Below are 72,089 nucleotides of genomic sequence, written 5' to 3'. Positions count from 1 at the left end.
TTAGATATAAAATAAAAATGTTGACAGTTTGAGGATTTATTAAAATATAATAATTCTGAAACAAGAATTATGTTCAGCATTAATGGTTGAGACATAATAATTAGAAAAGTCTAACCTGTTCTGTAGCATTAAATAAGATTAATAGTGGAGAAACAGGAAACATTGGATTTAAATATCAACAAATGTTACTTGTAAATTACATTCTTAATAGAAGAATTGCACCTTAATTTTGGCAAAAAAAGAAAAACAGTAACAGTTGCAAAATCCTTAACTTTGCAAACATCAAATAGTAAACCAAATTAACAATATTACTACAAATATTAGAAGAAATAAAACAATGTTTCTGCAAACATAAAATCCCACAGGAAGCCTTTTTCTTTGATTGCTTTATTATCAGTCTTTCAAATAATGCCCTTTGTTGCTCTTTTTTAGGTTCAGCAGAATATGGTAAAGTACACTAGTTGGAATGTGTATTCTCAGTTTGCAGTATTTTAAGATTACTGAGCACATTTTCTTTTCTAATATAGAGAAAAAGATTATAGTATCAAAATGCAATTTGAAATACACTGAAAGACTTGCTGACATAGGAATATATAACATTTTAATTAGTTTGCTTGGCAGCTAGAGATTTTTAGGTAAATGAATCCTATCATTTTTAATTTAGCATAGCACTTTTTATAAAGATATGTTAGCTTTACTTGAATTAAATGACCAAGTTATTAAGGAGGATTCATTGCATATTGGGCACATTCTTCCTAAAATTATTTTTTCTTTAATAGTTGCAAGTTAAAATAAAGGCTAAAAGATAGTGATATTTGCAAGTTCCTAACACTTTGTAGATGCTCTGTAGTAATCTCAATAGGAATTTACAAATAAATTGTGTGGTAACCAAATGAATGAAAAAGAATATGATTGAGCTAGTGACTTTACATTTTACAGTAGTTTACAATTATAAAAATAAAAATGTTATATACATGGCATTCAATCATTTAAACGAGAAGACAAAAGAATTTTTTTTTATTTTTATGGCCATACCAAGACCTTCAGTCAAATGTTTCTTCCTCATCTAGTTAGATTCCCGTTTGCATTGGACTCCTTAACAAGCTTGAGATGAGGCAGAGACTAGACATGGTGACCAAGTGGCATCAGGTCCCTGGAGCAGTGTCTGAGAAAGAAATAGGGCTTCCAGCTGCCTCTCTTTGTTATTTCTTAATGTTATCTTCTTGGTATTGTTGCACACCTGAGGATTGGCATGCACATAAAGGAAAGACAGGGTCTTATAAATTTAGGCTGGTTAAAAAGAAAACACTGAGTGGTTCACTATGGAGTTTAGAATTTGTATGGAAAAGTCCTCTAAAAAGTTATACTTGGGTCTTAAACCTGGTAAGAGGCTTATTTAAATTTTGAAAAGATTAACATATACAGCAAATGAACAAAAAAAAAAACTCCTCTTAAATTAAAAATTTTCTAAATTAACTGTTTAAAAAATGGGAGAGGAAGGAAGACTCTTCTCTTATTTTGAACAAAGAGAATTCAGTTTCTTGTTTATAATTTGTATTTACCTTTACAGAATCCATATTTAGTAGTAATAAAATTCAGTCTCTTTGGAATGTCATATTATAATTTCAAAGTTTATATAGAAAAAATATTACTATGACTCTGTAAATATAAAAATTTTCTGATCAAAATATGCTATAATCAAATAAGCAAATAGGAAACTATTAGATATATCATTTAAAAATGCAGTAAATTATATTAATTATAGCAGCCTTATATTTATGTAAGATATATATTTAGCTAAGGATTATGTATTTTGTATATTGTATGGAAATATATGTAGAAAACATTTTTTTAATGATCAAAATATTAAGTTATATTTTCTTCCCCTGGAAGAAAATCATCCATATTTTAAATTTATTTGGATATTTTTAGTTACCTTTACGTACACACCAGGATATCAGAACATTCTAATTGAACATATGAATTAAGACTAACCTAGATAGATTTTCTATAATCTCCATTCCATTTTACTTGGAAAAAGTCAACTTAAAGTTGCATATATTCTAGATGTCTACACCAGTTTCTTAAAACTTTCAACACATTTTTCTTTCTAACGTAGCAGCAATAACACACTGTTAATATAGACTTAGATTTTGATGTTAATAAACATGTGGCAAACACAGCACAGGCTATGAACTATCTTCTATTGCCAATTTACATTAATCAAGATAGGCCATTATTTCCTGTAGAGGCTGAATTTGTTCTAATTTGTTTTAAGATATTCAATTGGAAATACTCTGAATTTTCATTAAAATTGTTTTGCAAATTACTGTTTCTCTGGGATCATAAATAAAAATGTCCAACTGCGACGTAACTATTGAATATTTTTTTCTTTCTGTTTTTAAAGAACAAATCAGAATTTAAGTATATTATACAATTGACCTATTTGAAATATTCAGTTTAATGGATTTGTAAAACTGTCTATAAACATGTAACCTTCAACAGCACAATTAAGATAGAGACTAATCTCCTGCTTCTTTGCAGTGCATACTGCCCCCCTCACATACCTGCTGCCAGGAACAACTAATCTGCTTGTCCTTTTATAAAATTTTATATAAAATGAAATCATATGTTCTTTTATAATTTACTACTTTCAGTAAACATAATGTCTCTAAGATTAATGTAAGCTGTTCCATGTATTTTTTTTTTCATTTATATCACCATGTGGTATCCTACCTTAAGTTTAAGTCACATTTATTTTTCCCATTCACTGGTAGATGGACATGTGAGTTTCTTGTACTTTTGGCTCATTATAAAAAAAGCTGCTATAAATATTCAAATACATCTGTGTGAAAGTATATTTTTATTTCCCTTTGATAAACGTCTATAAATGGAACTGCTGATTTGTAAGATAAACATATATTTTGCTTTATATGATACATCTACATTGCTTTCAAAAGTGACTAACATTTCGGATACCCGCCAACACTGTATGAAACTTTGATTTATACTCATTAATGCTGAGTGAACATTGGTTAATAACCACTTTAACCATTTTAGCATATGTATGTGTAGTTATATCTTGTCATTTTAATTTATATTTTCCTGTAGGCTAGTGATGCTGAGCATCCTTTTATATAACAATTGACCATGGTATAGAATATCTTTCTTTTTACAGCATTGGTTCACAGATTTACGGATTTTTTTTATTGCATTTTAGGTTTTGGGGTAAATGTGAAGAACATGCAAGATTGTTGCATAGGTACACACATGGCAGTGTGATTTGCTGCCTTCCTTCCCCTCACCTATATCTGTCATTTCTCCCCGTGCTATCTCTTCCCACCTCCCCACCCCCATCCCTCCCCCATTTCCCCCTAACGGACCCCAGTGTGTAGTGCTCCCCTCCCCGTGTCCATGTGTTCTCATTGTTCAACACCTGCCTATGAGTGAGAACATGCAGTGTTTGACTTTCTGCTCTTGTGTCAGTTTGCTGAGAATGATGGTTTCCAGGTTCATCCATGTCCCTACAAAGAACACGAACTCATCGTTTTTGATGGCTGTGGAATACTCCATGGTGTATATGTACCACATTTTCCCTGTCCAGTCTATCATCAATGGACATTTGGGTTGGTTCCAGGTCTTTGCTATTGTAAACAGTGCTGCAATGAACATTCGTGTGCATGTGTCCTTATAGTAGAATGATTTATAATCCTTTGGATATATACCCAGTAATGGGATTGCTGGGTCACATGGAATTTCTATTTTTAGGTCCTTGAGGAATTGCCACACTGTCTTCCACAATGGTTGAACTAATTTGCACTCCCACCAACAGTGTAAAAGTGTTCCTATTTCTCCACACCCTCTCCAGCATCTGTTGTCTCCAGATTTTTTAATGATCGCCATTCTAACTGGTGTGAGATGGTAGCTCAATGTAGTTTTGATTTGCATTTCTCTAATGACCAGTTATGATGAGCATTTTTTCATATGTTTGTTGGCCTCCTGTATGTCTTCTTTTGTAAAGTGTCTGTTCATATCCTTTGCCCACTTTTGAATGGGCTTGTTGTTTTTTTCTTGTAGATCTGTTTTAGTTCTTTGTAAATTCTGGATATCAGCCCCTTGTCAGATGGGTAGACTGCAAAAATTTTTTCCCATTCTGTTGGTTGCCAATTCACTCTAATGACTGTTTCTACCAATGACCTTCTTCACAGAACTGGATTTACTGATTTTTTTAAACATTTATTTTAGTTTTGGGGTACATGTGAAAGTTTGTTAAATAGATTAATTTTTTTCATGGAGGTTTGTTGTACAGATTATTTCATTACCCAGGTACTAAGTGTAGTACCTAGTATTTATTTTTTCTGCTCTTATCCTTCCTTCCACTCTACACCCTCAGGTAGACTCCAGTGTCTGTTGTCCCATTCTTTGTGTTTATTAATTGTTATTATTTAGTTCCCACTTTTTTAAAAAAAAATATTTTACGTTCTGGGGTACATGTGCTGATCATTCAGGATTGTTCCATAAGGTATTTGGTTTTCTGTTTTTGTGTTAGTTTGGTGATGATAATAGCCTCTAGTTCCATTTATGTTCCTACAACAGGTATGATCTCATTCTTTTTATGGCTGCATAGTATTCCATGGTGTATATATACAACATTTCCTTCATTCAATCTGTAATTGATGGGCATTCAGGTTGATTTGATGTCTTTGCTCCTGTGATTAATTCTGCAATGAACATCCACATGCAGGTGTCTTTATGGTACAATGATTTCTTTTCCTCTGGGTATAAACCAGTAACAGCATTGCTGGGTCAGAGGGTGGTTCTGCTTTTAGCTCTCTAGAGAATCATCATATTGCTTTCCACAATGGTTGAAGTAATTTACTCTCCAGCCAACAGTGTATGTGTTCCTTCTTCTCTGAAACCTTGCCAGCATCTGTCATTTTTTGACATTTTAACAACAGACATTTTGACTGTTGTGAGATTTGTATCTCATTGTGTTTTTGATTTGCATTTCTCTATTTGCTGATTTTTAAATGGGTTGTCCTGCTATCAATTTTGACTTACAAAAATTATTTCCTGCTCTTGTGTCAGTTTGCTGAGAATGATGGTTTCCAGGTTCATCCATGTCCCTACAAATAGGCGGGTGTTGAACAATGAGAACACATGGACACAGGGAGGGGAGCACTACACACTGGGGTCCGCTAGGGGGAAGTGGGGTAGGGACGGGGAGGTGGGGAGGTGGGAAGAGATAGCATGGGGAGAAATGACAGATACAGGTGAGGGGACGGAAGGCAGCAAACCACACTGCCATGTGTGTACCTATGCAACAATCTTGCATGTTCTTCACATGTACCCCAAAACCTAAAATGCAATTAAAAAAAAATTCTTTCCATATTCTGAATGGAAAACTATTGGGAGATTAGCAAAATTTTCACAATTGCTTTTCTCTATCCTTAGCTATGTATTTAAAAGCATATTTTTTAATGTTTATGAATTATATTTTATCAATTTTTTTTGTTTCGTGTATAAATCTTAGCCAAATCCAATTTTCAAAATTTTTTTCTAAGTTTTTGCATTTTATATTGAGTTCTGTACGTGAAAGAAAGGTTTAGAAGGTTTACAAAAACTCATTTTTATGTTAAACTTTTTCCATTTTAGAAATGTTTAGGTAATTATAAAACATCCTAAGAAAAATTAGTTTAGGAAAAGCAATGTTTGAATTAGACATTTTACCAATAATTCTAAAGAAAAGCAACACTGTTTCTCTGTTATTTTTCTTAATGGTTTAACTATATATCATCTTGTAATTGCAGGATATATTTATTGTAGGATATGTATGTATATATATATATATATATATATATATATATATATGTATATATTACAATTACTAGATGACATATTATAATATGCCTTCCTTGGGAAATTGTGTGTCAAAAACAATTTATAAGAATATAATAATGTAGAAGGAATGATAACGATATAAATTACTAGAATTAGTTTACAATAAAAATAGCTTAAATAAGACTGTAGGGACTGATAAACACTATCTATAGATTACCTGTACTGAGCATTTTTCCAGAAACTTTCTATATTGCCATTATATTTTCTTAAAGATTTCTTTTTTTCTTTCTTTTTTTTTTTTTTAGACGGAGTTTCGCTCTTGTTACCCAGGCTGGAGTGCAATGGCGCGATCTCGGCTCACCGCAACCTCCGCCTCCTGGGTTCAGGCAATTCTCCTGCCTCAGCCTCCTGAGTAGCTGGGATTACAGGCACGCGCCACCATACTCAGCTAATTTTTTGTATTTTTAGTAGAGACGAGGTTTCACCATGTTACCAGGATGGTCTCCATCTCTTGACCTCGTGATCCACCCGCCTCGGCCTCCCAAAGTGCTGGGATTACAGGCTTGAGCCACCACGCCCGGCCGGAACAAAAATATTATTACAAAAATTATGGAGACCCACTACATTCCCTAAGCAGATCCAGCTAAGCCAAAAAAAAAAAAAAAAAAAGAGAGTCATAATGCCAACGGATGTTCAGGAAAAATACAGAATTTCCAAAGAAGGTTGTAGAATCCCTTACCACTTGTGTCCTGATCAATACCCAAGAAAGATACAGAGAGGATAATTCTTTTCTGGGGAGAAATACACTCAATGACTATCTCCCAATGATGATTTAAGTCAATTTTTTAGAAAGTTGTTTTGATGCTTAACAATATTAGATGTCAGTTGAGGATAGATACTATGGACAGGACATTAAAAGTACAGTGAATACATTGATTATTAGCCCTTTTTTGAGTGGCTTTGCAACAAAATATGTTTTCTGATTATAGTTGTCTGACAATCTTCAGCTGATAGTCAGACAGCAAATGGTCTGGAAAGCCAAACACATAAAATAAATTAGCTTTAAAGGCCACAACGATGAAGCTGCAGTCAGTTGTCTTTACTAGAATAGCGAAAGCATTACTGTGAAATTGTCGACAACAGTGAGGTACGTCAATGGAAATCGAAGGTCTGATGTAGTCAAACTGCTGGGAGCAAGCAGGGAGTGGGGAGAGGGCTTGCCCATGCCATATGGCCTCCCTCGTGTGGAGAAAAATGAGTCCAATTTTGACAGGAATAACAAGTCTGACATGCAGTATTAGCCTCTGCATCAGAACCATAAGATCTTTATACTTTGAGCCTAGCTTTTCGATCAGTGGATGTGTTGTTACCACCTGGTATGATCATGGAACTAGAAACCAATAGTGTGGCAATCTCGTTCTCAGATCAAATAATTGCCCTTATCCTGGACATCTACATTAGTAACTCAAATGATTTGATGAAAAGCCATGACTTGTTTCTCCAGTTCTCAGCCCCAATAGATGTATCTTTAACCTGCTAGTTTTCCAAGTAGTAGTTCATACAGTTAAGTCATTGGCAAGAGTACAACAGGCAATAAAAATATAACAAAGTTGATCAAGGACAATACTGGTAAAAGTTATGGAAACAAGCTTGATTTCTACCTACTTATGGTAATGAACATATCAGTTTTTCAGTTCTGCATTGCTACCTCTGAAGCTGAACAGCCACAAGGACTCAGTCAACATTATCAGTTTCAGGTCAGCTGAAATATCAGTAAACCAGGAGCAGCTATATAGGGAATCCTTTATGAACTGAGGTATCAATGAGCCTGCAGTGTTTCTTTGAACAGCAGAGTGGGAATAAGATTTATTTTGGAAAGGTAAGTACCAATTTTTAAATCTAAAGCCAAGGTAGTATGGAGGACATGTCAGCTGTGTATGTAAATAAGCCATTTCTTTTTGACGAGTCAGGAATTTGGGCACTTCCAAACTTCTTGTTAAGTCTGAGTTGACCCACCTCAAAATGGGAACATCATGTGGGAGAATCACAGTATTCAAGGGTGAGGTGTTAAGTTTTGATGAGTTCAGTAGAAATCTGCTTTTAAAGTGAACTTCCTGGTAGCTCTGTGAGAAAGATTATAACTACGGCACCTTCTGGAGTCTTTTTGGGGTACAGCTTCCTTCTTTTCCCAGAGGCTCCAACATCAAGCCATCAGTCACAGAATCTCCTAGCTCAAAAAAAAACCATTAAACTTATGCAGACCTAACAATTTTAGCACTTCTTTATATGTAGCTCTTTCCAATTTTCCAATTGAGTGAATCCTCTCAGACACTTAGAAGGACAGAGATATTCAACATATAACAAATTTACTACAATTGTACATTGAGTTGTGGCATCTAACAACAACAGTATATTGAATTAGTTCATTGAATTGGCCTTACCTGCAAGATCATGGTAGCATCCCTTTAACATTATGAACATTACTAAAAAACTAGTCAGTTTGTGGTCATTAGAAAACTAAAAGACCCTTAAGACATTAATAACAATAATATTTCAAACAATATAAATGTGTTTATACTTAGATTTAGAAAAACAGAAAATTCCTTTGAAAAATATAATTGTCGGCTGGGTGTTATGGCTCATGTCTGTAATCCCAGCAGTTTGAGAGGCTGAGATAGGTAGATCACTTGAAGTCAGGAGTTCAAGACCAACCTGGCCAATATGGTGAGACTCATCTCTACCAGAAATACAAAATTTAGCCAGGCATGGTGGCATATGCCTGTAATTCCAGCGACTTGGAAGGATGAGGCAGGAGAATCACTGGAACACAGGAGGTGAAGGTTGCAGTGAGCCAATATCATGCTATTCCACTCTAGCCTGGGTGACAGAATGAGACTCCCTCCCCAAAACAACAAAACAACAAAAAGTCAATGATCACATTTTATGTAAAATATATATGTTGTCTAAACATAGGTAAATCTTAGATTTTATAAGTATAGGAAAATAATATATTTTTCTAATTGTTATTTTTTAATTATATTTTAAGTTCTGGAGTACATGGGCAGAACGTGCAGGTTTCGTATGTAAATATACACATGCCTTGGTTGTTTGCTGCATCCATAACCCTGTCATCTGCATTAGATATTTCTTCTAATGTTATTTCTCCCCAATCCCCCCACACCCTGCCATAACTTCCTTAGCCCCCTCACCCCTGACAGGCCCCAGTGTGTGATATTCCCCTACCTGTGTCCATATGTTCTCATTTTTCAACACCCACTTATGAGTGAGAACATGCAGAGTTTGGTTTTCTGTTCCTATTAGTTTGCTGAAAATGATGGTTTACAGTTTCATTCATGTCTCTGCAAAGGAATCAACTCATTCTTTTTTATGGCTGCGTACTATTCCATGGTGTACGTGTGCCACATTTTCCTTATCCAATCTATCTTTGATGGTCATTTGGGTTGGTTCCAAGTCTTTGCTATTGTAAACAATGCTGCAGTAAATATATGTGTGCATGTGTCTTTATAACAGAATGTTTTAAAACAATACACTATCAAATATAAGGTAACATTGAAAAAGTTAAAGAATATGAATACATGCTTTGCACATTTAAAAAGTAGTTCTAATATATTAAATCTACAAATAAATTGCTGAAATCCAACATATGAAATACTGTCTCAACTAAAAGTACAAACATCAGCCAGTCATGGTGGCAGGCAACTGTAATTCCAGCCACTTGGGAGGCTGAGGTAGGTGAATGGTTTGAACCTGGGAGTTGGAAGTTGCAGTGAGCTGAAACCAGGACATTGCACTCCAGCCTAGGTACAAGAGCAAAACTCCATCTCAAAAAATAAAAATAAAAATAAAAAAAAGAAATTGCTTTTCTTTTGGTATCATCTCCAGATTAGTTTTCTTTCTTTCTTTAATGAGAAAAACAGTGGCTAATATGCTATAAGACTAAAGGAAAATTTTGACGTCAAAGTTTTAATTGTCAGGGTAGATAGGAAAAGAAGTAAAGACAATTACTTTCTCAATATAAAAGATGACATAAATTTTGTCATAGGACATTCTTATTCTTTGGATATTCACTCAAACACAATAAGAACTTTTTATATGTTACTTGGTTATTTGTTCTTTCTTTTAATCCTTTTCATTTGCTGCAACGGGAGGTGTAAAAATAATCCTCAGGTTCTGATATTTAATATATGAGATCCTATATACAGGTTCTTGAAGCCAAAAATTAAATAATGATTCATAATTTATAATAAAAAGTTAACTTATTTGTACTGAATACAAGCAAATCATTGGTAATCCCTTGCTAAATGTTAATTTAAGAAATGTGATCTGACCTGACAATGTGATAATATTTATATTTTTGCAATAAAAATATCTTTGCAATGTAGTTTAGTGATTTAGCTTAAAATTTGATATAGAATATTTAAATATATGCTCTCAGATTAGCCAGCATTGTAATGCATAAATTAGTACAAAGAACCTACATTAACACAAAAATTATATCAGAACAAGTGTCTATTTTAGTTCCTGTTACTCTTTTCCAAAAAAAATAAAGACCCCAAACTCAATGGATTAACACTTTATTATTACCTTTTATGATCCTGAGAATTGACAGCTTCAGTGAAGGGTTCTTGCCTCAAGTTTTTCAAATCGTTACAGCAGAAGATGTTGAGGCTTCAGTCATTTAAATGCCAGTCAGACTAGATTTCCAAATTGTCTCACTCACCTAGACATAACTGACAGTTGATGCTAAATAACAGCTAGACTGACAGATGTTTTCAAGAGGATTACATACATGTGCCTTCTTCATATAGCTTGAATTTCCGTAGGTTGGCACCTATTTGAAATAAAACATCCCAAGAAGGAAAATCTCGAGAGTGAACATTCCAAGGGCTTTGGGTAGGATCTACAAAGTTGAACAGGACCTATTCTCAGGCATTCAAGAATGTCACTGTTCCCATTTACATAGGCCCAGAAAATCACTAAAGATAGCCAATATCTAAGAGGAATTAATGTCTATATGATAAAATTAAATAAGCAAATAAATTTATAGATTTATTAAAATGTTGAATTTGATAACTTAAGTGACAAAAATTTTGCCTTTAAGAATCATAACAGATAAATCATGCTTGTAGATTCACTTTCATTCCTTTTTACATTAATAGAAATATCAGACTGCAATCTGATTATTTATTACATCATTTCTCTAAGAGAGAATAGCAGAGCAAAAACTATCAAATTTTCTATCCTCCATAAAATGAATGTGAATGAGAATACTTGCCAAAAATATATTCATAGTAAGCTTTTTCAGAATTCTGGAAATTAAGCAAATGCTTCCAACAATCTGTTGAATATTCCAGGAAAACAACCGAATTTTGATAAGAACTGTGAATTTAAGAGTATTTTAAATTGCCTTCTTCCCATCCTCTTCTCTACAGCTATGGTTTTCATATGAAAACCAACAGAATCACAAATGTAATAAAAAACTAGCAGCCTAAAAACCATGGCAAGTGACAAAATGGGGCTGAACCTCCTCCGAATCCCCATTGTCGAATAGTTATTGTTATTTGACCTGTGTGGAAGTTCCTCAGGAAAACATCACTTACAAGGCTTGTCTTTATTTTACTTCACTCAGAGACTATCAGTAAGAGTAGCTTATTTTTTTCCTCAGGAATATGTGCTGATGAAGTCAGTGACAACTGTTTAACATCACAGCTGCCTGAAGCAGGGCTAACAGTTTTGGAAAACAAACTAACAACGACAATGACAACAACAAACCTTAAAACAAATAAATGATGATAATAGCAAGTGAAAAGCTTAGCATAGTCTTAGAACTCCATCAGTCCGATTGCAGTTGAAGGATTTTGTGTATGCCCATAATTGTGTGCATGCCCAGGGAAGAGTAGAGAAGTTCTTTTTCCTCATTTCTGGCTTTGTAAGCAGGAGGTAAAGGTTATGGAATATTGGAAACTTCTTGCCTGAACATTGGTCATGTTCCTCAACATACACACATAAACAATTGAAAAAGGATGGGAAACACGTAGACATAGCTCAAAGTTATAGTGGGTTCTGTTTGAAGGCACAACAATAAAGCAAATACAAGTCAAACAAATTCTTTAGCTTCTTAGTTCATATAGTTTACTAAGTGTGCAATGGTGTTATGTCTAAAAATGTGCATATCTTAATTAATAAGTGATGTATTGCTGAAAAATGCCAATGATTATCTGAGCCTTCAGTGAGTCATAATTCTTTTGTTGGTGATAGGTCTTGCTTCAGTGCTTATGACTGGTGACTTGATTTGGGTAGTGGTTGCTAACAGTTGGGGTGGATATGTTAATTTCTTATAATAAGACAACACGGAAGTTTGCCATAGCTAGTCATTTCCCTTTCACAAAATATTTCTTTGAAGCTTGTGGTGGTGTGAGATAGCACTTTACCTACAGTAGAACTTGTTTCAAAATTGCAGTCTATTGTCTCAAACCCTACTGCTGCTGCTTTATCAACAAAAGTCATAAAGTATTCAAAATCTGTTGTTGTCATTTCAACAATGTTCACAGCATCGTCTCTAGAAATAAATTTTATCTCAAGAAACCACTTTCTTTGTTCATCCAGAAGAAACAACTCTTCAACTATTGAATTTTTTCATAAGATTATAGCAATTCCCTCACATATTTAGGCTCCTTTTCTAGTCTTATGTATCTTGCCATGACCACCATACCTGTAGTTGCTTTTTCTACTGAAGTCTTTTACCTTTTACATCATCCATGAAAGCTAAAATTCTTCCAAACTCCTGTTAATGTTGATATTTAGTCTCTTCACATAAATCATGAATGTTCTTAATGACATCCAGAATAGTGAATTCTTTCCAGAAGGTTTGCAACTTATATTGCTTAGACCCACCAAAGGAATCTCTGGCAGCTGTAGACTTATGAAATATATTTCTTAAATCATAAGACTTCAAAGGCAAAATTACTTTTTGATTCAGATTCTACAGAGTGAATGTTAGCATTCACTAATGTTGTGTTAGCAGGAAAAAACATCATTAGTCTCCTTATACATCTATATCAGAGCTCTTGGGTGATCAGGTACATTGTCTCTGAGAAATAATATTTTGAAAATAATCATTTTTTGAGTGTTGTCTCAACAGTGAACTTTACATAATTAGTAAATCATGCTGTAAACAGATATGCTGTTATCCAGACTTTGTTGCTCCTTTTTTAGAGCACAGGCTAAGTCGATTTAGCATAATTCTTAAGGGACCTAGGATTTTCAAAATGGTAAATGAGCATTGGTTTCAACTTAAGAAATCAGGTGCATTATTTTCTAAAAAAATAGCCACTACTTTGAATCTTTGAATCCAGGCATTTGCTTCTTTTCTTTAGGTATGAAAATCTGACATGGCAACTTCTTCCAATAGAAGGCTGCTTTATCTACAATGAAAATCTGTTGTTTAGTATAATCACCATTATCAGTGATCTCACCTAGATCTGAGTAACTTGCTGCAGCTTCAACATCAGCACAGCTTCTTCACCTTGTCATTTTATGTTATGGAGACAGCTTCTTTTTTTTTTTTTTTTTTTTTTTTTTTTTTTTTTTTTTTTTTTGAGACGGAGTTTCGCTCTTGTTACCCAGGCTGGAGTGCAATGGCGCGATCTCGGCTCACCGCAACCTCCGCCTCCTGGGTTCAGGCAATTCTCCTGCCTCAGCCTCCTGAGTAGCTGGGATTACAGGCACACGCCACCATGCCCAGCTAATTTTTTTGTATTTTTAGTAGAGACGGGGTTTCACCATGTTGACCAGGATGGTCTCGATCTCTTGACCTCGTGATCCACCCGCCTCGGCCTCCCAAAGTGCTGGGATTACAGGCTTGAGCCACCGCGCCCGGCAAAGAATTAGCTAACTTGAAAAGAGATTAATTAAAATAATCCAGTTTAAAAAGTTAACAAAAATTATAGAAAATGAAAAGATCTCAGAGACCCGTGGACACCTTCAAGTATACCAATAAACACATAACAGAGTCCTAGAAAGAGAGGAGATTAAGGGGAAGAAAAATCATTTGAAGAAATAATAGCTGAAAATTGTCAATGTTTAATTAAAAGCATTGATCTACATATCTAAGAAGTTCAATGTACTGCAAGAAAAGTAAAGTCAAAGGGATCCATAAGCAGCGATACTAAAACTGTTGAAAGCTAAAGAAAGCTAGAATCTTTAAGGCAGTAAGTGGTGAGTCAATACTCCATTTATAAAAAGTCCTCAATAAATTTAACAATTTATGTTTCATTGGAAATTTTAATGTTCAGAAAGCAGAGGCAACTTATATTCAAAATGCTGAAAGCTGAGATTGTGAAACTGAAATTCTATCACAAGCAAAACTAATCTTAAAAAATCAAGGAGAAATTTCCAGGTAAACAAAAATCGATAGAATTTGTGGCAGAAGGACCAGGTCTAAAACAAAGAAAATAAAAATACTTAAGTGAGTCTTTTAGGATGAGAGTAAAGGTCAACAAATACTAACTCAACTTGTAATAAATATTACAAGTAAGATCAGTAACATATGTAAACACACAAGATGTTTTAAATATTTTGTTTTATTTTTTCTCCTACCTGTTTTAAAAGACAACCACAAGTAGTAATTTTAAACCTGTATCAATAGGCATATAATATAATAATAATATAATTTGTATATCAATAGTAGCACAAAGTTGGAATCAAGAAGATAGAGCATATATTTGCAAATTATAAAGGTTAAAAATATGTATTACTATAAATTAATATGCAGATTATCATCCCCAAAGCAACCAGTTAAAAACTAACTAAAATAATAAATACTAAAATGAAAAAAAAAAGAAAGAAATTTGTAAAGATATATTTAAAAGGCCTAACAAGGTGGTTCACACCTGTAATCCCAGAACTTTGGGAGGCCAAGGCGGGCAGATCATCTGAAGTCAGGAGTTTAAGACCAGCCAGGCCAACATAGTGAAATCCCATCTCTAATAAAAATACAAAAATTAGCCGGATGTGCTGGTGTGCGCCTATAGTCCTGGCTACTTGGGAGGCTGAGGCAGGAGAGTCACTGGAACTTAGGAGTCAGAGGTTGCAGTGAGTCAACATAGAGCCACTGTACTCCAGCCTGGGTGACACAGCGATATTCTGTCTCCAAAAATAAATAAATTATATATATATATATATATATATATATATATATATATGTGTGTGTGTGTGTATATATATATGTGTATATATATATACATATATATATGAAAAATAGATTATCATAAAAAGACGTATAAAAAGGTGAGACAAATAGAAAAACTTTTGCAAAATGAAAGAAATAATTTCAAACTTTCCATAATTATATTTAATATGAATTAATTAGATATTTTTATTAACAAGGCATAGATTAATAGAATGGATTTTTAAATTCTATTCAAATATATACTGTCTTCAAAATAAACGCATTACATTTAAAGACACAAGTTTGTAAAAAGTCAAGGGAAAATGGATGATTCCTGTTGAAGCAGAAATATATACATGCACACTGTAAGCAAAACAAGCAAAACACCAGCGTCAGATAAGACGAACATTAGTAAAAACACCTAATTAGAAACAAAAGAATTATTTCATAATGCTAAAAGTGTTAATACATTAAAAACCATAAAAATTAGTCCAGGCACAGTGGTTCACACCTGTAATCATAGCACCTTGGGAAGCCGAGGTAGCTGGATGATGTGAAGTGAGGGGTTTGAGACCAACCAGACGAACATAGTGAAACCCCATTTCTCTATTAAAAATACAAAAATTAACCAGGCTTAATGACGGGCACCTGTAATCTCAGCTACTTGGGAGGCTGAGGCAGGAGAATCGCTTGTACCCAGGAGGTGGAGGTTGCAATGAGCCGAGATTGTGCCACTGCACTGCAGTCTGGGTGACAGAGTGAGACTCCATCTCAAAAAAAAAAAAAGAAAAAAGCCATAAAAATTATAAAAATATATACATATAACAACAGAGCTTTATAATCCATGAAATAAAAGTGAACAGAGGGGAAAATAGATCACACAAATGTAATAGTTGATTAATTCAATGTCCTACTTTCCACAATCATTACAAAAGCAAGTCCAAAGATAATATTGAAATGGAGTACTTGAGCAACATTATAAACCTGTCAGACCTAACAGACAACTATAGAACACTTCACCCATAATAGCAAAACATACATTCTTGAGTACGCACAAAACATTCTCCAGAAAAGACTAGATTCTAGGCCATAAACAAACCTTAATAAATTTAAAAGCATTGAAATTATGTAAAGTATATTCTTCGACTATAGTAGAAATAAATCATTAAACAGTAACAGAAACAAATTTAGAAAAATAAAAATACCAAAATTTTTTCAAAAATCACCCCTAAGAAACTAATACTTTAAAAATAAATCACAAGATAATTTAAGTAATATCTAAAGACAAAATGAAACAGAACCTGCCAGAACTTATGCAAAGAAGCTTTAAACACTATAATAGATGTAAAGATTATAGTAGCAATGAAAAATGTCGTACCAACTATTAACATTTTCACCTTAAGAAATTTAAAAGGCCCGCTGCAGTGGCTCACGTCTGTAATTCCAGCACTTTGGGAAGCTGAGGCAGGTGGATCACCTGAGGTAGGGAGTTCAATACCATCCTGGCAAACATGGTGAAACTCCATCTCTACTAAAAATATAAAATTAGCCTGTTGTGGTGGTGCATGTTTGTAATCCCAGCTACTCGGGAGGCTGAGGCAGGAGAGTTGCTTGAACCCAGGAGGTAGAGGTTGCAGTGACCCAAGATTGTGCCACTGCACTCCAGCCTGGCGAAAGAGCAAAACTCTGTCTAATAAATAAATAAATAAATAAATAAATAAATAAATAAATAAAATGTAAAACTGAATAAACTAAATCTGAAGCAAGCAGAATAAAGGGAAAATACAGATTGGAATAGAAATAAATAGAATAGAAAACAGAAAAGCATTAGACAAAACCAATGAACCCAAAACTTAGTTTCTTAAAAAGATAAACAAAATTGACAACCTTTAACTATATTAGGTGAGAGAAAAGTAGAGACGAATCAGATTACTAAAATGAAGGATGACAGACAGAACATTACTATAGATCTTATGGAAATAAAAAAGAATATGTACAGTTTTATGTAAAAATTAATCTCAAAAATGAGCAAATGGTTATTAAGACACAACCTACCAAAACTGAATAAAAAAGACATAGAAAGTATGAATAATTCTATATCAAAAAATACATTGTATTAAAAATGATAACTTAAAAAACTTTCCACAGGGTAACCCAGGACTAGATGGCTTCACTTTGAATTTTACAAATGTTCAAGGAAGTGTTAACACTGATATATCACAATCTCTTCCAAAAAGCAGAAGAGGAGGGAATATATCCGACTTATTCTATGAAGCCAGCATTACTCTGATACCAAAGTCAAGAGAAGACATTACAAGAAAAGACAATGCAAAAAAAAATTCATCAACCAAATAATGAATTTATCATAAACTTTTTTTTTTTTTTTTCCTTCTGATTCGGAAACTTGCTTTGTTGCCCAGGCTGGAGTGCAATGGCTTCATCTTGGCTCACTGCAACCTCTGCCTCCCAGGTTCAAGCAATTCTCCTGCCTCAGCCTCCCAAATAGCTGGGTTTACAGTCACCCACCACCATGCCTGACTAATTTTTGTATTTTTAGTAGAGACAGGTTTCACCATATTGGCCAGGCTGGTCTCAAACTCCTGACCTTGTGATCTGCCCACCTCTGCCTTCCAAAGTGCTGTCATCACAGGCGTGAGCCACTGTGCCTGGCAAACATTTTTGTTTATAACAATATTTTCAATCCCCACCTGTTAGCAATAATTTCACTTACCATACAGTGCTTTTACTACTGTAAATATTTATTCTTCTATGCTATTTTATTTATATATGTATGTATATATAAAATTTGGATTATAGAGAAAGGGTAGCAATTTAAAGCTGACTTTGAACCCTATATAAATTTAGTTATCTCTGTTTTAAGGATTTCTTCTATTATCAATACTTTTCTTCGTACATCTATTTCTAAATATCTACACACAATGTCAATGTTTAAATAATTCTAACTAACTAAATTTGGTTACCATAGTTTGTGTTTTTGATTGAGACACAAATAGTCAAATAAAATATTGTAGTATGTATATAAAAAATAAATATATTCACAGTTTGAAGTCAGACGGACCTGAGTTGCTTCCTGGCTTTATTCTTTATTATTTGCTTGACTTTAGATGGTTATGTAATCATTTTCTTACCCCTATAACATAGAGGCAAGAATATCTACAATATAATAATTTTAAGCAGTTAAATAAATGAAATTGAAAGGCATTTGAATGCAAGGACTGTCAAAAAGTGGGGATTAATAATCAATGATAAGTACATCAGCAGAATGATACTACTTTGAGAACCATTTATACAATTGATTTCTGTGCTTGCTAACAATCCAGATTTCTATGACACCTTCTGAAATTCTGATTCATGTGGAGAAGGAGGAAAAGAATCAAAAATTGTAGTTTGAACTTGTATCTTTGAGCTCATTTTTATGTTTATTATATCCTAATTCCTATTATTCCTAGGAACTAAAACTGATTATGTTACCAGAACTATACATAAAGTATTATTTCAAAATGCTTCATTTTGGTGTTATCTGTTATCTGGAAAGTACCACCTTTTTTATTTTTTTTTTATTTTGTGTGGTATATAACATATTCACTTAGGTGATTTCATTTTCAATGAAGTCCTTAAAATGATGGTTTACAAATCCCAGAACACTTCTACTTAGCCATACTCTGCTACCAATATGATCCTTCGAGCATTTGCATTTTTTAAGAAACTTCTCATTAATTCCTTTTTAATTTACCAATATTCACAAAGCATTACTTAAGATATTTAGGCATGATGCCAACTTGAAAACATTTATGAAATATGATCCTGTTCACTTCCAATTGTCGTATCTATAAAAGACTCTCATAAAATTTATTCTGCATAAAGAAGAGAAGTAGCAAATGTTCAAACCAAGAACGATCAAATTAAAAATTATTTGGTGGTAAGAAACTGATTAACAGAGAACCTTGCTTTGATGTGTTAAGGTTGTGAGACAAGAAGTTATATTATCTATTTAAAATTTGCATAAGAACCTTAGTAATATACCATAGTTTTTTGTAAGCAATTTCAAGGAGATTACTATAAAAATTCAATTTCAGAATGATTCTGTTAACATATTAATGAAAGGATTTCAATTTATTTTATCTAACTGGGTCAAAACACGAGTAAGATATTAGATTCAGGAGTTGTAGCAATACTTTATGATAGGCTTCTTTTCAAAACCCTGTGTGCCAAATTAAATCTTGGAAGAAAACTGATGTACCATTAGATTCTATAATTATTGACTTGGCCACGGGCAAGCTGCTTATGGTAGATAGTTATAACTGAAAGTTGATTGCCCAGCTGTTGCTGGCACAAAAAGGACTATATCACTGAGCAATAGTTTCAAATATCTACCCCGGCTTTTCTGCTTTTGGCAGTTTGATCATATCTTTGATGTTTTAAAGACATCTTATGATAAAATTCTTAAATATATACACGTTTAACTCTGGGCATAACTGATGAAAAATAGAATACACTTCTTCAAAACGAAAAGTATAGGTTATTCAATACTTGTTATGATAAGAATCCATTAAAAATCTATGATATTTATGGGCAAATGATTCACTCATTGCCTGGGAGCTAATAAACAATCATGATCTCATTAATAGAAATCGATATTATTTGAATTTTATTTTCATGAATCAATTATGAGTATGATATAAAATTTCCTATAACAATGTTCTTGTCTTCGCAAGTAGAAAACTAAACTCTTGTGGAATAAATAAATTAAATGTGAAACATCACAGCATACGATGCAGAAAGCAGTTTGAGGACTGTATGCGTTAATGAACTTAAAAATTAACTTTATGCCATTATGGCTTAATCTTTACAAAATTATTCATTTAGTGTACCTTTCACACTTAATTACCTTGGTTAACCTGCTGTTTACTCCCAAACCTAGTAGTTTTAAACAATTTATTTGGCTTTAGATTTTTGTGGATTGGCAATTTGGGGTTGGCTCAGGAGACCATTTCTTCTGTGTATCCCAGATGACTCATCCATGCATCTGCTATTCGGTGCCAATCAGCTGAGGAGGGCACTGTTTTTGTTTGTTTGTTGTTTAGTCTCATCTCTGCTCCATGATGTTTCTCAACTGCCAGACGGTTAGCAGGTTCATTTGGTGCTGTGTTTCCCAAGAGCAACAGCTAACCTGCCCTAAGCCATACGCCTTTTTAAGCCTCTGTTTGTGTCACATTTGCTTATTGGCTCATAGGCAAAGCAAATCACATCGATAATCTTAAAGTCACTAGGAGAAGTCATGACTGAAGGAGATAAAACCAGTAATGGAAAACTTTGCCTCCACTTTTCTAATCTACCACAGTCCAGCCTCTGGCCCCAAATTACCCACAATTTTCCCACATAAAAAATATTCTCAATGCCATCCTGGGACTTCCAAAAATCTCATGAAATCATGGCATCAACCTTGAAGTTCAGAATTTCACGACCTTCAATGTATTCAAGAAGGTAACTCCCTGAATACACCTACTCTTCATCCTCAAATTTACGAACTACAATATTTTCTGGCTGTGACTCACCCAATATAAATGTTAAGAGGATATTTCCTGTAAGAGTCACGCTTATTCACATAAGGGCTGCTGCCCCTCAATGTCCTGAAATCCAACTGGGCATGTTGCAAAGTTTACCTATTCTGAGGTAAAATAATATGTCTTCATTAGGATTTTATTTTGCTCAATGGAAACGGCTTTTCTTGCCATTCATTGAGCCTCCTGGCTCTGCTTTCTTATTGAGTAACTCTTCTTCAAGACTTCCTCTATCTTTCCAAAGAATTGGTTTATATTGTAGCTAAATAGTTTTTTCAGTGTCCTTTCTGCTTGTAAACATTTGGTGGCCCAGAGACTTTCTCAATTTGAGTAAATTTGGACCCCTTTAGTCCAAGCTGTTGGCCCGTTTGCTACTTCAACTTTTAAGTCAAAGCTGCATGTTTCAACTTTCTGTTTTTAATAGTAGTCCTTCAGTTTTAGATGTCAAAGTTTTTAAATACATATTCTGAAACTCTGTGATAAACCATTACAAAACTAACTGGTTTAAACATTAATCCAGTCAAAAACCCTGAATTAGCAGTTTGGGTTAGGTTCAGCTGTGTGGCTCTCCTGCTCACTTCAGCCAGACTCACTCATGTCTTTAATAAGTTACCCATCTGGCTTACGTTTGGTTGGTCCAAAGTAGCCACAACTGCTATAGCTTATCTAGTCTCTGCATATTATATTTTCCTCCAGCAGACTAACCCAGGATTTTTCATGTGGTGATGGATTTCCTTGTCTCAGGTTGGGTTTTCCAGAATTAAATTTACACTTGGGTTTTAGGTTGCAAGTTATTTGTTGCTAACCCCTATTAAAAAGAGCACAAATAAGAAAAACATATTTGGGAAGAGGGAGAAGGCAGACTTTGAAACGGTACCATCAAATCCTTGCACAAGTCTATTAGAAGGTCTACAGTAAGTAGACTATCCAAACGGCTTCACCTCCTGCCACGTGAATCTCTGCAGCTGAGGCAGACTCTGAAGGAGCCGCTTTAGATTGATTGCTAACTGCACTCCCTGACGTTACACAGGAAGTCTTTCCTTGAAGACTGAGATGCTTCTCCAAGCCCATTGCATTTCCTAAAACTAGCAGTAAACAAGTCACAGGATCAAATTTGCTAATATTTAACTGCTCAAATGAAATCATGCAACAACAAAGGAGGTGGGCACAAAGAAAGGATAAATTTGGAGCAATTTTTGCAAATTACCATATTGTGATTCTATAGCGTAATTAACTTTCATGAGAATCTTACATAAGTAAACAAATGCATATCACTATAATCTCATGTTGAAAATTAACTTTGATCTCTGTTAAATATTTAAAAAATAAAAAGTTAGAAACCTAGATGTTTAAAAACTCTTGAAAGTAAACCGTAACAAATCAAGGAAACTGGCTATGTGTAACACTATTTTGATGAAGCAGAAGATTAACATAGACTTTCTCACAAAATTTAGAGCACTAAGAATAGTAAGTCCCAATAACATATATTTTAGATGTCAAAATATTTTCAAGTAGAGATTGCACTTTTTTTTTTATTATGATGTTAAAACACTTTAGAGTTTAGTGTCACCTAAATGCTTTTTTTCCTGGTAAGGATAACCATTTTCTATTTGGCTTCTATTTAATTTTCTCTTCCCAAACAAGAGTGCTTCTAAATTCTTGACAGAAGGCTCAGGAAAACAGAAGCAGCTTATACTCTGTTCTGTTTATGGCAACTTTTGAAAGACTTATTCATGAGTTGGCAGAGACAGAGCACAGGCAGCCTGGCATAGCTGATGATTATATCTTAGCAAATGATGAGAGCCCTAAGGCATTAAGAATTTTCAGGCGTTAATAGTGGTTTTCCCAAAAAGCAGTTATATAAACTGGTATTTTGGCAAAGTTAGCACATCTTGTTTATCCTTTTACAAATTGCTTCTAAAATTTCATTAAAATACAAAATATTTTCAGTGACTCATTTTCAGATATAAATATCAGGCTTCTATCTTATAAACAAAATGTATAAATAGATGGGATAGATAACTTTTGTTACAATGTAAATAATAAAATTGTATACTTTGAATTCTAGCTATAAATTACTGTTAAATGGTTAATTTTGTTTTCTGAAATTATCAACTGTTCAAATAACTATCATTTTTCTGGAGAAAATGTCCTATAAATATTATAAAGGAAAATTTAGGATTCCTAAATTTTATAGGAAATCGATCTCAATTTTTGTACAACTTTTGTACAAAAATTTTGTACATTTCAGAGTGATTATGTATGTGAGTTTCACAGAAAATGAACCTTTTGCATGAGAAGTACCATAATAAGTCTGATTTTAAAACTGCTATTTGAGCATCAATCAGTGTAGGAAAACACTGTCAGGGTGTTTAAGTTACATATCTTATTTCAGTTATTTAACTCAAAAGCATTGTTAGACCTAATATTCTTACAAATTGTTCCAAACATATGAATGTATTCCAACACATTTATCCATCATGGTTTTGTTAATTCAATCTGGTTTTTCTTTTGTGTTTTTTGTTTTTGTTTTTGTGTGTTTTACTATGACTCTGGTATACAAACAAATGAGTCGTCTCCAGAGTTCATTACGGTAGGTTGGATGACAGAATCAAGTTTCAAATTAATTTTTGTTGGTTGGGATAAAAGCAGGTTCAAAACAAGAAGACTGCTATGTACAAGATGTGAGATGCATGGCTTATAGTTACAGGTATAAAATAGAACATTTAATATGCGAAACATACTCTATGAATATTATTTTAAATATAGAAAATATTGTAAGATAGAAACAGAAGGATAATTTTTTCCTTGTCTCTGCTGCCCACTTAAATTGTTTCTGAATATCCTTTCTTTCTTTAATGCTAGATGAAATTATAAGACATTTCTGTAGGATTTCACGTAGGTGCTATGGTGGCCCCATGCATAACCCTAACTCTCCCAATGAATGTAACAATAATATATGGGCAGAATGAATTGGGGAGGGTATTTGAGAACTTTGAAAAGTAAAGGAGCAGCTGAACGAGAGAAAAACAACAAAACTCAAAATGCCACTGAATCTGCTTGAGTTTATATTTTATTTTCCCTTCTAACCCCTCTAGTGCCCAACCTGAACTTAGCTCAGTTGGAGATCTTAAATAGCAAAGCTTGGTAGAGATAGAAAACTCCAGGAGATGCCTTCTACTTCTGGCTAAAGCAACAGGAAACTGAACTCCTAAAGCTCAGAGCAAATGGGAAGATTTCCCTGTAATTATTTTCCTTTTTCTGTCTTTTACTTTTCTTTCTGTTCTCTAATGCCTCAGACATTCCACAGCATTGGCAGTGGGTGGGCAGAAGACAGAGAAACAATACATTACTACAGGCTAACAATAATTGAAATAACTAGAGATTTCTCATCAGAAACCATGTAGTATAAGAAGGAACCAGAAGGAAATATTTAAAATACTGAAAGCAAAGAATAATCAGTGCTAAATTCTAAAGACAGGGTAAAGATCTTTCAGAAATAAAGGTGTACTAAAGGTATTTTCAGAGAACAAAAATTCGTAAGACTAAGAGAATTCTTAGCAGGGGCTATAAAATTATTGCTAGAGAATAAAGTACATTCTTAAGACAGGAGAAAAATAATACCAGAAGGAAACTTAGTACACAAAAATATAAGAAAGGATGAAAAAGCAGCTGTAAAGGTAAATATTTAAGTAATATTTATTATGTATGTATTTATGACAGGATTTTCATAATACAGATGTAATATATAAGAAAACTATAGCATATATTGGAAAGGGTAAGAGGAACTATATTGCAGTAAGGTTTCTACATTTAATATTTAGAACATTTGAAAAATATATATTCAAAATACTACATACATATATACAATATGGCATTTTATAAGGTCCACCAGGTTCATTTATTCAGTAACAGCAATAATTACATGATGCCAAACAGTGAATTACACATTGGAATAGAAGACAAAGTTGCCGAACTAAAATTCTAGGAGTTGATATAGTCATTAAGTAATTGATTATATGTAAATCATTTATTTATAGTTATATTATTCCAAGATGCCACTATACAATTGTTTGACTTAGAAATCCTCATTCAAGAAATAGAATCTGTGACTAGGTTTGCAGGTATAGGAGAATATATACAGGGCTAGCTTTCGCACCATCATTTACTGCATCATTGTTTCTGGTAGCAAAATAATGTTGAAGCAGGATGTTCATCTACAGAAGACAGAGTAAATTATTATTACATAACCATAAAACATCTATGTAGCTGAAATGATCAATACCAGATGTTTCTATATTGATATGAATTAATCACTAAGATATGCAAACATACAAGAAATAATGTAAAGGGATAAATTAAAAATCAAAGTACCTAACATTATTTAAAATATACAACCATTAGTGTTTAAGATGGAAAACAGAGTATATGTGTTGACTTGAATGTGTATAAAATAGTCTCAAAACTTTCTTCAAATGCTATGTGGTATAATCTGCATTTACATACAGAACTGATTACAAGGGGCACAATGATGGGAGATAGACTTTTGCAGTATATTATTTTGTAAATGTTAGGTTTGGAAACATGAAATGTATTAATACAAGAAAACCAACATAAATAAAAATTTTAAAGATACAATTTTGAAAAAGAGTTGCAGAGTGCCTGGTGCTCATTTCCTTTTGTTGTTGTATATTTTTCTGTTTTATCAATGGTGTGAAACATCGGAGAGCATACATGTCAGTGCACCCTAATGAGAGGGGAGAGAAGAACACCCTGTCAGGGATCCTTCCAACTACATCTTCTTCCCTTACCTCATCCTGACAGATTATTTATAGTGAAAAGCTGGTCACTGATATTGACACAAGTGTTTATACCCTTAAGTAAAGAACAATTGCAATAGATAGGCTCAGAGAAATCTTGAGAGTAAAATATGAATCACTTCCTAAAGATAAGCAATATAAATAACTGCTTCATAAATTGCATACTCTGGAGGCCATTACATTCCTTTTTATTGAACTCTATTCATGAACAGCATAAGTACTAGAAATTGTTTCTCCTGTGGTTAATTTAATACCTAATATCACTAAATTCAAAGATATTTAGCATAGCAGCATAAGTTAGTAGCCATATATATTTAGCAAATTTAAATGTCAATTCAGAAAATTGTGTCTTATATTTAAAGCACATGATTTTCTAAATGAGTATCAGGTTTTCTTTTTGAAATATTATCAATCAATAGTTGATCAGATTTCTTTCCAGAGTTGTTAAGAAAAACGTGTGATTAAGTGTCTAGCTGTGAGTTGTTGAGGTGCTCAGTCTGGGCAAGGAGCTGAGCTGAAAATATTCCAGCCTTTATTCACTTACTGCAACAGTGTAAACAAGAGGCTAAAAAGGAATGGCATAAATGTTCGATTTTTGTCCATGGAACTTTATTGGGGTACTATGGTAGTCAGATGACAGGTGGCACAGATTCAGGTCATATTCTCACTGCTGAGGAGCCTTAAACAAAAGGCTTCTGACAATGTGTGAACCTGAAGAGTCAGGACAAGAGAGAGAGGGAGATGAAATATGACTGGAAAAGTCCTGAATCAGAAAAAAAAAAAAAAAAAAAAAAAGAGTTCTATTCAAGCTTTTCCCCATCCACTCCCAAAAGTTCTAAACAGAGGCTTCTCTAAATGGAAGCTTCTGGACTAGGCAGAATACAGGAATACAGATTGGAATATGAATATGGTTGGTCAGGGAGGAAGGAATTTGAAAGTGTAGCTTAGCTAAGTTCTTAACTCTATAGCCATCCAGAAAATACTTGCATTGGCTATGCACCAAGTCTGGTGTGGGAGAACAGCCGTCTCCCCCACGAGGCTTGCCAGGTATAACCTTGTAATTGCTTATAGTCTGTCCTGAAAAATTATACATAAAATTTTAGCCTGGAGTTAGACTCTATTATGTAAACACTTTTCTAATAGTGCCATAAAGCATTATTTTTATTTAAGTTATTCAAATATTAATGCAATTATAAGCAAGTGTCTACAACCAATATTTTCCCATACAGCCAAAATAATGATTCTATGAACTACTTAAATCTATGAAAATTGTTGTGCTACATTACCCTTGCTTTAACTCTCTTGAACAGATAAAAACTAGAAAATTTTTAATAATAAGCAGAAAAAAATGTCAATATGATAATATTACAAAATAGTTGTGGAATCATAGTAATTATGTTGTTTAAAATGCAGAGGAACTTTTTTTTCATTAGAGACAGTGGCGTTAGTAGTTGAAAATATGATTTGACATTCAAACATCCTGAGAAACTTAAAGTTACTCCAACTACCAGTTGTACATAGTGATGTTGCAATGAATATTTTAATTTTTTAAATATTTCTAATAGAATTTTCTTATGATTGATTTAATATTTACTGCATTAGAGGTTTCTGAATCTAGTTCAAAATCATATTTGGCCTTCTCATATAGCAGCAGATGCACTATTTGTATAAATAGAATGCTATATGTGGGCTTGTGTTTTTGGATGCTGCTGGATTTATGGCACTAAGTAGTGTTTTAAGCAGATGGAAAAAAAGAAAGTCTGCTGATGTAATAGATGTCAATGTAAAAAAGCATTAATTTAGTTCTATTTTAAAATAGTAAATGTTTTTACAGTTACTCTCATATACTTTGGGATGTATGAATACATTCTTTCATTCATGGATGTATAAATCTTATGTAGATAATTTGAGAAATAAATAAATAGCTTTAGTGAGAAAAAATCTTTTATAACCCAGCATATTTTACACCTTAAATGTATTCAATAATTTTATAAATCTATGGGTTTTTTTCTAATTCAGTTTGAATAATGCATTTAAACTCCTTGGTAACTACATATTAGTATTGGCTTAGGTTATAGATACTATCTTTCAACATCATTATTATATACTGATTTAATAATACATTTGAAGTAATCATAATTACAGGCTTAATAACATTTTAGAATGTATGATACTCTTATGCATATTTTTTGCATGAAAACAACTTTGGAGGAAAAGGAGTTAGAGGAACAAGGTTTCTATTTAAAATATAATAGTGACCCATTTATCTTGTGAATGTTTACACCATTTAATTACAATACATTAATTAGAGACTTGCAGCATAGTGGAATAAGCATAGTTTTTAGTCAAGTATTCTTGAATTAAAATTTGTGCTCTGTACTGATTTATGGCTAGACAGAGAAAGGTTAATTAGCTCTGTTTTCTCAGAGACATTAAAATGGATGATAAAGCTACCTCACAATCTTGTTCAAATTTTATAATTATATATTCATGTATACATATATAGCATGCATTTATATGTAGTTATATCTACAAACATATATATGTAGGTAATTATATATGTATAATTGCATATATAAACAAATACACACATACATAATATGTATAAGTAACCCAGAAATAATATAATCTTTTCAGAAAGATGTGCATAGGTTATATGAAAACACTACATCATTTTATATTAGAGATTTAAGCATCAACAAAGTTTGGTATTGGCAGGGGTCTTGGAACCAATCTCTCATTAATACTGAGGGATGATTGCATTCTCATGCCTATGCTGTTTGCTGTGCCATGCATTAAAAAATTCCCCTTTTTCTGACCAAGAATTCTCATGTCTTTTTCTATCATTCAAGCCTGTTACAGACTGACTTGTTAGGATGAGAGTAGGGTAAAATCTTAGGCTTTTCACAGATTTTGCTCGTGTATACACACCTCTTTTTCCTTTTTATAGGTAAATATTATTCTATCAAATGGGTATATCAAAAATTTTTATCCATTCACCCCCTGATGCAAATTCAATTATGAGTAAATTCATATAGCATACTTAAATGCTAATCTTTCTGTGAATACACATGCTTTCATTTCTCTTGATTAAATGCCTAGGAGTAGAATTGCTGAGACAGGGAAACAGGCGATTACAAAAGTTCCTTAAGAACTGTGCTTTATAAAAACTGAAATGGAGGGGAAAGTGGAACAAGGTGGCCAAATAGAACTCTCCAGTAATTGCCTCCCCCTGCAAAAATACTGCCTTAAACAACTACCCACTCAAGAAAGTACCTTCAAAAGAATCAAAGATCAGGTGAGCGAATAGTGTCTGGTTTTAACATCATATCAAAAAAAAGAGACACTGAAAAGAGTTGCAAAGACAGTATTGAATTGCCAGCACTACTGCTTCCACTTGAGGAGACAAGAGTGTAAAGAGGTGCGAAGACCTCCTCAGGCAGAATAGAGCACCAGGTACAGTTCTGAGGCCAACCACCACTGCCGTTTCAGGACCTAGTTCCTGGGCAATATTTCTTGACCCACCCTGGGCCAGAAGGGAACCCACTGCCTTGAAAAGAAGGATCCAGTCATGGCTGGGTTCATCACCTTCTGACTAAAGAGCTCTTGAGCCTTGAATCCAATGGTGGCTATGGAGAGAGACTCCTGATTGAGGAAAGGAGAGAGAAGAATATAGAAGACTTTTTCTTGCAGTCTTGGTAGCAGCTCAACCACAGTGTGGTAGACACCAAGTGTGTTTCTGGGGTCCCTGATTCCAGACCTTGGCTCCTGGATAGCATTTCTGTACCTGTGCTGGGTCAGGCAAGAATCCCACTGTCCTGAAGTGAGAGAGCCAGGCCTGGCAACATTCACCAAAAGCTGATGGAAGAGCTGTGGGGCCTTGAGTGAACATCAGGAATAGCCAGGCAGTACTTGCTGGAGGTCTGGGCAGGTGGTAACCCCCAAAGAGACTCCTTATGCTTGAGAAAAGGAGAAGAGTGGGAAGAACTTTGTGTTGCAGCTTGATGCCAGCTGAGCCATAGTAGAATAAAGCAACATGGAGATAACCAAGGTTTTTAACTCCAGGCTCTGGCTCTCAGATAGCATCTCTGGACCTTCCCTGAGCCAAGGGAGAGCTAAACACATTGAAGGGAAAAACAAAAGCCTGGCCAAATTCATCACTTGCTGATTGTACAGCCCTCGGGCCTTGAGTGAACAACCACAGTAGCAAGGAAGTGGTCATCCAGGTCTTGGACAAGACTGAGTTATGTGCTGGCTTTGGGTCTAACCCAGTACCATCTTAGTCATGGTAGCCATCCGGTACTTATGTGACTCCTCCCCCAGAACCAGTTAGCTCAGCACAAGGAAATTCCATTCATTAGGGGGCAAGTAAGAAAAGCAAAAAAGAGTCTCTGTTTGCTAATCCAAAGTATGCTCCTGGATCTTACTCAAGAACACCAGGGTGGTACCTCCAAGAGTCTTCAAGTCACAACATTACTGGGTTTGGGGTGTACCCTAATGCAGACATGGCTTCAGTGACCAAAAACTCAGATTACAATACCAAAGTTCCTTCAAATACCTGGCAAGCTTTCCCAAGAAGGATGGTTATAGCAAGCCCGGAATGCAAAGACTGATAAATACTTATCCCTTCCATGCTGAGACACTAAAAATATCCACAACCATTGAGACTATCCAGAAAAACATAACCTCAATGAACTCAATAAGGCAACAGGGAGCAATACTGGAGAGACAGAGATATGTGGTTTTTGAGACAGATAATTCAAAGTAGCTGTTTTCAGGAAGCTCAAAGAAATTAAAAATCACTCAAATAATTTAGAATCTTACTAGGTAATTTAACAAAAAGATTGAAATAATTGTAGATAATCTATCAGAAATTCTGGAGTATAAGAATGTAATTTACATACTGAGGAATGCATCAGTTCTCTTACCAGCAGAATAAATAGTAAAAATGAAGACAGGCCATTTGAAAATACATTCAGAAGTGACAAGAGATCAAATAATTTAAAAAGAAGGAGGCAGGCCTACACAATCTAGAAAATAGTCTCGAAAGGGCAAATTTAAATTTTATTGGTCTTAAAAAGAAAATAGCTAGAGATTGAGACATAAAGCTTATTCAAAGGGATAATAACAGAGAACTCTCCAAATCTAGAGAAAGACATCAATATCTAAGCACAGGAAAGCAACAGAAAAACAAGAAGATTTAACCCAAGTAAGACTATACCAGATATTTAATAAACTCCTAGTGGTCAAGAATACAAGAAGAATCCTAAAGGTAGCAAGCAAAAAAGAAACAAATAACATGTAAAAGAGCCCCAATACACCTGGCAGCCGACTTCTTGGTAGAAACTTTATAGGCCGTTGGAGAGTGAAATGACATATTTAAAGTCCTGAAGTCCTGAAACAAAGGCTTTTATCCTAGAATAGTAAGTCTGATGAAAATATGCTTCAAACGTGATGGAAAAATAAACACATTCCCAGACAAACAAAAGCTGAAGGCTTTCATCAACAGCAGACATATCCTACAAGAAATGCTAAAGGAGTTTCTTCACCTGAAAGAAAAACATATTAATGGACAATAAGAAATCATCTGAAGGTACACATGTAAGTACACAGAAAAACAGAACAGTATAATACTGTAATTTTAGTGTGTAAACTACTCATGTTTTGAGTAGAAAGACTAAAAGACACACTATCAAAAATATTAACAAAAACAACCTTTCAGGATATACGTAGTGTAATAAATATAAATGGAAACAACAAAAAGTTAAAAAGAGGGAGCATGAAGTAAGTGTCAAGTTTGCATTAGCTTTCTCTTTGCTCGTTTATTAATTTTTGCAATCAGAGTTGAGTTGTCATCAGTTTAAATTAATGGGTTACAGGATGTTATTTGCAAGCTTTATGGTAAGTTCAAATTTTAACAACCTACCACAGATAAACACAAAAACAAAAGCAAGAAATAAAAACATACCACCAGAGAATATCACCTTCCCAAAAGGCAAGGAAGGAAAGAAGGGAAGAGGAGAGGGCGGGAGGGAGGGAGGAGAAGGTCACAAAACAACTAGAAAACAAAACAACAAAATGATATTTAGTAAGTGCTTACTTATCAATAGTAATAACGAATGTAAATGAAGTAAACTCTTCAGCATAAGACATAGCATGGTTGAATAAATGAAAAATAAGATCTGACAATATCTTGTTTACAAGGCACACACTTCACATGCAAGGACACACATAGACTGACAATAACAGGTCAGAAAATGATATTCTTGCAAACAGAAATCAGAAGAGCGGGAGTAGGTACACTTATATAGGACAAAATGTATTTTAAAACAACAACTATTAAAAGAGACAAAGAAGGTCCTTATAGAATGACAAAGGGGTCAAGTTAGCAAGATACTATAACAATTGTAAATATGTGGACACCCTACACTGGAGCACTTAGATACAGAAAAGAAAATACTATTAGAGCAAGCGAGAGAGATCCTAATACAATAACAGCCATATCAAAATATCTCATGTACCAGATGAATATATGCACGTCTAAAAATTTATTAATATAAAAATGGAAATAGAGTTAGTTAATGCCTCCTGGGGAAATATGACAGACATGAAGCCAAAAAATAAAAGGAAAAAAAAGGGAATGACAAGGTGTGAGCAGGGGGGGATGAACTGTTTGTAATAGCCAAGACCTGGAACCAATCCAAATGCTACCATTGATAATAAACTGGCCAAGGAAAATGAGGCATATATACACAATGGAATACTATGCAGCCGTAAAAAACAATGAGTACGTGTCCTTTGTAAGGACATGGATGAATCTGGAAACCATCATTCTCAGCAAACTGACACAAGAATAGAAAATCAAACACTGCATGTTCTCACTCATACGTGGGTGTTCAACAATGAGAACACATGGACACAGGGAGGGGAGCGTCGCACACTGCGATGGGGTCTGTTGGGAGGAAATAGGGGAGCGATAGTGGGGGGTAGGGAGGTTAGGGAGGGATAACATGGGGAGAAATGCCAGATATAGGTAATGGGGGGCATGGAGGCAGCAAACCACATTGCCATGTATGTACCTATGCAACAATCCTGCATGATCTGTGCATGTACCCCAGAACCTAAAGTACATTTTATGTGAATATATGTGTATATATATATATATATATTCATATATATATATACATATACATATGTTTAAATAAAAAGAAAGTCACTCTATGAGCTAAATCGCAGGTAATAAAGAAAGTAAAACAGTTTTTAAAAATTAAAGTTAATTTGCCTTTGCTAAAGCCAAGAGAATGGAAAGATGATACAACAGGGATGTACGAATGTAGAAGGAGTGGAAAGTAAAATAAAGACTCATTAATTGAATTTGGTTTGAACATTCTTTCCAGCCTACCTCCAACTCCTCACAGTTTCCTTTCAAAATAAGAGAGTAAAAATGGCTTGAAACATCCATTTTGTTCTTATTAAATGTATCTAAAGTTGTTACTAATATTTATTTGTAAACAACATGACTCCTTTATTTTGGAAATTTCCTATTATACTACTTGAGGTCTTAGGAAAGATAGAATTATATCTAGAGAAAAACACAATTTTTTTACATTAAAATTTTTCATGTGGTTGTAATTATTCATGATGAAGTCATGTAATACATATTCCAAATTACAATCTGCATTATATTATAAAGCTTGAATTTGATATGAAAAATATTTTGGTATTTTGAAAACATAGGCAACTCATTAAAAAAACAAAGCTTTCTTGGCTTGGCTGTTGTGAACAGTGGTACAGTAAGCAGGCTTTTTTTTAAAGATTTGGAAATAATCTATACAGCAAACCCGAGGACATGCTATTTACCTGTATAACAAACCTATACATATATCTGTGAACCTAAAATAAAAGTCAAAAAATCAAAATTAAAAAAAAATTTCCTTTGGTGCAAAAAATAAAAAATAAAACCATTGCAAATGATGCATGCTTACAGTAACGGATACCATATTTACTCAAATATAATTATTGTATGTCAATATCAAAATATCTCACGTATGAGATATTTTGAGTTACCACCCCATACTTACATGTACCTACTATGTGCCTATTTAAATTAAACATGTAAAAATTTAAAATTATCTTGATGTTAATTAAAATATACTATTATCTTTTAATTTACATAACACATTTAATAAATTAATTGCTTTATACTCCAGGTCTCTCTAAAAAAATTATGTATTAAGTTTATGATTTTTTCAAGTAACAGTATAAGCAGATATAATAAAAATAAGAGGCTTAACTTTTTAAAATTTATTTATTTAGGCTTATGGTTGCAGTCTATTTGCTCACTACAATTTTCCTATCACAAGAAATATTTAAAAGTTTTAGAAATACTTAGGAATACAGAGAATATAGTATTAGTTTCAATTTCTATATAATAAAGAGAAAATAAAAATAGCCCCAATTCTTATGTAAGAAATGTCTACATAAATTTTGAAGTGTGAAATTGTACAGCAGATAATGGACATAGGCAGATGAAGTTTGATTACACATAATAATAAACCATATATTATTTAAACAGTGGTAGCAACTCAGTCTTTGCAGAAATTGCCAGTTTAGTCATCTGTAAGTGAACCATTTTCCCACCACATATAATGCCAAATAAGGGTTAATAGTTCTCTTAAAGAAGACAAAATTTAATGTGGGAAAAATTTCAGAAAAGAATGACATGCTGCCAAAATAATTTTCTTAAATTCCCACATTTATCTTTCACATTTAGAAGTTGCTCTTTAAATTTGCTTTTTGTATCTTAAAATTAGTTAAAATTAATTAAGTCATGCAAGATTTACGACATAAAATATTGTAATATGAATATTATTAAATTCTATGTATATCTTATGCTAGAAGATTACGGATCAAGTGCCCCAATTTTATTACTAATGTTCTGCAATTGGACAATAACATGAATGAAATGCAGACAAAAAATTATGTATTTGTAGATTTGGTCAAAAAAAAAGTGTTTTTGGTCAAAAAACAAAAGTAGTATATATATATATATATATATATATATATATATATATATATATATATATATATAAAGCAAAATATGCACAGCAGACCTAATTGTAACTTCCACACTTTGAAAAGATAAGCCCACCTAATTGTACATCATTAGTGGCATAGAATTTGCAGTCAGGAAGCTTTGGTAAGAGAAGTGAAATGTGAATGGAGATTTGGGAAAGTGAATGTGATATTGTTTGAACTCAGCATCTCTGGGAATTCAGTCAGCTTTGATTTTTTTTTTTTTAAGGAATGGAAGGGCAACCTATCATCATAATACAGCTATTAATTTATGGTACTTTTTTCTCCCACAGGTACATATATGATAAAGTGGGTTTTTTTTTTCTTTATTTTCTAATAATCATAAAAGGTAAAATTCTCTAGCTTTAGGGAAAATAATTCTTTGTTTCTCAAATTCTTTACCCACTAATTTCACGGAGGGCAGATACACATAGGAGATGCAATATAGCAAATACTAGAAATAGAAGAACGCAAGTAAAGCAAAAATTACTTCCTGATCTTGTCTTTTTCCTACTTTTTTCGGTGGTAACATATGCTTGTTTACAAAATACCCAATTCTATTTCGATTTCTTTTTCTTTTTTCTTTTCTTTCTTTTCTTTTCTTTTCTTTTTTTTTTTTTTTTCAGATGGAGGTTTTCGCTCTTGTTGCCCAGGGTGGGGCTTAACAGCTCCACGTCGGCTAACTTCAACCTCCGCCTCTGGGATTCAAGTGATTCTTCTGCCTCAGCCTCCAGAGTAGCTGGGACTACAGGCACTCGCCACCATGCCCGGCTAATTTTTTGGCATTTTTAGTAGAGATGGGGTTCCACCATGTTGGCCAGGCTGGTCTCAAAATCCTGACCTCAGGTGATCCACCCGCCTTGGCCTCCCAAAGTGCTGGGATTACAGGCATGAGCTACCTGACTTGGTCCCTATGTCTTTTTCTTAAAGAATTTCAACTTTAATTTTAGATTCAGTGAATGCATGTGCAGATCTGTTACCCCAGTATATTGTGTGATTCTGAGGTTTGGAGTGTGATTGATCCCATTACCCAAGTACTGAGCATAGTATCCAAGAGTTAATTTTTCAAACCTTGTCCCCCTGTTTCCCTCCTCGTTCTGCTAAAAGATATACTGGATGGCACAAACAAATGGAAAACATTCCACGCTCATGGATTGGAAGAATCAACACATAAAATAGCTGTGCTGCCCAAAGTAGGCCCCGGTTTCTATCGTTGCCATCTTTATGTCCTGACTAACCAGTAAGTTAGACATTCTTATGGACATTCTCACTTTCTTATAAGTGAGAATAGGCGAAGGTATTTGGTGTTCTGTTTCTGCGTTAAGTCACTGAGGAAACTAACTTCACTTCTGTCCAGGTTGCTGCAAAGGACATGATTTTGATCTTCTTATGGCTGTGTAGTATTCCATGGCGTACATGCACCACATTTCCTTTATCCCATCCACTGTTGATGGGCACCAATGTAGATTCTATGTCTTTGCTATTCAGAATAGTGCTGTGATGAACATGAGAGTGCATGTGTCTTTCTGGTAGAATTACCAATTTTTCTTTAGGATATATAACCAGTAATAACTGATTGACTTAAAACAGTGATATAATCCTGGAATTTTCTTCTGTTTTGTAATTTTGACTTAGAGTGCTGATATTCCACGTCATTATTTCAACTGGTCCTAAATGAAAGAAACTGAACTTAATTAATAAAGCCATTCTCAAATATGAGCAATTATATATTATCCAACACCTAAGCATCTATATTCAACTTGGCAATAGACAAACACATTTTCTTCTCCTTGCACGTAGTTTATTTAGATTTTGATGGATCATTTTTAAAGAAGGTAATTAAGCTCTGATAATATATACTCTGTCAATCTAAACATACTTTTTTCTCTGTATGTAATACAGTATGTTGATTATGAAATAATACCTTCTTTCTGATTCATTTGTCATCATTAAAATAAAATTATTTCAGTTGACAACAACTACATGGGTAAACACAACACTCGATTATTTTAAAGCTGCACAAAATTGAGTCAAATATTGTGAATATGAATTAGAAAATCCTGTTATGAACTTTATATGAGAAAGAGTATTTGAAGTTCAGCACTTATAAACTGTTTAAAGAGGTAGAATACATTTTTAATCTATCCCAAATTTGTATGTTAATTACAATTTACAAGAGGTAATTAAATTACCACTGGGTCTGATATTAAACTTAGCTGAAGCAAACTGATGTCAAAGCAAAAGTATATATATGAATTCACATATATATGAACTCATAATCAATATACCACATTATATATACTTTTATATATGTATATAGCATATATATACATTTATATATTATGTATAATATTAAAGAAATTAGTTACCTAACCAAAAATCCAACAGACCTGAATTCAGAATGCTATAATATTTAACTAGTTTTCAAAATTAGAGCTCTCCTCAATCTTTGTTTATAGTATGCTGTTATCATGTTCAAAAAAGAGCTTTTATCTATCTTTTTCTATAAATTGATATAGAAGCAAGAATTTAATCAAATCACTAAATCATGTGACTGTTGCAATCAGGAAATAGCCAGTTAAAAATCATCTTCAAAATTTTAGCAAATCATTTATTCAAAGATGAAATTAAAACATTAAATACATATAAATTTCACAGGTATTGAAAATTTTTATTTTATCGCATAGGTAGATAATGTGGCTAATATCATAAGTCAGTTATAGATATAATTCTCTAGTATTTCTGGAGAGATATGGTTAATAGCTTGCTTACATAGTGGGCCAACTCTCCTCTGATAGGTCTTATTGACTTAATGTCAAGACTTAACTTACATTTTTGTAGAGGGAAGATAACACAAGGACATCAAATGATTCCAGACTAGAATCTCCCTCAATTAATTCCTATATGTCTTCCTAAGGAATCGGTATGATAGTCCTATTGAGCAGAGAAGCAATCTCATGTTACAATGGTGGCCACAAGAAGAATAGAATCCTACACTCCATTAGTGTAGATCTGTGCAGTGCACTGTGCTTTATTGTCTGTATTTTATCTGCTGGTACTATTGGTTAAAAAGTACTCATTGTATGCAAAAAATTATTGTATACATTAATGAAAAAGTATGAGATAATCATTTTGAATTAATGCACATACCTGAAAAAACTTTTCTCAATAATTATACTACAGCTCTTAGCATGTTCCTAAATGGTCGTGTGTATGTGTTTACATTTGCTTATGGATTATCATACTCCTCCAAAGCTCTGATGTCATTTTAGGGTGTCCCTGGTTTGTGAAAATAGTTGAAATGTAATAGAAATGAATTAACTGTAATTTTATAGACCTACATTTCTCCTTAGAAACTATGTTAAAAATATTAAATTCCAAAGAAAGATAAAAGATATTTATTTTAGCCTTTGATAAATGTAATGGATATTTTAAGTAGAGAATATTTAGAATATTTAAATATTTAGAATATTTTCATTGTAATTTGAACTTAGTAAAATAAATCTAATATTAACAACTTATTTTTTTCATTATAATTTCAAATAATCTTACTTAAAATTTTCGAATAGATAAATTTAGAGACAGGTTGATTAATGACTAAGTGAGAAAGGTTTGTGGAATAAAGGTTAATTTAAGAGAATAAGAATATTCTAAAATTATATTGTAAATATACTAAAAAATAGAATTGTATGGTTTTAAATGGATCTATGTTACAGTATATAAATTCTAAGTCAAGAAAGTTTTGCATGTGTATATAATTTTATGTTGAATTTCAAGACGCAAGTAGTATAATCTTGGGTTATTACTTCAATGCATAGGTTGCTTCTCTTTTTTTCTTCTGTGTAGTTCTTCAGATGACTCTTACAGATACACATCGGTTTTCCCTTATTATACCTCAACTTTCCTCTCTGCTGACATCCGTTTTTGTCTTTTATTCCATTTTCTTTATTAATTATATATGTTTCTTTTTTATGTTGATACATAAAATGCTTTAAACATATACGCATAAACTGAAAATACTATTTTATTTTATAAATATTTCTGTATAGATTAGATAGTTTATTTACTGATTTTCATTTGTTATTTCTCTAAAATTATATTTTGATTCTAATAGTGCCTAAAATCACAAATTGAAATATATTTTTATGAAAAAAATGTAGATATTACTGCCATCACTTCATGTTATCCTGAAAAATTTTAACGTAATTTAGTAGCATATATTGTTTTATAATTTTACAGCTAACATTTGAAAATTAAAGCTTAAAATTTTTCATATCTGCTTTTTCATTAGGTTGTCCAAATTTATGTAAACAGAGTTTTCTCAACAGCAGCATATGCACTAGGCAATTCTTTTTGTGGGGCTGTACAGTACCGCCCAAGATGTTAGCTGCTTCCTTGGTCCCTACTCACTGATGTCAGCAGCACTCCATATTGGTGGAAACCAAATGTTTCCAAACATTGCCAAATGACCCCTAAGCAGGTGAGGGAAAAAAAGTGACCAAGTGTTGAAAATTCTTGAATAAATCAACATAGATTCCAGCAGCCTCTTTTTCCACTTCTGATTGCTGCCTCTAAGAATTCTTCCAAGATGCTGTTTCACCTACTTATCAATTACATATTTATATTTGTAAGGCAGGATTTTTGTCTCTCATTTTTTCTATTTAATGCCTATGTTGGGTAGTCTATAAACATGTTTTCAACAATATTGGGGACATTTTAATTAAAATATATAGTCAGTCTAAAATCAGTAAGTTGATATATCTATAATGTTTTCAATGTAAAGAAATGACTATTTTTTAATTCAGTGGACAATTGGATTGACCTTGTAAGCCAATATTGTGCCTCCTCCCTGTTTCTTCTCCATTAAGCCCTCTTTAGCTAGTAATAGTGTTATTTTGCCAGTCATTCAAAGTCAGTAATTAATTTTATACATTTCAGCTTGTCTCATAGAGAGGACATAATAATCATTCAGGACTTACATAACCTGATTAACTCTAAAAAATCACCCACTATAGCTGTGGAGCTAGCTAAAAATATAATAATAAAGTTCATCTACTTATAAAAATTAAAACATTCAAAACCACTTCAGGATTAAATCAACAAAATGTTCAATGCAAAATAATATATTCACATATTATGTACCTCAAGTGTGACACTTTCAGTAATACTGCTTTAAAAAAAAAAATCAGTATGCCTGTGAGATCAATGTCAGTGACATATTTTGCTTGCTAGTAAACCTTCATTTTTCCTACAATGTTGAAGTTGAATACCTATAATATTACCTCAACCTCTGTCCATCTACTGGTAAATCAAATGTCAATAAAATAAATTTAATGATGTTATCAAGTATTCTCAGCAGGAAGCTGTTTGTTTCCTTAAGGTATGATTTCCTGCAATCAAACAAAATGTAAGTATTATGATTTCTTTTGTGAAATTAAAATTTAAAAATGATAAATGTTATGAAATAGTTGATGCACTCACATATGCAGTATGACCAAAATTAAAAGAGAGTTTTATGATTTACCATATGGCTTCCAAACATAGGATGCAAGCGGCCAGTTCTCACAGTAGGTCATTTAATTGAACAATCTGAAATTATTAAACTAAAACTCCTGAAAAGACAATGAAGTGTATTCTAAATATTACCTGCACCCTCCCCACTACACAAAAATAAGAAACCATAGTTTGTGTTTAAATTTTGACATGACTGGATAAGAAATTTGTCTCTTCATTTAAATATTCAAGTTTAACGCTTAATGTAGGACAGGATTTTATTACCCTCATCCTCCTCTGTCAGGTCCTATGACTCTATCACCGTCACCCCCAAGAGGTACATCATCTCTTACCTTTGGAAAAAACAAGCAAATATGTGTTATGATTTGCACTTTATGCACAAGGTGTCTCAGAGAGATTATGCTATTACATTTTCCTCAAATGGGACAAACAACATAACTCACATAAGTTTTGCAAGAAAAGCAAGTTTTGACCAAGCAAGGTTTCCTTGCAGCAGCAGAAGGAGAGAAAAGAACACTTTTTTATGGCCACAATTGTTTAAGAAAAAGGAGAAAAGAAAATAAGTCAGGCAAATACCTTATATGACAGTAAGAAGCATGGTTATTGAGCTCTGGGTAGCTTTAATTAGTTGCATTAGAGGTGGATATACAGGAGGGAGAGAAAGCACTCCAAATGTTTTTGCGGAATTGCCCAATACAATGGAGTCCAGAGGAATCATACCAGATCTTCAGAAGAGCTAGGACTGGGTACTCAAGTCCATTACCTTGAGAATATTTCAGACCATGAGTGAATTTGATTGTTTTTCCTCAGGACATTTTTAACACAAGGGCAGCCACTGACCACAAAGATGAATTACCAGAAATTACATCTGCTCTTATTTCAGAACTAGACTTTCCAGAGAATATGTTATCAAGACCCTTTCAAAAGGTTCCAAGGACATTAGGTAGGAGAGGTAAAAAATAAATATTATTATCTAAGATACAAATAATACGATTGGGTCTGAATAAAATATCCACACAGAAGCTAACATTTATCTAAAAATATAAGGCTCATTCTTTTAGAAATCTTTTAAACATGTTATAATCTATATCCAATTCTGGCTTGGTTGAATTGTATTTTATAACAGTGACCCACATGGTGGCCTATGGTATAATCAACATTGCCATGGTCCTCAGTATCTTGGAGAGATGTGGTGCACAGCATACATGTGGTAACCAGAATAGAGCTGTAAAAGCATTTGTTTCATGAGACACAATCTCTCTGCCATAATTAGACTTAGCTAACTGACAGCATCTGACTACAAAGAAGTAGCCTATAATTATCTCCTCTTTCCTGTCTGTTCCACAAAGGAAATGTGTTTTTTTTTATTTGTTATACCCAAGTTCAGAATAAATCCAATAAGTGTATTGTATATGAACAATGAAACAAAGGCCAGTGGCTGGAGTGTAGCAAAGAACCACGAGGCAGGCCAAACCTGAATAGGACACATGGACCCTGGTATAGAATTGGAATGGTTTTCTACTTCCAACAAGGATTCTTAGTTAAGATATGATACTTTTACTGGGCTTTTGAATATTAACACTTAACGATTTTCTTCAGAAAAGTGCAAACTAGAGGAACATCACAAGAATTGTTTTTACAGATTCTTAAAGTACTTTTTTTTTAAATAAAAATACTTTTATTATAGTCATCAACTTTGTACTGAAAGTAAAACATAGTATTGGGAGAGAAAGATTTTTCCTTGGCATTGTCAAATCAAAATAATGACTCTTGTTATAAAAAGGAGGTTGTTGTAAAACTTCGGAGAGAAAAATCGCAATTTTATATGATTTTTATAACATTCTGAAAGTTGAAGCATCTTAAAAACCTCATGTAATGTATCATAAATCCACCAGCAAGCTGTAAAATTAGTCATAATGAACTCACAATAAGGAAATTTGTTCCCTCCTTAACATCCAAACTGGTAAAGCTTGCATACTTGGCTTAGGACACAAATTTTGTGCCAACAATGATTTTCTGTTACCTGTGAATAAGAATGAATCTCCTCTATAATTCAAACAAAGAAAGCATGACATATTAAAACCCAGAAGAAAATATTGAGTGTTAAGTTTCATCTACATCTATTACTATTTATATTTCTAGATCTCTATGATTTTAGAAAGAATCTATTGTGTATAATGTAGTGTATAAAATCACTAAAACAGGTAGACATAATATAGATTTAGGATAAAATCATCTATATATCTAGCTAACTAGTTATCTAAACTGACCTGTGACTTTCCAAGACTAAAAAAAAAAAAAAAAAAAGGCTTCACTAACAATGTATAGGGTTAATCCATAATTTATTACTAGGACCTGTGATTGATACTCATCTTAAAAAGTATATTCTTTCCACAGATGCATGATTCATAAGACATCCTAATATAACCAGTTGTATGGTTGAAAATTTCTTTACATTAGTAAATTAAAAAGTGGTACATATTATACTTTCCTTATGCTATATATCAGTGTCAGAATTACAGAATATATGTCAATTAGCTGAGTAAATTAAATTCTGGTTTTAGTCCAGTTGAAGATTAGATAAAAATGTCCATAAACCTTTGAATAAATGAGCATGTAATAGCAACATCACTCATTACACTTGTAAGGCTTATAAAAAGGAAAAATAAAAAATAAACACTGACTATGTTGTATCAGGAGAAAGGAGGCTATATAGTCATATATTTGTGTATATATAAGGAACTATTAGCTCTTCATTTTCTTGAGGCTGAATCTTTAGGACACATGTACATTTTCTATCTACCTATGGACACACAAAATCAATATATATTTCTGAAAATGTATTTATGTATATATCTCTACTATAAGTTTGCAAGCCTAAGTGTCATAACCTATAAACATCATCAAGCTATCACCCCTCCTCATGCCACAAATTAAGAGCATAATTAATAGAGGAAATGGAAGCAAAATCTCATATATATATATATATATATATATATATATATATATAACCATAGTGTCCAAATTCTGGGAAGATAATTTATACTGAGAAATTAGAAACTTGAGCCTCTATTTGCAATGGCAGAATAAAACTAATTAAGATTAAATATGTGGTTTGTAGCTGTATCAAAAATCTGGTATAAAGCAAATATATGGTATGCATTCGGCCACTGAGTTTTTTTACATTAGACTAGACACTGCAGGCATAGAGACAATTAAGATACAGGCTTTGCCCTCAATACACTTACCATCAATAAAGAAGTTTTAAAATAGTGTAATTTGCTAGAGTACTTGTTTACCTTTCTACTTTCTTCTGAAAATAAAACCTGTTGGTGAGAGTACAAATTAGTGCAAACATTGTGGAAGACAGTGGGGTGATTCCTCAAGAACCTAGAAATAGAAATGCCGTTTGACCTAGCAATCCCATTACTGGGTATATACACAAAGAATTATAAATTGTTCTGTTATAAAGACACATGAACATGTATGTTCATTGTGGCACTGTTTACAATAGCAAAGACTTGGAATAAACCCAAATGTCCATCAACGACAGACTGGATAAAGAAAATGTGGCATATGTACACCATGGAATACTATGCAGCCATAAAAAATGATGACTGTGTCCTTCATTGGGACATGGATGAATCTGGAAACCATCATTCTCAGCAAACTGACACAAGAACAGAAAACCAAACACAGCATGTTCTCACTCATAGGTGGATGTTGAACAACTAGAACACGTGGACACACGGAGGGGAGCATCACATGCTGCAGGCAGTTAGGGGGCACCAGTGGAGGGACAGCAGGGAGTGGGGAGGGTGGGGAAGGACAAAGCGGGGAGATATACCAGATATAGGTGATGGGATGAAGGCAGCAAACCAGCTTGCCATGTATGTACCTATGCAACAATCCTGAATGTTCTGCACATGTACCCTAGAGCCTAAAGTTTAAAAAAAAAAAAAAAATGCAAGGCAGAAAAAAATATATATCCTGGCAGTTTTCAAGGGAAAACACTCCTTTCACTATTTTCACATATTTCATTTGAGTAGGATGGACATGGTCTTTCATATTTCTAGACACAACTTTCATTTCCTTAATGCAATAAAATGTATTGAATACACTTAACCATGGAAAGTGACTGAAAGGTAAATGTGTGTGAACTAAGTTAATCTAATTTGAGTGAAGCTAAAAATATTTGATTGTAATTGAAGGTACAGATTCTAGCTCAGCTTCCAGGCATGATAGTATAGGCTGAGAAATTTAAGCTGCCATGGCTATGACAATAGGATTGTATCTGTTGAGACGTCAGAGAGATACCAGCTCTAAGGATGCAAATGATGACTTTGGTGTTATAAAGTTAGTTCTACTTTTGTGTTCCTCATAATGACATTCAACTTCCCCAACAATATTCATTTTTTGAACAGATGAATTTATTTTATAAACGAACAGATTGGATTCTAGCATGCAAGTTCAAAAATTACTGAATGATAAAATAATAAATAATATGTTATCAACTGGTAGACAGCTGAGTTTTGACAGACATAAAACAGGTATTTGAGTGACCACAAAAATCACAAAGGGAGTGGGGACTAGGATCAGTGAGCAAATATACAAATATATGCTAGCATATAATAATATGAAAATTTAAATGGGGGGAAGCTCCATTTAAAAGGCAATGTAAAGCCAGGCATGGTGACTCACTCCTGTAATCTCAGTACTTTGCCCAAAGTCCATGGTACACAGAGGAATAAGGTGAAAAATTTTTAAAAATTATTTGCACTTATGGTTTGAACTTACCGAGATGTTTATATATAGGCAACATTAGTTTTTTTTTTTTCCTTTAGCAAAGATTGATGTATGATGAGCATCAATTCTTAAGAAAGTTTAAATATGAGATTTTTTAGATGCTTGCACAAATTCTGAGATATGCTCATATGGTTATCTGAAGCAACAACTCTGGGGACATATGGTGTGTGTATGTGTGTGTGTGTGCATGCACATATCCATGCATATGTGTTCATTTGTGAGAGCCATTACCTTTCAGAAGGATGAGATTTTGTCTATGGGTAAAGCACATAAAACAAAAGATAATAGCAAAGTGATGTTGCAGAGAAAACCAATCTTGAAGGGGTATATAGGGAAAAAAGACACTATAAAATGAGAAATACCAAAATCTCAGGAGAAAATAGAAGACAGATTGATGCTTCCAGCAAGAGATTTTGCCAACATTTTTTTTTTGTTTGTTTTAGAAAAGGGATAATTAATGAGTTTACAAAAATGGTTATAAATATAATTGTCAGTGTACTAGGTTATGAACCACCTAAATAAAAACTAAAATCCTATTCCTACAATTCTATAAGAAAGTACATAAAAACTAGTGATTATATAACATACATTACTGTGTACTAAGATAATAGAGGTAATCTATTCACTTGCAGATTCTCCTCTGCTAGGATGCTAGGAAAATAAAACTATCAATGATTCTAAAATTTATCCAATCAATGTTATACTTGATGCAAAATATGACATGGATATTTTATAATATTTGAGGCAAGTAGTCTGTACTCTTACTATGAGTTCAAGTGGAGTGTTTGTCGCTGTCTGAGCAGGTAAAGAAGTTAGTTGCGTCTCAAATAGGGAAAACATATACATATATATATGTTGTGTTTGGAAGCATATAACTTTCCTAGTTTCACAGGCTCAGAGCTGGTTAATATATTCTTTTTACATACATTTGAGGTCTTATTTGAGGACTACTTATTGTAAATGAATGAACAAATTCTATTAAATTAATTTTAAAAAGTTAAAAGGCATTAGTAATTACTTTGAACTTGAATGATTAACTGCCATTCCAGAAAAATTTTGACCTGATAGTTTTAGATAAAAATTTATTCTCATAAAATCAGGAAATTTTGTTATACCAACATATATTTCTGAATACTTCATTTAGTTTATATTATTAGAAAATGTTGCTGTAAAGTAGAGCTGCACCCCAAAAATTGTTGTTATTTATTTTCTGACCAATGAAGACTGTTAATTAGAAGAAAATATTTAATCTTTGTATACTTTTGGAAACCACTGAAACAATTACTAGAACATAATTAATTTTAAGCGTTATAGTTTCTGAATGTATTTGCAAATATATAGTGTGATTAATTGATCTTATTTAAAACAGGTTTTTAAAATTAATGTTGTTTGTCTCATTTAAACAAGAAAATTTTTCTTACTTATTTTTTCCATAGCTTCTCTGTTACTAATTTCTCAATGACATTAATAGAACTGACCTTCAGAGAATGGCATTCAGAAAATATTAATGAGAAAGAACGTCCTTACAGTTCCATTAATATTTAGTGAGTATTTATAAGATTACATAATGGGTAATCAGATAATTTTGAAGATGAAATTAAGAAAGCAATTACAGTAAGTAAATGAATTTGTTAAAATAATACAGTAGATGGGAATGGTAATTATTATTTAATGGTTACAGAGTTTCTGTTTTGGGTGATGAAAATGTTTTAGAAATGAAGGAAATGGTTGTAGATCACTGTGAATGTAATTAATGACACTGAGTTGCATATTTACATATGATTAAAATGGCAAAAGTTATGCTGTACATATTTTGCCACAATAGAAAATTATTTACAAAAATAACACAGTAAGAACAAAGCATTGGAAATGGGAAATGTTCTTATAATTTGAAAATTGACTATTAAAGAACAGGAGTACAATGTAGCCTTTAAGTGTACATGACCTAAAATTCACTTTGCAGTAATAACAAACTCACCTATATTCAAATTGAATGAACATAGGAAACACTTCTTGGTAAGAATAACAGTCTTAGTATGTGTATGTGTAAAAAGAAATATTGTGGGGCAATCTTTTCAAGATACAATAAATATTTGCCACAATAAATATAACTTCACATTGTTGCTGAAAAATGTAGAGGTCTAGTTAGAACGCTAAAGCCAAATAACTTCCCAATTTAGGCAAAACAATGAGTTGTCATCAATCTCTATCCACTAATATTTTTGGATGACAAAATAGCAGTGTCATACGTTATGGTTTGAATGCTTGACTCCTCCCAAACTCATGTTGAAATTTAATTTCCATTGTGAGAGTGGTGAGAAGTGGCCCATGACTTAGGCAGGCCCCGGTGCATCCTGCGTAGCAGCAACACAGGGCACAAGCAGTAAGCCTTGGAGAGTCGATTTGCTGCTAACTATGCAGGTACACAGAATTTGTAAGCTGTAGGATCAGGGTATCCTCCACCTAGATTTTAAAGAGTGTCTTGGACAGCCTATGGGCCCAGGCAAATATCTGCCACAAGGGCAGAACCACCACAGGGAATGTGTGGCTGTTGCTGAGACCTCAGGACTCTATGGGACACCAGTGTGCTGTCCCAGCCTGAGAGCTGGAGGCACAGGACTCCAACCAATGAGAACTGCTGCATAGTAAGCCCTGCGAAATCGTATTTTGCAGAAGGCCCAAACCCTTAAGGGCCTAACTCCTAGCTCAAAATGTCCAGAAGGTGAGGTACGAAGTTGGAGATTTAAGGTTTAATGTTGTTCACCCTATTAGGTTTCAAAGATACTTCGGAGCAGATAGATACCCCTCTTTCTTGTCTATTTCTTTCTTTTGGAATGAAAATGTTCATCTTATGCCACCATTGTATTTCGAAGCATTTAACTTTCCTAGTTTCACAGGCTCAGAGCTGAAGACAAATTTGCCACAGGATTAATCATGCCTTGAATCTCACTCATCTCTGATTTAGATGAGACTTTGGAATTTGGTCTTCGTGCTAGAATGAATTAAAACTTTTGTGGTTATTGGAATGGGCTAAATGTATGTTGTATGTGAGAAGTTTTGGTGGTCAGGGGCAGAATGCTATGGTTCGAATCCTTGTTCCCTTCCAAACACATACTGAAATTTAATTGCCATTTTAGCAGCATTAAGAAGTGGTACTCTTAAGAGATGATTACACCATAAAACTTCTGCCATTATGAATATATTAATGGTATTATTACAGAATTTTTTTAATGAAAGGTTGAGTTCAGCCCCTTTTGTCTCTCTTTCACCCTCTCTGTGATTTCCATCATACATGTCTTCTGCCATTTGATGACAGAGAAAGGCGATCCTTGCCAGATGTTGGCATCATCATCTTTCACTTTCCAACCTCAAGAATTATGAGAAATAAACTTTGGTTCTATCTAAACTACTTGGTATGTGGCATTCTATAAAAGCAGTACACTACAGACTAAGATATCATACAATGTGGATAAGCAGTAGCACATACATATTGAACCAGATGTATGATTTTTCCATGATAGAAAAGTAATGACTCTTGTCATTATGCAGATTTTTAAAGAAATATGGGAACACTATTTTCAGAGAACAAAGCATGAACCGGTATAATGAAATAGTCCTTTCTTTAGGGAACAATTGTTAATCAAAGCTTAGCCTCTCGGTTTTGAATTAGTATTAAATTGAACAGTGAATACAAAGATGCTGATGCCATTTCATTAAAAAAAATTATAACTCTCCAATTTTGAGAGAAAAGATGAGAACTACCAGAAGTTAGAGAAATAATACACTACTTTGTGCACTACATGTTATAATGACATTGTTAATGACTATATATATATGTATATATGTGTATATATGTATATATGCACATATATACATATACATATATGTATATATGCACATATATACATATACATATATGTGTATATGTATATGTGTATATGTTTTTGAGATGGAGTCTTACTCTGTCACCCAAGCTGGAGTGCAGTGGCATGATCTGTGCTCACCACAACCTCCGCCTCCCAGGTTCAAGTGATTCTCCTGCCTAAGCCTTCTGTGTAGCTGGGTTAACAAGCATGTGCCACCACGCCCAGCTAATTCTTGTATTTTTAGTAGAGGCAGGGTTTGGTCTCAGACTCCTGATGTTGTAATCCACCTGCCTTGGCCTCCCAAACTACTGGGATTACAAGCATGAGCCACCACATCCTGCCAATGTCATATATTTTTGTGGTTGCATGTGGCTTGCTCAACTATTGTATGTCAGGAAGGTAGTCAGGATTTGAATACTCTCAACCTAGCACTTTGTAGCCAAAATATGGTATTTTTTTTGATTGAGGATAATTCCTTCAGTAGTGACTGTGGTATTAAATAGCTCATGTACTAAGAATTTAGATATGGTTCAGAAATGTTTTAATCCATGAAGAAGGGAAATTGACGATGTGTGGTGTTTAACAAACATTTTCAAATACTTCAATTGATATAGAAATACATTGCAGAGCCTAATTTAAGAAAATAGTACAATAACAATTCACTTACCACTACCTCTCAAGATAAAAAATGCAATGATTCAACTTATGTGAGTAATAAGTTTGCTAATTTAGCTTCTAAATGTGTTGTTAAAAATTGTCTTCCATGAGAAATTTCTCTGTAATTTCTGGATCCATATTTATTTGCTGACATTTAAATAAGGCCAACATTCTCATTGTGTATAGTTACAAATTATGACATTCTAATGGAAAAAATTATCAAGAAAATAAAGGTAATGGATGTGAATCCTTATTTTCTAAATATCAAAATCATACTAAATTGTCTATTGAAGTATTGCAAGCAACACTATCCTTTTTACTGATAGGACCTGGTAGGTTTCGTTGCTTTGCATATGATGTCAATCTTTATAAAATTTTATAAAATTAGTAGCCTATGGGCATATGAATTTTAATTAAGTTTTCTGTGGATGCCAAAAGCTAGAAAAAAAAATCTGTGATTGAAGTATATTACCTGAAAATAATACTGTTCATATTTTATATTTGCAAATGTATGACTTTATATTTTGACATACAATACCTTTTAAATAAATTTGCTTGCAGTTAATCTAATTAAATTGACTAGAAATCTAATAAGTTAATGAAAGAGTGGAACATTTTTCAAAAAGAGCAAATTAAAGACTATACTTCAGTGAAATAAAATATGATTTGCTATAGATAAGATATTTGAGTCTCTAATAATGTGTGCAAAAGTAAAGAAAGTCTTCGATTGGCTTTAGGCAAAGTTACTAGATGTATTTAAGTATCACACTGAAGCAGAAGTGGAAAAACAAGGAATAGAATTACTTGTTGGAAACATATAAGCTCTAGAAATTTAGATGATGTTTCCCAAAGAGTTATTTCTCTTTTTTTATCTATATAAAATGTTAGTTTTATTGGAATATATAGTCAAAACTTTTTTTTTCTTTTTTTTTTTTTTAATTTGCTCATCCTGCAGCATTGTTACATAGGTACAAATATGCCCTGGTGGTTTGCTGTCTCCGTCTGCTCGTCGCCTACATCAGGCATTTCTCCCAGTGTTATCCCTTCCCAACCCACCCACCCTTGCCACCCACTGTCCCTCGCCTCCCCTGAGTCCCCCATCTCTTAATCTATCCTAGTGTGACATATTCCTCTCTCCGTGCCCATGGGTTCTCATTATTCATCACTGGCCTATGAGTGAAAACATTCGATGTTTGATTTTCTGTTCTTGTGTCAGTTTGCTGAGCATGATGGTTTTCGGATTCATCCATGTCCCTACAAAGAACATGGACTCGTCAACGAGTTATTTCTGTATACAGGAAATATCATAGGTTAGAAGCAAACATTTTTACTTTGTAAAATGTATACAGGCATTGCAATACACAGTAAAGACCCTCACTGCTGGTGAGTGAGTATCATCAGCTCAATATAAATAGTTGGCAGATAATGACTTCCACATGCTCAAACCACATTTGACCAAGACATTAACCCAGAATATCGTTTTATCTGGCTGAATCAGGAATCTATACCTTATCTAATGATGACAAACCACAAGAAGACACTGATGATTTTCTTCATTCTCAAAAGGGATGCTGAATTAAAAATCCAAAACGTTTACCCAACTCTGAATTGGTCCTAAAGATAAATATTTTTAATTGCTTACTTCAATAAAGAAAGGGAATAATTTAGAAATATTTTTCAAAACTTTTGAGCAATTAAATACAATGTTAATTAAATTGCATAAGATAAAATCTAACAGTATGAATCATTTGCAACTATAACATAAAAAAACTAAAAGATTCATAATTTCTTAAATTTAATATTAATTTCCAAAAGAGTTCACCACAAAACAAAGCAAATCACAAAGGTGGATGAAGATAATTTGTAATAATATCCACTCATCCTATATTCAGTCTCATTCTTTCACCCATTCCCACAAGTCAAACAAATGAATAAAACAATGTTGACAAAACAAACTCTAAAACTAAGTCAAAACAAAAATTTGCCTAGATCTATGAAGTCAGCAGAGCTCTGTTGCAAATCCAGCTTGTTTGATTATAAAATGTTCATCATATATAAACCTAACTCAACTTTTAGTGCAACAACATTTAAATGTTTGATATGTACTTTATATTTTAATATACTTAAGAAATGTATCGCCGGGCGCGGTGGCTGACTCCTATAATCCCAGCACTTTGGGAGGCCAAGGCGGGTGGATCACGAGGTCAAGAGATCAAGACCATCCTGGTCAACATGGTGAAACCCCGTCTCTACTAAAAATACAAAAATTAGCTGGGCATGGTGGCGCGTGCCTGTAATCTCAGCTGCTCAGGAGGCTGAGGCAGGAGAATTGCTTGAACCCAGGAGGCGGAGGTTGCGGTGAGCCGAGATCGTGCCATTGCACTCCAGCCTGGGCAACAAGAGTGAAACTCCGTCTCAAAAAAAAAAGAAAGAAAGAAAAAAGAAAAAAAGAAAGAAAGAAAGAAATGTATCACTGCACCAGGAATATCTAACCTTCCTCATCTATGTATCTTTGGATATGGTCTATTCAAAATGCTAACCAGAGCACTTACATTTACAGAATTTTAGACAACTCATAGAAAAACTGACAGAAAAAAAGGTTAGGAATAGATAATTCATATTTACAAATATATCTGAATGGCTAGAGCGCATGTGGTTAGATACTCTGATGAAAATTAAAATAATGAGATATGACTTATTCCTCGTGTATATCAGGATGTTTCAAAAAAGTGTTTGTGAGGTGGAAGTAGAGATATTTTTTGTAGAAATATGTACGGCAACTCATAATTCCTACAAATCTGTCTCTCAAATATTTAATTTAGCAGAAAAGTATATGACATATATACATTATTTTATAGTTTTCACCTAGACGTCATTCACTGCATGACTCTCCCTTTAAAAATATAAGTGACTGTAACCCCAGAGAGCTAGAGAGGTAAAGCACTTCATCATAATATACAAATAGCAGTTGAAACCTGCCTAATATAAAGGACAGCCAAATTTTAATTTATTTAACATATAAATACAGTGGGTTTTCTGTCATTTCCTGTGTAACTGCAAACTATGTCAAATAATTTGTCTTTACTATTGTTGACATAAGAAAATAATAAGCAAAAGAAATGAGATATTTCTGAGGTTTCTCAAAAAAAGTATTTCGGGAACTTTACTTTTCATTTTAAAGCTGAATTTGGATTGAAAATTAATTGAAAATCAAAACTGAGAGGAAACTAATTGTATGCTTCTTTGAAAAATGACACCAATGATAGTTATAACTTTTTGAAAAACTTGTCGATGCTTGAAATTGAATGGCTGTTTATTATACTCTACCTTGGAGGAGTTCAGAATTCGGCAATAAATTTTATTTTCAGTTGGAAATGCCAGAAATCTGTTTTTAAATGATAGTATCTTAATTTCACAAACTAAATATGAATTTAGCCCATAACCTCAAATTAGTGATTGAAAATTATTGAATATAATTCATTACAGTAAAATTTTAATCACTGTCCCACATTTGTGTTCAAGGTTACAAGGTATTCTTGTTTGTAATGAAACGTAAGTTATAAAATTATAAAGTTAAATCCACTTACACTTAAAAAAAGTATAACACAAAAAGTAAAATTCTTGATACTGAATTACTAACAAAGTTGTAGACGTCTGAATTTTTATTTAATGTATTTTCATAATAGCATTTGAATGCTAATATGCCTTCTAAATAATGGTCCCCTGCAATTAAAAATATGCATATTAGGTAAGGTTCAAATGTGCTAATGACCCAGAATCTTCTCTTCATTTAGAGACACTTTGCATCATTCATTGACGCAGATTCTTCACATTCTAAATTTTTGAACCAATCACTTCCTGTGTCTTCAGAATTTTATTTCTCACTCTTTGGTTCTCTTTTTAAGGTCTTTTGCCAGCTGCTCATCATCTTCTCATTTCATACATGTTTGTGGTCTGCTATGCTTTATTATGTGTCTTCTTTTCTTGAAATTATTGATGGACTTCTTCTAACATATGATTCTTTTTACTGGATTAATCATTTTCTATATGCTGATTATTCCCTAACTTACATCTCCAGTGCTCTCTGCTTTCCAGAACCCCAGACCATAGAGCTTACGCATGTCTACCCAGAGGTAAAATAAGCAAATCTCTAAACTGCATAACTTTATTTTTTGTGTTTTCTCAACCCTGGCCCTTTCTGTCCTTAGTAACGTGAATTGATTCACATGCAGGCAAAGCTACTAGTACAGGTATTGGTTGACTTACAACCTATGCAACTTACGATCATTCGACTTTATGGCAGTGCAAACGTTGCCCAGCTGGGCGTACAACAGTGCGGACCAGCTTCCAGCAGCACTAACATCTCCGTGTGCACCATTTCAACTGTTATCCCAGACTCGGTACAGCAATTTGTGTTTTGTGTCTTGGATATTTTTCATCAAACCCCTCCCAAGATGTCTACCAAGAGGAAATTGTATTTGTCTACACCTCAACCTGCCAAGAAGGAAAGAAATGCCATTGATCTTGACACAAAAATGAAGGTAATTAAGCAGTACAAAGGAGGAAAGAAAGTGAATATGATCGCATGTGATACAAATTTATCACACTCAACTGTGTCGACGATTTTGAAAGATAAGAAAGAATTTGTGAAGCTGTGAAGGATTCTGCACCCATGCGATCAACAGTTGTAACAAAGCAACGAAGTGGGCCCATCCATGAAATGGAGAAATTCCTATATATTTGGATGGAAGATCAAATTCAAAAATGGATACCATTAAGTCTTTTTACTGTGCAGATGAAGGCGAGAAGTCTATTTCAGACTCTGAAGGAGCACGCTGGAGAAGATTACAGTCAGGAATTTGTAGCACTCACTGGCTGGTTCCAGAGATTCAAGAAAAAATTCCGAATGCATAGTGTTTGAGTGACTGGAGAAGCAGCGAGTGTGGATGAGGAAGGAGCATGTAAGTTTGTTGATAGTCTGGATGAATTAATTACAGATGAGGGATATCTAGAAGAACAGATTTTCAATGTTGATGAACTTACAAATGAAGAGCTAATCAAACTGGAAGAAGAAAGAGTGGTGGAAGAAGAAAGAAGAGAAGCAGAGAAAGAAGAGGAGGAGCCAGAAAGAAAGTTCACGACTAAGGTACTATCAGACAGTTTATCTTCACTGAATAAACTTCTTATACATTTTGAAGCAATGGACCCAAACATCGAATGACTTGCAAGGATTGAAAGGGTGGTGCACGATCTGTTTCGTCCGTATCGTGAAATTTATGAAGAAAAAAAGAAACAATTCAGATAAAACTCATCATGTTTATGAAAAACCAACTCCGGTAACCCCAGCTGCTGCCTCAGATGATGACATCAACAATCCGCAGCCAAGCACTAGTGGCCAATAAAATGTTTTGTACATGTCTATGTATTTTGATATGTTTTGCAATTGGGAAAATGTTTCCTATGGTATTTTTTACACTTGTATTTTGTATTTTTGTATGTACCTGTATTTTGCAATTTTGTATGTTTTGCAAATATTAAACCAGTTGTACTGGTAATGCAGTGTTTTACTTAAACCTGACGAATGTAAAAATAAGAAACAAAATGGTGTAGAGATGATACAAATGGCATAAAATGAACAAATAAAATTATGATATATAACAATAATGAAAGAAAATTATGATAAAATATGACAAAGATTTTTATTGCATCATTTCACAGTACTGTACATATAGCCTACTCAACTTATGACCATATCATGTTATGACCGGTCTGTTGGAACCAATCATGGTCGTAAGTCGAGCACTAGCTGTATTGGTTATGCATTTGATCCCATTCTTTTCCTCAGGCCCAATATCTAAACAATAGTTAACAAGTACCGTAAGTTATATATCTGTGGAGTTATTTTGATATATACTACCACTGCTAGAGTCCATATTCTATGTCTGTACCCTTTAATTAATAGCAGAATGCAGCAGGAGTAAAACATGAAGCAATTCTAAAGAATTCTGTCTTAAACCCCTGCCTACAAACATGAAATGGACCCCTTAAACTGTGCAGCATACATACAGGAACTTGCCAGTCCACAAACCATACCACCCTCTTACATGGTTATTTTATACTTTCTTCTCTCTCCTCAAACCACATCAACTGCTCTAGCACTGCCACTACCCTCTTCACTTCCCACGTCACTAAGAATGTTGAAACCATAATATCTTGCAGACTCTCATAATCACAGCTATCATATTACCAAAATAGGCAAATACTACCTCTGCCTTTGGCCTTAGATGAAATTTCCGTGCTTTGGCGAAAAAATATCTCTTTTTGTGAAGGAGAGCCAATCCTTTCTTGTCTACCTAAACACATTAGTTTGAAAATTCTCTACTCTCTTGTCTATAATATCAAATTTTCTGTCTCTTCTCCATCACCCCACCATTTTCATGCAAACATGTAAGTTTCTCCTGATAATCTTCTGTTAATTACTGTCCATTTTCTGGCTACACTAGATAGCAAAACTTTATGGGTGAATTGTTTATACACTCTGCCTCATATTCCACTCTTCCAATGCCTCCAACACACAATTTACTTCATCATTTTATAAAAACTTCTTTTTTCAAGGGCAATGATAATCGCTACTTCGGAAAAGTCAATTTTCAGTTCACACATTGTTTGAGCCAAAAGCAGCACTCCCTCCTTTTTGACCCATTTCTTCACGTGTCTTCACTTTGTCTAACTGTTCACTCTGTCTCAGTCTCATTTATGGATTCCCTTTTTCTCCCAGCTTTTTAGTGTTCTTATGCATATTTTTTGAAAATATATGTATGCCTTTTATCTAATCTGTTAATATAATATTTCCATAAAGTATGCTGTGATGATTTATGTGTATAATTATCATGTCCAAAGTGACATAGCCATTTATTAGATGAAAACCCATCTAAGTTAAGGAATAATGTAAGAATTAAATGTTGTATTAGAAAAGGAAGTTATATGACTTTCGGTCATTGCCCTAAACAACGAATTGAACATGTAGCATTATAATCATGAAATCTTTGGAATTCCTTCCATTTACACATCAAAGACAACAAAATAGATGGCATGGTGTAAATGAAAATAAATAGTTTCAATATAGACTGGAATTAATTAATAAATCAGTTTGGATACATTGCTTTTTCTCACCAAGTTTTTCAAAACATCTTCAACAATAAAATAATGTTCTCAAAATGTTTCTATTGTACCCACTCCTGACATACTATCTCTGTATGCCACTGAACATCATTTAAAGAGTATTCATATATTTTCAATTAAAAATGTATTTCTTCCTGACATTTATATTTAAAGATAAAATACAAAATGTATTCAATTGTCTAAAATTCTTTAGAGCTAGGTTCTACCCATGATTCTTCTCATGATTAAGAAGAATAAACATCATGAAAATGGCCATACTGCCTAAAGTAATTTACAGATTTAATGCTATCCCCATCAAATTATGATTGGCTTTCTCTGCAGAACTGGAAAAAAAAAAAAAAAAAACACCTTAAACTTCATATGGAACCAATAAAGAGCCCACATAGCCAAGACAATCCTAAAAAAAAAAAGAAAAAAAAAAAGGAAAAAAGGAAGCTGGACGTATCATGCTACCTGACTTCAAACTATACTGTAAGGCTACAGTAATCAAAACAGGACAGTACTGATATCAAAACAGAGATATAGACAAATCTAACAGAAGAGAGGCCTTAGAAGTAATGCCACACATCTGCAACCATCTGATCTTTGACAAACCTGAAAAAAACAGGCAATGGGGAAAGGACTCCCTATTTAACAAATGGTGTTGGGAAAAGTGGCTAGTCATGTGCAGAAAGCTGAAACTGGACCCAATCCTTAGATCATATACAAAAAATAATGAAAGATGGTTAAAGATTGAAACATAAGATCTAACACTATAAACATTCTAGAAGAAACCTAGGCAATATCATTCAGGACATAGGTATAGGCAAGGACTTCATGACTAAAACACCAAAAGAAATTGCAGCAAAAGCCAAAATGGATAAATGGGATCTAAATAAACTTAAGAACTTCTGCACAGCAAAAGAAACAATCATTAGAGTGAACCAGCAACCAACAGAATGAGAAGAAATTTTTGCAACCTACCCATCTGACAAAGGGTTAATATCCAGAATCTACAAAGAACTTAAACAAATTTACAAGAAAAAAACAATCACTTCAAGAAGTGGGCAAAAGATATGAACAAACGCTTTTCAAAAGAAGACATTTATGCAGCTAATAAACATATGAAAAATGTTCATCATCACTAGTCATTAGAGAAATGCAAATCAACACCACACTGAGATTTCATCTCAACCTTAGAATAGTGATCATTAAAAATCTGGAGATAACAGATGCTGGAGAGGATGTGGAGAAATAGGAACACTTTTAACAATGTTGGTGGAAGTGTAAATTAGTTCAACCATTGTGGAAGACAGTGTGGCAATTCCTCAAGGATCTAGAAATAGAAATACCATTTGACCCAGCAATCCCATTACTGGGCATATGCCCAAAGGATTATAAGTCATTCTATTATAAAGATACATGCACACGTGTGTTCATTGCAGCACTGTTTACAAGAGCAAAGACTTGGAACCAACCCAAATGCCCATCGAAGAGAGACTGGATAAGGAAAATGTGGCACATATACACCATGTAATACTATACAGCCATAAAAAAGATAAGTTCACGTCCTTAGCAGGGACATGGATAAAGCTGGAAATCATCAGTCTCAGCAAACAGACACAAGAACAGGAAACCAAACTCTGCATGTTCTCACTCATAAGTGGGTGTCGAACAATGAGAACACATGGACATTGGGAAGGGAACATCATGCACTGGGGTCTGTTGGGAGGTGGGGGGCTAGGGGAGGGATAGCAGGTGGTGGGAAGGTTGGGGAGGGATAATATTAGGAAAAATGCCTAATGTAGGTGATGGGGGATGGATGCAGCAAAACACCATAGCATGTGCATACCTATGTAACAATCCTGCACGATCTGCACATGTACCTCAGAACTTAAAGTAAAATTTAAAAAAACAAGACATTTGACTAGATTTTTATATTCTTTTTTTGCAAAATCTAACCTATAAATCTTATACCTTTATTTAATTTAAAAATCCAAATACTTTTCATATAATGCAGAAACCTAGTACTTCCCAAGATTTTGCATTGCATCCACAGGGCACTTTTACAGAAACCCTCCAATGAGGAGCTTCCTGGTGGTGAGCTGCTGGTGATGCAACAGACTACACTTCACACACAGCAGAGGGCCATGCTCAGCAGGCAAAGCCTCTAAACAAAGCCTGCCCTTCCATTTCCTCCTTGCCTTGTTTTTTTTTTTTTTTTTTTTTTTTTAATTTTATATTTCAGTTTATTGAGTTCTACCACTACATAAAAGAGAGAAGAGTATCTGGAAAGCAGCTGGTATTTCAGAGAAATATTGAAAAGACAATAGAAATATCAAAAACATCTTACTGGTATGTCCTGGAACAGAAAGAAACATGCCATTGTTAATCTAATTAAATTTTACCTGTTTGGTTAGCTAATCTCATTTTATTTACATTCAATTTTTAAAGATATTTTATTTACTTAGCTTAAGAATATACAATAACACAACTTACAAAAGTAGAATATCCAACGAGTTAAAATCTCTAACAGAAACATTACAAAAATATTATATTTTTGTTGTATATATCATTTATTTAATTAGTCCTATTATTAATTACTAAACTAGTCCTATTATTGTTTTTTAAATAATATGCATGTATTTATATTTACATGTCTTACATGTATGTAACAGAAAAGTAAATAATACAGAATAATACATAATTTTAAGTCAATACCTATATTTTATATGTTTGCTATGCTATGTGTATAATTATTCTATATTGTATACCTTTTGGTGTGAATGGAATGTTTGTGATGAATTTATTTTGACCAGCTTCTAAGAGTATCTGGGGTGACACTCTCAGAAGTTGGTCATATTAAATTTACCACAACCAAGGAGAGCATATCCTAAGAATGTCAAGATTTTTTTTTTTTTAAAGATAACTACTAACAGGGAAACCCTAGATATCTCTGATCTTTTAATGCTGAGGTGTCTTTTGTCGTAGACGTTTTATTCCCTTCATTTCCTTACTTGATTTCTCATCCAGTCCCATGGCTTCAATACATGTGCTGACAAAACTCCCAAATACAAATCTCTGCGAAGATGCCTCACTAGAACTGCATACTCATATCAAACTGACCACTTGAAATCTCCTGTACAATGTGAAATGACATCCAAATTTGTCATATACAAAGAAACCCGTGTTTTTTCCCAAAAACTTATTCCACGTCCTACCTTACTGATGGGGGATTAAAATTTATGTGGGATCTGCAATTTTTCAGTTGCCCAGGCGTGGGGGCCATTCTTGACTTCTGTGTCCTATCACTTGTCCAGTACATCAGATAGTCCTGATATCTCTAACTTGAAAATATATGCGTTATCTAATCACTGTTGTTTACCTCTGTTGTTATCACTCTTCATCTACTCTGTTGGGGTTCAATACAATAGCTTCTTAACAAGGTTTTCTGCTGCTACACCTGCCTTCTTACACTTATTCTTACTCAGTGATTATTTTAAATTACATGTTTAAAAGAGTATGGAGTAGCTACTCCTGTGCTTAAAACTCCGCAAGGAGTTTTCTTTGTACTAAGTGTAAAAGGTGAAGTCTTTGCAAGGGGCTACAGGGTCTTGCTCTTGTCTTTCTCCTCCACTCACTCATTCAGCACCAGGCTCCTTCTTATTCCTTGAACAGTCTAGGCAAGCTCACTCCCTGTGACCTTGCTATGCATGTTACACATGCTTATGAGTTTTTTTCGACAGTGCTTGTGGCTTTCCAACAGAATCATTAATATAATTTTATAAAGTATCATTTTATTATGATTATTTTCATGTCACTGGAATGTAAGCTCTATGAAAGCAAAGATTTTTATTGGTTTTTCACACTTATGTGCCTGAGTACCTAGAACTTCATAATGGGTGTGCGGTGTGATTAAATGGACTATACGATACAGTATCTGCCTATGTCGAATAACCTTTCACATGAAAAACCATAGAATGTGCAATTACAGTGATGTATATAAAATACAAATCTGAAGATACTATACCCTTTCTAAAAACAGATTAATTATTTCTTTAACCTGCCTGTAGGGTAAAAACCAAAAATAAATTTGGCTTAAACGTTCCTCAAGTTCTGCTCTTCCCTTGCTTCCCCAATATTATCTTTTATTCTTCTCCATCACAAACTAAATAAATACACAGAAGATTATTCTCTTTCTTCCAGGCTACTAAAGTCTCTGCTAACTCTAGGCCTTTGTACTATCTGTTCACCTTTTCTACTCCCTCTTCTGCTTTCCCTAGCTAGATTTTCCTCATTCCTTATGTCAGTATGTGGAAGTTACCTCCTGGAAGTCCTTTCTACTCCTACAATGAATAATTACATCTGGCATTGTGTTGATATCATTTACTTCCCTCTCACCTCTCTTAGAGCCAAGCTCTGTGAGAGCAGAGACTCTAGATACCGTTAATTATGCTGTATCCCCACCGTTTAGCATAGTTACCTTAACATGAAGGCTCTAACTGACATTCCCTGAAAAAATAAATAAATAATTGAATCAATAAATAAACCATGAATAAGCGCACAAGTCTGCTACCATGGGTTTCCCCATTTTAATTGTGCTCATGTAGCACACAATCAGGTAGTTTGCAAGAAAATGTCAAGGTGATAGGGTTCTTACCAAGTAGACCGCAAACACACTATGACCCAGTGGTTTTCTATGTTTACATAAGCAGAATGTTCTGTATAATTTTTGTTACTCTAAATAGAATCTTGATTGTGACTTTGCAACAGAATACATAATGTACATTACATGTTTTAATTTTATTGTTGTATAAAAGGCATGCTTTTAATTAGAGGTATGTAACTCATTTGACGGAAAAGAAAAAGTTATTTCAATTGCTTTTGTGAAATGTTATTATATTGTGTGTAAACATTAACTGAAATTTAATTACAAATTCTATTTTAACTTCAATTTAATTTTTTAATAAAAATTTTATGTATTCTTTCTAAATGTTTATTTTATTTTTTTCAAATATGACTCATTTATTGTATGGCCTTTGTGTTGTATTGCTTCAGGCAATACTGGGTGGTGAGTGCAAACACGGAGGCTGTAGTCATACTCTCTGGATTTCTTCTTACCAGCCCCATGGCCTTAAACAATATGCATACAATCCCTGTGAGTTCTTCTTCCTCCAGGAAATGCAGGGGATGACACTAACTAGTTCATGAAGTTGACATTAATATTGAATATATTCATAAAACGTATACACAGCAAACACAGTATGAGTGTTTACTATTATTAATGTTATCTGAATTTCAATTCGATTAATAACACATATTGGCTTTTGGTATGGACAGTAAATGAATAGTGAATTATTAATGTGCATATCTCAGGTTGTCTTCAATAATCAATGGTTTTAACAATGCCTGGTGAATACTTATTCTTGTAAGTATTCTTAAAAATACTGCACTAAAACAAGGAAATGATGTTAGAGAAAGGAAGCTTCGTCATTTCCAACTGGAAATTCATGACTGAGATCTTTTCTCTACTAACTTTGAAGAAGAAATTAACCAAATCGAGATTCTCCTTAGATTCTGAAAGTGAGAAGCCCCTGAGGGATAAAACACAAATTCTTGCACTGAAAGACCAGATACTATGTCTTCATGCCTCGTCTGGGTGAAGACCAAGGACTGTGGCCTCCCCAGGTGGCTAAGGTTTCTTACAGAAGAGTTCATGGCACCATGACCACTCTCTCAATCTCCAGAAGCCAAGTATGCCTTCTAAGACTTTTCCTATTAATGATTAAAAAAATAATCATCATACACACCTACACTCCCGTCCTACATCCACACACACACACACATAGGGCTTGCTGGGTTCATTATTTTGACTGATTTACTGTTTAGTGTTTAAGGTGAATGCTCTCATAAAGATAAGGAAAAAAGTTAAAAATCTTAGAGACTTAGAAAGGAATTAATTTTTATTAATTAATTAATAAAAATGAATTCCACCAGTGACTGAAAGCTATCTTTTTTATATTCATTGTGTGTATCTTCCTAATTTTAAAAGAACATGAAGTTCTTGATGTAGTAAGCAGCTCATTTTGGCTGCTCACAGTCATTCATGCTTGTATTCTCAACACTTGGGGAGGCACAGGAGGGTGGATCACTTGAACTTAGCAGTTGGAAAGCAACCTGGGCAACACAGCGAAACTGCATCTCTACCAAAAAATAAAATAAAATAAAATAAAAGTTTAATTAGATCCATTTGTCTATCTTGTGTGGAGCTAAGGAAGGGACAGCATGGGTTGGGGAGGGTGCGGAGGGGTAATGCGGGGAAAAAGGCCAGATATAATGAAGAGAGAATGGAGACAGCAAACCACCTTGTTATGTATGTACCTATGCAACAACCTTGCATTATCTGCACATGTACTCCAGAACCTAAAGCGCGCGCGCTCACACACACACACACACACACACACACACACACACACACAGCCAGATATAATGGTGTGTGCCTGTAGTCTCAAGCTATTTGGGAGGCTGTGGGTGGATCGGATCTCCTGAGCCTGGCAGTTTGAGCCTGCAGTGAGCTGAGATTGCACCACTACTGCACTCTAGCCTGTGCTGCTAGACCATGTCTCAAAACAACAAAAACAAACAAACAAACAAACAAACAAAAAACATTATTTTTATGCTGATTACCACTAAAACAAGTATATCAAGACTTATCTCATATAAAACATAAATTTTGGATGCTATTCAGTTTAATTTCAGCTGTTTGACCTATGTAAAACAGTTTTTAAATATTTCAACATTGATGAGACTGAAATTATCTTAGATGTGTGACAGAATAAACCCCTCATCATTGTGAATATTCACAGCAATCTCAATACTCTCTTGTTTGAACCCACTTTTCTCTGCAGGTCCACCTGTCCTGTCACCCTGACCTACCTCTGCCTGAGGACCATTTTCCAAATCTTCCAAAGAGGATACTTTATGTTAGATAAGAGTTTGAAGTATTATAACATTGTTTTAATAAGGTAAAAGACAAAGGAAATAAAGTGATTGAATTTCAGAGTTGAAAGAGAAGAGGGGGAGGCTCTCCAACTGTAAAAGGAAGTATGTACTATCACATCAGTAGAAAGACAGAGGAGAAATACAGTCCTAGCATTAGAAGACTGAAAGAAAGTATTTCTACATTTTGTTGTTTCAGACAGCGATGAAGATAAAGACAAAAGCACAAGCAGAATTATCAAGTTTGTTGAAAATAGATGAAAGGAAAGATCAGATTTTTTTAAATGCTGCTACTGACAAAGGGTTAGGATCATTTTCCAGATGTTTTCCAAATATAAGTAAAGGCTTATAGCATATTTGGGGTTGTTACGGTTGGTATATTTTATTTTTTATATTGTACTTATTTTATTTTCTTGATATCTAGAATGCAGACGGACTAGGTTACCTCATTATTCAGCTAATGAAACTCTATTATTATCAGTTAGTTCAGACCCCATTCGTGGATGTATTTATGTATTTATTTTAAGCACAAAATAAAATGTGTGTATTTATATATTTATTTTAACCATAACACTCACTTTTGTTCAAAATGCAGCCAATCTATTATTCGATGTGTAACTTTGATAGTCCTTATGCAATACGTACTGATGTTTTATATATGCATCTTAAGTATAGGAATCATATTGTTTCTCATATAATCTCTAATAATTACTATTTCCCCCATATCCAATGCAAACTGATACTTTATAAGGTGAAAATAATAATAAATTAGTAGAAAATTTAAATAAGGAAGTTATAAAAATACATATTATGAGATATAAGGATGAAAATATGTTTTAGTAAACAGTATAAAACAAAGCAAAAGAAAAAAGAAGTCTAGAATTATATATGCTGTTTATTGAAAGTGAAATTATGAATGAAATATTAACTGCCCATATTATATCCCTGTATACATACTTTGGATAGATAGCATATATTTCAATTTCTTATTTGTTTTCTCACTTTTCTTATTTCTTCTATTTTAAATTAGAATCTATTTTCTTCATAAGTCATTATTTATTTTTAAGATAATTTTTTATTTTTATTTAAGTTTCTGTTTTCTTCATAACTCATTTTTTATTTTTATTTAAGTTTCTTTGCTAAGTTTGAACCAAATTAAATGCGTTTCTATTTTTTGTTCATTTCTGTTTTTAATGTTTAAAATTTCTTATTCTGGATGTTTATATAAGCTGAAATGTTGAATTAGTCTGTTTTACATTGTTTTATGTGAAACAATGTTTTATGTGAAATATCTGTTTTATTTTAATAGCATCTTTAATAGAGAAAAACCAAAGGTATATTGGTGTGATTTATAAAATAAATTTTAAAGAAGTGTAAGCAAGCTCAGGAATTTTATCTTTAAGTACTATCCAAAATAAAGTATGTGATGCCATATTTTCAAAGTCAGTTGGCAATCATTAATTTGTTGCTACTTCAAAAATATATTGTCTAATGTAATAGCTAAAAGTGAAAGACAATTTAACAAAATCAAGTGATATTTGGCATCCAAAAGAGTTAAAATTTTTACTTATGTGTGCATACATCATGCTGAGGATAGATACACAAGATGATATAAAAATGGCATCAAGATCTCGGGATCTGGAGGCTGACTGCCTGAGTTTGACTCATGATAGTGCCATTACTTAATTATGTGACTTTGGGCAAATTATTAATCTCAGTTCCCTTGATCATAAAATGTGCCTAATAATAGTATCTAGATCATGGAGTTATTTAGGCAATAATAAATGGATTAATACCTTTGAATCCTTGAAAAATAACTAAGACAGAGTATGCAGTTGATATATATTAGCTAGTAACTTTATATATGTACTGGCATTGGTTACACTACTGATGCATTACACATGGTATACATTAAAGGGATTATATCATCATATCTACTTTAAGCATTTCATGCACTGTATGACATACTATTAAAAATGCAGTCTATTTATTTACAACTAAATGTTAGTACATTACTGTTCTCTACTGAGCTCTTTTCTCTTGCAATTTTAAATCTTCTTGCTTACATTGTAACCCAAGTATCTAGGTATCACTTTTTTACGACTATAAAACCTTAAAACCTTGAGAAAATAAACAGTTACCTTCTCTTTGCTGAGTCATGTTTTATATTGTCCACCCTTCACAACTTTCTTATATCTCAGTTCTTTGATAATGAAGCCTAAGTGTGATTTAATGTATTAGAAAATACTTCTGATATATTGAATGTCTAGTAAATAATACAAGAAAAATAATTCTGCCAAGTCAAGTTATTTCCAATGCTTTGAAACTTCCCTGAATACCATGTAGTCATCAACAAATAGAATTACTTCATCCCAGAATTGCTTATGCAGTGGAAACACAGTAGTGAACAAGAGTCTCTGCTTAACTGCCAGACATCTTCACTAACCAAAGTAACTGAAACAGAATACTTTCCCAACTGTTCATGAACTTTTAATTATGTCTTATTTTCATTCATAAATGTTATAACTAACAGAAAGTATAACATGTACTTAAATGTTATAAATAAAACAGAGCCAACAATGTCTGTTTTATTCATTTCTCATAATTTAAGTTCAGAAATGAAATTAGAACATTTAAAAACTGTTAAAATTATAACTGTGTATTGTTGATTGGGATGGAAAATTACTTCATTTAAGGTTAGTTATACAATATTACAGAAGAACATATTTTACGAAGAAAAACACAGATTTAATTAAAATGCTAAATTAGGATAGAAGCAAAGTTATAATCATGAAATTAAATTGAGACTAAATTTGAATATACTGTAATGTATTTTTATTTCAAATTATATAGTGCCTATTTTATATGTAAAGGAAAATCAGGTATCAATTTATACACTGTATGACATGAGAACTAATTTTTTCAGAAACAATACTTCTGTATATATGTAATCTGCTATATTATTGTTAGTATGCCTTTTTCAGTAGTGTTTATGTTCTACTTAAGTGTTCATGCCCAGTATACTAAAATCTTTTCTTACAAATTGTTCTTTTGTATCACTAGTCTGTAATAGTTGTACAATGCTGCATTACATTGTCTAGTATATATGTAATTTATTTTCACAGATACTATTGTTAGATCTTAGAATATGCAAAACATTAGGTATTTTTTTTTTGGCGGGGGGGAATGTAGTTTTGTGCCAAACATGCATTTAAGATCCATGTCCTAGGGTGTGATGCTGTTCTCATTATACCTTTGGGTTAAGGATGGAGAAAATAATACAGAGGAAAGACTGTTTAATTAAGAATGAAAACTTCCATCAGTTGTGTGTGTTCAGCTTCCAACATGACGCTTTCTTGCTACATTTTCCAGAAGACAAGAACACCGTCCACATCTGGCTTTACGTAGCTTCAGAGACAAGAAAACCTAATGTTGCATGATCCCTCCTATCGTGAGTGAAGGAGCTCTTATGATTAATCACCATCTTAATACCATCACAATGGTCATTAAGTTTCAACACTAGATTTTGGAGTGGGACATAGTCAAACCATACCACGACCAAACCATACCACGGCCACTATTGATCCTCAAGTTTTACTTTTTCTTTAGCAGTACAAGAAGTTAGACCAATTGTGAAATTGTCTTTACTTGCTTCCCATGTGTTATGATATTGGAGAGAATGAGTAATTTTTCATAATTATTTACCATTAATACGATTAACCTATCCAAGACAATATTCTGTATCTGAGACCAGATGAATATGCAATTAATTATTTCTTAGGAAAAGAATACAGGGTAGATTTAAAAATGCAATGCAAAAATGTTAAGATCCAAAATGGAAATTCTGAATCGAATTTTCACAAATTTAGAAGAATAATTAACTTACCATAATAAAATTCATGATAATAATGATAAAATTACTATGACAGGAGGAGGGAGAGGATCAGGAAAAATAACTGAAGTGTAATAAGCTTAATATCTGAATGATGAAATAATCTATATAACAAACACATATGACACAAGTTTACCTATGTAACTAACCTGTACATATACCCCTAAACTTAAAATACCAGCTAATAAATACATAAATAAAACGTTTACATCTTATAATTGCTCTAAGAATTGAGATGACTGTTAATCCAAAAATACTTTCTTTACATCATGCTGTGCAATTGTAGTTGAATTGCTAGTCCCTGTCTTAAAGCAATTCTATTTCTACATCTAAATATTTCAGAAGTTTGAACATTTTCTGACGACATTTTGCACTGCTATTTTAGATGATAGTGACTAATCCCAGTTATCAGTCATGCAGATCACAAAGACTGTTAATTTTAATGCTAAATATAACAAAAACATATGTAGTGTATTTATGTATGTTATGCAGTATTGTATACCACAGTTTATCTTCTATTAAGTAACATAAATATATTTAAAGCTTTTAGTAATGAAACTTACTTGCAGATAATATACCTTTCTTGTGCTACAATATGTGGCATTTCAAATGCTTAATATACATTTTCTCAAGTAGCACATTTATGTTGGTCAAAATAATTCAATTTCTAGGCTAATTTTCCAGTTATAGAAGGGAAATCTTTAAATTTTAACGTGTCAGTCAGTCTCACACCTTTTAGAAATGGCATGTTAAATAACATCTCTTAGTATATTATGAGATAGCAGCTTCTAAAAGGGACTGTACAAATCCCAGAATTGTAGATATCAGATTAACATTATATGTAGTGCTGAAAGATATGCCTATTAAACATTGACATCTTTTATTCCTATTTATATCATTTGCTTTTTTTAACTCATGGTTAGTCAGGGATCCCATCCCTTTTTAGACAATGCCTTAAATATTTTTTATGGAGGAAATGCAATGTGAGCCCAACTGCTGTTTGAAACTCATGACTGTTCTTATTGGATAATACTTACATTCACAGTGCCGTGTTCCAAGACTAGCTAGTTATTACAGTTCCTCATTTCTTCATTGCAATAATGACTATTTAAATCAGTTTATTTATTTTGTATTTATAAGTACTCAAGTATGTCTTCTGTTGTAAAGCGTCTGTTCATATCCTTCACCCACTTTTGAATGGGCATGTTTGTCTTTTTCTTGTAGATCTGTTTTAGTTCTTTGTAAATTCTGGACATCAGCCCCTTGTCAGATGGGTAGACTGCAATTTTTTTTTCCCATTCTGTTGGTTGCCAAATTCACTGTAATGACTGTTTCTTTTGCTGTGCAGAAGCTCTGGAGTTTGATTAGGTCCCATTTGTCTATTTTGGCTTTTCTTGCCAATGCCCTTGGTGTTTTGGTCATGAAGTCCTTGCCTATGCCTATGTCCTGAATGGTTTTGCCTAGATTTTCTTCTAGGGTTTTTATGATGTTAGGTCTTATGTTTAAGTCTTTAATCCATCGATGATAGACTGGACAGGGAAAAGGTGGTGCATATACACCATGGAATATTATGCAGCCATCAAAAACGATGAGTTTGTGTCCTTTGTAGGGACATGGATGAACCTGGAAACCATCATTCTCAGCAAACTGACACAAGAGCAGAAAATCAAACACCACATGTTCTCACTCATAGGCGGGTGTTGAACAATGAGAACACATGGACACAGGGAGGGGATCACTACACACTGGGGTCTGTTGGGGGGAAATGGGGGAGGGATGGGGTGGGGAGGTGGGGAGAGATAGCATGGGGAGAAATGTCAGATATTGGTGAAGGGGAGGAAGGCAGCAAATCACACTGCCACGTGTGTACCTATGCAACAATCTTGCATGTTTTTCACGTGTACCCCAAAACATAAAATGCAATTTTAAAAAAAAGAGTAACTGGCACAGGCATCAAAAGAAAAAAAAAATAAGTACTCAAACTGGAAGTAGTAAAGCAAAAGACTTTGAAAAAGCAAAATTGATAAAGATCAAACAGTTTGCAATCTTTGTCAAGTTATTTATCCATCATCTTAGCAGTGTGGCTATTATAACTAAATTCTATCAGTAAAACTATACCTATTTCTGAAAGTTGTTGCTAATCCAAAAGCCACTTTCTAAAATTAGATTATATACACACGTATTTGAAGCATAATAAAAACGTTTAAGTAATGAGAAGATAAAAACAAGTATTAGAGCTATTGCAAGTTTTAGACAATATAGAAAGTGAAACATAAATAACAGATGTATATTTAATATGATGAGCGTTATGAAAACACAAAAGGATCTAAATCCCTTTGATTATTATATAATTACTGAAAGCTGGGGTAGGTTATGTCAGAAGAAAATAATTATTAAAATCTAAATAATAATTTAATATTATAAAACTTATATCATTATGACTGATTGACATTTATCTCTATGCAGAGAAGCAACTACTACTTTACAAATGGTTGTGTCCAAACTCCCATTTATAAGTCACATGTTAGTATCGCCATAATTTTCCATTAAAATTCTTGGTTGTCTTGCTGTTTGCCAGCTCTTCTCTCCACCAAAAAAGCTTATTTAATAATTGAACAGAAATATGGTTTACTTTTAAAATAACATTAGAATAATCTAATGTTTCAAATACACATTACTTTAGCACCATTAATTAAATAGTATTTGTAATTTACCTTATCTAAAACAAGAAATCTATTTATTTATTTATTTTTTATTATTTATATTTTTTTAACTTATTTTATTGCATTTTAGGTTTTGGGGTACATGTGAAGAACATGCAAGATTGTTGCATAGTTACACACTTGGCAGTGTGGTTTGCTGCCTTCCTCCCCATCACCTATATCTGGCATTTCTCCCCATGCTATCTCTTCCCACCTCCCCACCCCCCCGCCCCTCCCCCATTTCCCCCCAACGGACCCCAGTGTGTAGTGCTCCCCTCCCTGTGTCCATGTGTTCTCATTGTTCAACACCCACCTATGAGTGAGAACATGTGGTGTTTGATTTTCTGCTCTTGTGTCAGTTTGCTGAGAATGATGGTTTCCAGGTTCATCCATGTCCCCACAAAGCACATGAGCTCATCGTTTTTGATGGCCGCATAATATTCCGTGGTGTATATGTGCCACATTTTCCCTGTCCAGTCTATCACCCATGGGCATTTGGGTTGGTTCAAATCTTAATGCTATTCTCCCTCTTTCGCTTTCTAAACCTAAGCAGACCTCAGAAAACTTCTCAGAACACTCAGAAGACTTCAGAAATAAAGAAAAATAATTTACAGATAATCAAGTTTGTTATCCTGCTGATGCTCTTATTAGATACTTAAATAAATCTTCAATACATGAATATAATAATATTGTATGGCATTCATGTTTTTAAATTTTAGAAAAATGTTTTAACTCAAAAAAAGTTGACAGTTTTAAATATATACCATATCTAAGTGGACTATCTTCCATATTCTAGAGTCAATTAAATCACATTGCCTGACGAACACATCTCATGTACTGCTTATATCCCCGTGCTTTTTTATTCTGTATACACTATATATATATATATATATATATATATGTATATATATATATATATATATGTGTGTTTGTGTATATATATGTGTGTGTGTATATACATATATATTTGTGTGTGTGTGTGTGTGCATGTGTATATTTATATATATAGTAACAATGGTTAAAAAGAGTATAAGCCAATTGTTTTCTTTTTCTTTTTTTTTTTTTTTTTTTTTTTTTTTTGAGACAGAGTTTCACTCTTGTTACCCAGCTGGAGTGCAATGGCACGATCTCGGCTCACGGCAACCTCCACCTCCTGGGTTAAAGCAATTCTCCTTCCTCAGCCTCCCAAGTAGCGGGGATTACAGGCACTCATCACCATGCCCAGTAATTTTTGTATTTTTAGTAGAGACGGGGTTTCACCATTTTGACCAGGATGGTCTCGATCTCTTGACCTCATGATCTACCTGCCTCTGTCTCCCAAAGTGCTGGGATTACAGGCTTGAGCCAACGCGCCCTGCCTTATTTTTAAATTAAGGGATATTCATAACATTCTTAGACTACAAAACTGTTGTATGATAATGTTGAATACCATTGGTACATTTATTTTCTATTGCTGCATTAAAAATTGCCTCAAGGTTGATATCTTAAACACTGTAAATTCAATATCTTATAAATCTATAAATAAAGAAGTCCAACATGGATCTCACTGGGTTAAAATTAAGTATCTCCAGGCCTGTGTTTCTTCCTGGAGACTCCGGGGGAGAATATATTTGATTGTCGGTCTCAGTTTTCTGAAGCTGCCTCTATTCCTAAACTTATACTCTCTTGCTCCATTGTCAAAGTCAGAAATATAGCATCTTTATGACCATTCTTTTATACTCAAATTTTTCTTAGATTGCAGCCAGGAAAAGTTTTATCCTTTTATGATTCGTGCAATTAGATCGGGTCCAACAGGATAATTATAATCAATATTCCATCTCACAGTCCTTAATCCTAATCACATCTGCCATATAAAGCAACAGACTCACGGGTTCCTGGATTGGAGAGTAGACATCTTTGAAAGGCTATTTTGCCTACCACAATTAGTTTTATTCACAGTCTACTAACTGATGAAAAAAAAAATCAGCTAACAAAAGATTACCAG

Source organism: Saimiri boliviensis, chromosome 3 (genome assembly GCF_048565385.1).
Source record: "Saimiri boliviensis isolate mSaiBol1 chromosome 3, mSaiBol1.pri, whole genome shotgun sequence".
NCBI classification, from domain to species: domain Eukaryota; kingdom Metazoa; phylum Chordata; class Mammalia; order Primates; family Cebidae; genus Saimiri; species Saimiri boliviensis.
This window is presented reverse-complemented; position numbering follows the sequence as displayed.